This window comes from Brachyistius frenatus, unplaced genomic scaffold (assembly GCF_029030835.1).
Source record: "Brachyistius frenatus isolate BFR_SWC_R1_liver_20210118 unplaced genomic scaffold, ASM2903083v1 Contig_113, whole genome shotgun sequence".
In the NCBI taxonomy this organism is placed as follows: Eukaryota; Metazoa; Chordata; class Actinopteri; family Embiotocidae; genus Brachyistius; species Brachyistius frenatus.
In genome coordinates, this window is record NW_027210712.1 from 1 (window position 1) to 65,000 (window position 65,000).

The 65,000-nt window shown below is 41.8% G+C and overlaps 4 protein-coding genes across 5 annotated transcripts; all 4 read right to left on the bottom strand.

The window, feature by feature from the left end:
• Positions 1 to 909: 909 nt before the first annotated feature.
• napba (N-ethylmaleimide-sensitive factor attachment protein, beta a) lies at positions 910 to 10,886 on the bottom strand. The gene is made up of 10 exons (XM_069712870.1): positions 10,635 to 10,886; positions 6,859 to 6,938; positions 6,194 to 6,310; positions 4,936 to 4,982; positions 4,758 to 4,835; positions 4,536 to 4,591; positions 3,596 to 3,680; positions 2,599 to 2,703; positions 2,419 to 2,487; positions 910 to 2,057 (listed from the first exon to the last, which is right to left on the bottom strand). Exons 1-10 carry the CDS (start codon positions 10,730 to 10,732, stop codon positions 1,905 to 1,907), a joined length of 888 nt encoding a protein of 295 aa, XP_069568971.1. The 5' UTR covers positions 10,733 to 10,886; the 3' UTR covers positions 910 to 1,904.
• Positions 10,887 to 12,394: 1,508 nt separating this feature from the next.
• On the bottom strand, positions 12,395 to 37,700 carry LOC138629272 (1-phosphatidylinositol 4,5-bisphosphate phosphodiesterase beta-1-like). Its single transcript, XM_069712880.1, has 32 exons — positions 37,054 to 37,700; positions 34,181 to 34,258; positions 32,690 to 32,758; positions 31,669 to 31,809; positions 31,492 to 31,571; positions 31,295 to 31,348; positions 30,586 to 30,661; positions 29,368 to 29,468; positions 28,539 to 28,702; positions 27,612 to 27,758; positions 26,476 to 26,633; positions 25,456 to 25,538; positions 25,283 to 25,367; positions 25,013 to 25,166; positions 23,496 to 23,551; positions 22,380 to 22,476; positions 21,749 to 21,833; positions 21,232 to 21,356; positions 20,259 to 20,413; positions 19,978 to 20,145; positions 19,575 to 19,674; positions 18,894 to 18,998; positions 18,400 to 18,512; positions 18,163 to 18,313; positions 17,978 to 18,031; positions 17,401 to 17,578; positions 16,966 to 17,098; positions 16,652 to 16,728; positions 15,771 to 15,860; positions 15,489 to 15,546; positions 15,252 to 15,338; positions 12,395 to 14,980 (listed from the first exon to the last, which is right to left on the bottom strand). Exons 1-32 carry the CDS (start codon positions 37,150 to 37,152, stop codon positions 14,828 to 14,830), a joined length of 3,474 nt encoding a protein of 1,157 aa, XP_069568981.1. The 5' UTR covers positions 37,153 to 37,700; the 3' UTR covers positions 12,395 to 14,827.
• A 5,783-nt stretch (positions 37,701 to 43,483) lies between these two features.
• Positions 43,484 to 53,045, bottom strand: crls1 (cardiolipin synthase 1). 2 transcript variants are annotated; one of them, XR_011311533.1, is made up of 8 exons: positions 52,445 to 53,045; positions 51,977 to 52,114; positions 51,600 to 51,729; positions 51,428 to 51,513; positions 50,610 to 50,678; positions 49,697 to 49,788; positions 48,590 to 48,845; positions 43,484 to 43,674 (listed from the first exon to the last, which is right to left on the bottom strand). XR_011311533.1 is itself a non-coding variant. In XM_069712892.1 (7 exons), the coding sequence occupies exons 1-7, from the start codon at positions 52,892 to 52,894 to the stop codon at positions 48,749 to 48,751; spliced, it is 1,062 nt and encodes a 353-aa protein (XP_069568993.1). In that variant the 5' UTR covers positions 52,895 to 53,045; the 3' UTR covers positions 48,556 to 48,748. The 2 variants fall into 2 exon arrangements, 1 of the variants encoding a protein (XP_069568993.1); XM_069712892.1 differs by lacking the exon at positions 43,484 to 43,674 and having other exon boundaries at positions 48,556 to 48,845.
• A 113-nt stretch (positions 53,046 to 53,158) lies between these two features.
• mcm8 (minichromosome maintenance 8 homologous recombination repair factor) lies at positions 53,159 to 62,327 on the bottom strand. The gene is made up of 22 exons (XM_069712898.1): positions 62,249 to 62,327; positions 61,666 to 61,856; positions 61,525 to 61,572; positions 61,218 to 61,283; positions 61,039 to 61,121; positions 60,767 to 60,916; positions 60,313 to 60,410; positions 60,028 to 60,226; positions 59,764 to 59,849; positions 59,104 to 59,249; positions 58,873 to 58,947; positions 58,645 to 58,783; positions 58,151 to 58,181; positions 57,673 to 57,810; positions 57,463 to 57,523; positions 57,251 to 57,331; positions 56,337 to 56,532; positions 56,027 to 56,240; positions 55,524 to 55,733; positions 55,335 to 55,411; positions 54,921 to 55,110; positions 53,159 to 54,342 (listed from the first exon to the last, which is right to left on the bottom strand). Exons 2-22 carry the CDS (start codon positions 61,847 to 61,849, stop codon positions 54,250 to 54,252), a joined length of 2,565 nt encoding a protein of 854 aa, XP_069568999.1. The 5' UTR covers positions 61,850 to 61,856; positions 62,249 to 62,327; the 3' UTR covers positions 53,159 to 54,249.
• Positions 62,328 to 65,000: the final 2,673 nt, after the last annotated feature.

A 65,000-nucleotide genomic window follows, 5' to 3' on the forward strand; every position in this document is an offset into this window, starting at 1 on the left:
ATGTCGTCTAAAATATGATAAAAAAGTCATACTATAGCATGTCGTCTAAAATATGATAAAAAAGTCATACTATAGCATGTCGTATAAAATATGATAAAAACGTCATACTATAGCATGTCGACTAAAATATGATTAAAAAAAAGTCATACTATAGCATGTCGTCTAAAATATGATAAAAAAGTCATACTATAGCATGTCGTCTAAAATATGATAAAAAAGTCATACTATAGCATGTCGTCTAAAATATGATAAAAAAGTCATACTATAGCATGTCGTCTAAAATATGATAAAAAAGTCATACTATAGCATGTCGTCTAAAATATGATAAAAAAGTCATACTATAACATGTCGACTAAAATATGATAAAAAAGTCATACTATAGCATGTCGTCTAAAATATGATAAAAAAGTCATACTATAACATGTCGTCTAAAATATGATAAAAAAGTCATACTATAGTATGTCGACTAAAATATGATAAAAAAGTCATACTATAGCATGTCGTATAAAATATGATAAAAACGTCATACTATAACATGTCGACTAAAATATGATTAAAAAAAAGTCATACTATAGCATGTCGTCTAAAATATGATAAAAAAGTCACACCATAGCATGTTGTCTAAAATTTTACATTATTTTGGGCTTCTCTATATAATGCTTTAAAGTTCTTTTGTAATGACTTGAACGTGCACCTTTTAAATAACCTGTGTTGTGATTTGGCGCCATTTAAATCAAATTGAGTTGAATTGAATGTCGGACGTCGTCGAAAAAGTCCCAAAAAATATCAGTGAGCAGTAAACAGACAAAAAACAGCCTCCTTGTTTGACACAGAGAGGTTTCAAAGGCTGTTTAAAGGTTCTTCACGTCAATTAATGCCGACAGAAGGACTGGGAATTAACAGACGTCGTGATGATGTGATGATGTTTTTATTTCAACTCGGTATCTGAGGTACATATTTACTGATTTCACACATATGATACCAGGCTACATGTATGTTCTGCACACGTTAGCACGACACGGAAGAACATTTACATCAACATGACAGTAGACATGCACAAACGAGGCGGTGGGCGGAGTCGGCCCTCTGTTGGCCTGAACACAAAGAACCAACCAATCACGATGGGTGTTGTCACTGACTGACAGGGGGGGGGGAGGGGGGGGCGGGGAGAGGGAGGGAGGAAGAACAGATGAAGGAGAGGAAGTAAAGGAGAAGAGCATGGGGGGCTAAATAGCTAAAATATTAAGACAAATCGTAACACTGAGCACCATAATAAACAATAAATATTTTCAGTATTGACAATATATATCTCATAAATAACATTTTCATCCCTTTTTCTTTTTTTTTTTTCTCTCCAGTAACATATATTCCCTTAAATCTCATGTGACACTTTTCAATCAAAACAGTTAAACTGACCTTACTGCAGTGGACACACACGCACGCACACACACACACACACACACACACACACACACACACACACACACACACACACACACACACACACACACACACACACACACACACACACACACACACACACACACACACACACACACACACACACGCACACACACCATTTCCTTCCCACTCTTTCTTGTGTACATTTCTGTCCAGTGTTACGAGAGCAATACTGTAGGACCGGGGACACGGGGGTCGTCTAGAGGTTATTTAAAGGTGATGCTTAGCTCATTGGGGAGGGGGGGGGGGTTCACATGCAGACTGATATGTACAACTGTAAACTACAGTCCCTCCCTCTCTCCGCCCCTTCTTCTCCACCTTTTATTCCGCCTTCACACACACCTCTCCCCGCCTTCATTTACTCACCGATCTCTTACCCCCCCCCTCTCTCCCTCTCCCCCCGAACTCCCCCCGTCTCCCTCCCCTCCCTGTTAAACGTCTGTCTATTTCAGGTCGCCGGCGTCTCCCTGGATGGTCTTTTTGATGCGCAGCAGCATGGTGGTGAGCCACTGGTCCAGACGGGACACGGAGTCGTAGTCCTTCACGGCCTCCGTGAACGCTTCGCTGTTCTGCTCCTCGTGGGCGTCGAGGAGTTTCTGTGGCCACAAAACTCCAAATTACTTCACCAACTCAGAGGAATCCTGAACGTGTGAGCTTTCATGGTTTTTTTTAGTTTTGTTTTTTTATAAAAGAGCATATTAATGCTTTTAGAAGAAGCAAATGACAAAAGCTCTGGTTTCCCTTCGACTTGGAAGTGTTCAACTTTTTAAAAAAAAACAATTAAAAACTAATAATTCAACTGCAAAAGACGTTGCTTGCTTTTTTTTTTTTTTGAATATGAGAAATTCCCATGACTGTACAAAGTAACTTTCATGCACACTTAAGTTTTTTTTTTAAAGTAAAGCAATATTATAAAAGTTTTTATGAATATTTAGTAAATAATATAAAGACATTTACCTTTAGCAGCTTGAGCTCTCTCGAGTCTGAGAAGGCTGGAAACATCTCCTCGTACTTCTCTATGGCCAACTGGAAAACACGAGTTTTATGATTAGTTATGATCACTTTATTATGAAAAGTACTTTAAACCCACCGTGGTGCAGCATGTGTGTGTGTCTGTTGTGTGTTGTTGTGTGTTACCTTTGCATTCAGCTCATCCACGATGAAGTGACACAGCGAAGCCTTGAAGAAATATTCTTTGGCGTTGTACTTCAGCAGAGGGTTGTCCATGGTGCTCATCGCAACCTGCGATCAAACACATTCCAGATTCTTGTACTTTAAATATTTCAATTTCAGGCCGCTTTATACTTTTATTTAATCAAATGTTGTCATTTTGACTTCGCTTCACTTATTCGACAACTTCAATCGCTTTAGAAATTACGATTCTGGCAGGTAAAGATGTGAAGTGCTTAAAAAGACGAATACATGCAACAACACAGCTGAAATTAACAGTCAATGAATTCGATTTTTTTTTCGACTGAAAAAAATGAAGTTGCAGCTATTCTAATATTGCTTTCAATCATTTTGTATGTAACATCTACTATTTTGAGGTTTCACCTTCTTAAATGTGAAGATTTGATGATTTCCTTGAAATGATTTAAATTTGTATTCACATTTACACTTTATATTTAGAGGTTTGAACAGATGAAACGAAGCCTCTGATAATTATAACAGGCTCTTCGTACATTTTACAAATCAATCAATTAGCAGCCGACTAAACCATAACAAGAATCATTATTAGCTGCTGCACTCAAAAAAAAGGGAAATAATAACCTAACAGCATTATAGTCAAAGGGGATATTGTTAGCATGAAGTACTTCAACTTTTCATATCTTAGGTACATTTTATTTATTATACTTGCATACTTTTACTTAAGTAAGATCTTTAAAGACTTTTACGTCTTCATGAGGTATTCTTACTGTGATATTTGTAGTATAAGTATCTGAATACTTTTTAAATATCAGGAAAATGTCTTCAATGAACTTACTTTGATTGTTGGTTTTTTTAATTATTATTAAATTTTAGATTTCATATTGCTCTCACGTCATTTTATCAATTTATGTTGATTTCCCGATTTACGCTTATAATATTCACCAAATGGACGCTGAATTTAGTTTTTTTTGGCATCAGCCGTTACCTGTTCGTAGATTTCGATGGCCTTCTGGTACTGCTCCAGCTGAGCGCTGTAGTGGCCGACCTTCAGGAGACATTTGTTGGCTGAGCTGAAACACAAACAAAAGAAACCCGTGATCTCGTATGCAAACTGTTTCCACCATTAACCTCCCGACCTCCGATGAATAATGATGAATTACGCTGCTGGAAAGCCCATCAGGCTGTAATAACTCTACGGGGGGTGTGAGTCAGCATCGGTCACCGAACACTTTATTACACCGTTACAGACCTTTAATATGAAACAATGAGGACACGGTCAACATCAAATTATATTACATGTGTACGTACGGTGTTATTTTCACATATAGGCCGAAAAGGAATGATTATATTTCAATTGTAGAGCAGCTTTTAGTTGTTCTTCCCAGCTCTGTAAAACATTTTAAGTCTTTAAAACGTCAAGGACACACAATTTCCCAGAATCCACTGAAACATCTTCAGACAGCACACGACCCCAAATTTTTTTTAATTTAAAAAAAACAAAAAACGTTTGAGGAGCCGGAAACATCAAACGATGAGTAGATTATAAAAAAAAAGTTGTACAGCTGATTAATTGAGCAACACGTTGCAGTTCTTCGTTAATCAAACAATTCAAATTCAAAATTAGTGTCAAACTCTGGAGATCGTCAACAGAGACCCTCAAAAAGCTTCAGGAAGCTTCCGGCAATGAATCGAAATATGTGACATCGATGTTTCCAAGCGTCAGAACATGACTGTCCAAAACTGAAAAAGGTGGATCAAGTCAGACGTTGAAAGTTGGCTGTGCACCCATGAATTTGTCCCCCGAAGGGTCCGACCGCCGACACGACTGCAGAATTTGCAGACGATTCGCGTCTCTGATTTTTTTTTTTTTTTGGGGGGGGGAGGATCCGGCGTCGTATTCCTGCCAATTCAAACAGCACATTTACCTGTTGGATTCTTCTCCCTTGTAGTAGTCGGCTGCCTGCTCGTAGTGGGCGATGGCCTGAAAGACAAACACACACACACACACACACACACACACACACACACACACACACACACACACACACACACACACACACACACACACACACACACGTTCAAGAGGCGTTTAAAAGAAAAATCGGACTAAACGAAAGACGCAGTGATCGTGTTGCTCGTCACTTCACCTTCTCGATGTCCACCAGCTCAGACTCATAAACCTCTGCTATGGTGATGTGATGTTTGGCTGCGATGGTAAACCGACCCTGTTATCGACACACACACACACACACATGAAGACACATTATATATAAGACTGAGAGACAGTTGGTGGGGGTGGGGGGCGGAAGAGGGGGCGGGGCTTACCATGTCGGTGTAGATGTCAATGGCCTGATTTAGACAGTTGATGGCCTCTGCAAGGAGACAGATAAGAAGGAGACCGGTGAGGAAGACGAGGCTGCCGAAGGCTCCCGACTAAGTCGCTCTTTAATTTCCGCGTCGTCCCTCTGTGACTGCTAACCCCGCTAACCTGCAGTATTTTTAATTAAGGAAGGAGGAAGTGCTGCTGCAACACAACCTAGACATCCATTTTTCCTCGAGCACCCCCAGGGTGGGTTGGGGGGCGCGGGGGGGGGGGGGGCGTTTTAATCTTCCAACAATCCCTCCTCTGGGTCCCGGACCTGTCTGTGAAACCGTGTCCTCGGCTTTTACACTCACAACAACAGAGCCAGTATATTCATTTATTACATCATGATGTTCGTTATGTTGAACTTCACTTTTAACTGAGAATTTGACGTCTTCTAGAAAAAGAAATGAACTCAACTTTACTCGAGATGTAGTGAGACTTACATCACATTTTTATCTTATATTTCCATATTTTTTTTAACGTGCTTTCTTGCGTTTAATTTTGATCTGTTCTTATGCGTTTCCAATTTTTATTTAAAAATTACGTTTGAATAAGTTTTGATGTTCCTTTATGTGTGTTTTTATGTGAAGCTCTGGAGGGAGGTGAATATCTGATCCTCGACTTTGTTGTGTTCACTTTGACTTGAAGTGCTGTTTCTGTTGCTTGTTAACATCCAGCTGATGTTTAAAATACAGAAACCCTTGATAATGATCAAGAGGAGGCAAACGGCCAGACTCCTTCAGCAACAACAACAACAACAACTCGCTATGATTTTATCTCCCAGCTGAGATAAATGTTGGTCTTATCTCCCGGTTGTCAACGGCGACCGGCGAAGACTGGATCCCCCTCCGCCCATCTCCGTCTGCCGTGACCCTCGTCGGCCCGATTATCTGAGCATCCTCCCGTTCGTGCGCTTCTGGCCGACCTTTTGTGTTTCTTCTTGCGTAACGATGAGGATGTTTTTATGTTAAATGTCAGCATTTTAATCTGAAAGGAATAATATGACAAAGATCCTCGACGAGGAGACATCTTGTTGGAAGATGAAGCTTAAATGTAAGTTTGTAGACACCGGTGACAAAAAGGAGCTGCAGTGTATTTGATGCTGGATGTTGTGTGTGCGTGTGTGTGTGTGTGTGTGTGTGTGTGTGTGTGTGTGTGTGTGTGTGTGTGTGTGTGTGTGTGTGTGTGTGTGTGTGTGTGTGTGTGAGGCGCTCTCACCCTGTGGGTCGGCCTTCTTGTAGGCGTTGCCGGCGTCGACGAAGCTGGTGGCCGAGTCCAGTTTGTTCTGGAGCTGCATGTGGAGCCGAGCGGCCTGGCAGAAAGCGTTCCCCGCAGCTAGACACACACACACACACACACACACACACACACACACACACACACACACACACACACACACACACACACACACACACACACACACACACACACACACACACACACGGTTCAGTTGGTGGACTCACAACCATCCAAACACACATCTGAGCAGCTCGATTCTGCCCAGCAGGAGCTATTATTGGCACATCTGACCGACCTGCAGCACACGGCTGCGTTTCTGCAGACGTGAATCTCGTGTTCTTCCTGCTGCGTACGTGGCGACACGACGCTCTGCAGCACGTTTCATCTCTCAGACAAACGTGTGTGTGTGTGTGTGTGCGTGTGTGTGTGTGTGTGTGTGTGTGTGTGTGTGTGTGTGTGTGTGTGTGTGGGAGTTTGTTTGTTTGTGCAAAGCGTGTATCGTCTGTTTAATATGCAGTATGAACGTAATGTACATACGCGTGTGTGTGTGTGTGTGTGCGTGCGTGTGCGTGTGTGTGTGTGTGTGCGTGTGTGCGTGTGTGTGCGTGTGTGTGTGTGTGTGCGCGTGTGTGTGTGTCACCCACCACTCCAGTTCTTTGCCATCTTAAACATGTTGGCTGCTCTGGCGTACATTTCGCAGGCGTCCTCCACCTTATGGTTCCCCCTGTACACACACACACACACACACACACACACACACACACACACACACACACACACACACACACACACGCACACACGCACGCACACACACGCACACCAAAAATAATTATTTCCTTTTCTTTTTTTGTTCAGTTCCATTAACCTCATGAAACTGTGACACATTTTTTTTAAAATAGAAAATACTTCCTAATGTTTTTGCTCATATTCTGTAAAACTGCAAAAATTCATTTCCGTCTAGTTTGAACAGGTATTTAAAAACCAGCCGGCAGGTTTTCCAGCTGAAGGACATCACGAGGATACGAACGCCCTGCAGCCGAAACTACGAGGTACAACAATCCTGAAGTTTTACTGATCGAACTGAACATGTAACGTGTGATCATTCGGTGTATTTATGGCTCTGCGACATTATTTCCTTTTATGTCATTATCTGGAGATGGTGAATGAAACCCGGCGGTGAAGAACTTTTGACTCCTCCTTTCTGCCAGTGACAACGATTACAAAAAGTCTGAGGACGCGTTCTCACGTCGCGTGTTTCACCGTCGCCGGCTGCAAAACTAAAGTTAAAATATGGATATTTGAAAAGTGAAAAGACGTCACAACGTGGACGTAATGACGATTTTACTGTCAGGATTTGATCCATTTTAAGATTTGAATTAATTTTAAGGAATTCTTTGTCTCAAGAAAAGCAGATTTTTCTTCAGTGAACAGGTTCATTTACTTCTCTGTCACCACAAAAACAGCAAGTTGATTCCTCTTCTCACTTCTGATGTTCGTCAGAGATCAGGACGACAACGCCTGCACGCAACGATGGCGTCTTGACAACAACAACAACAACTTGGCAGCAACTGATTTAACCTGAAAATGTCAGATCAAAGACGTTCTACTAATGATCAACGCATCAGAAACATTCAGGTCGGTCCTTTAAGAAGAAGAAGACTCACCGAACTACAACTCCACAGTTGCCTCGTAGTTTTGGTGTCGAAATTGACATCTTCAATGTCTAGCAGCTGAAATAAACCTTCATTGGGTTTGGGTGGCCATATATATATATTTTTTTATTAGAGTGCACTCGACATCCTGCTAAATTAGCGTTGTGAACCGCGATAAATGAACCACGAAAAAAAAAAAAACGAGCTTTGTTTTCTCAAGAGACGATTAACTCGGGGTCTCCGGAGGACGCTGGTGAACTATTTGCAGCCTGAACTAGATCACAGTGTGTTTGCATCACTCTCGGTGGGACAGAGCAGCAGGTCTCATGTAACGTGAAGGAAAAGAGACGCACGGAGGAAAACTGAATGAATCTGATTAAAAATGCAGAACAGAGTCGTGTATTCTTATTTTTATTGGTTACAAGAGAATTGTATTTGTTACGTCATTGAGCCAATGAAGTGGACTTTTCTACATGGAGGGAATGGGAGGAAGATGATTTCCACCATTTTGTCATTCACAATAATTGAAATTGAAATTAATTTGGGGCAGCAGAGTGCAGTAGAGACTCTTTCTCTTTCAGGGATCGACCTGCTGTCATCAAAATCGTTGCTCGGCAACGACGTTACATCCTGTTTGGACATAAACTGAAGGAGTGACTGTGCAGACCGCCCGAGGCTTTTAAACCAGAGCAAACAGACCCAGTTTGAACCCAACAAAGACTGAAACATTGTCTGTTTGACAAGTAAAGTCTTATTGCGGATCTTTTTTTTGTTTGTTTGTTTCCTCCTCAGTATTTCTACAAGAGTGCAGAAGGACATCTTTTATGAAAAAGAGTCAAAGAAGTTGCCTCGTGTTTCCACGTCGTGAGAGATAACAGCCATTTGGAAACGCGGTCGAAGAAACCATCTGGATCTGCAGCGGTGAGAGATGTGAAATGAAATGTAGCTTTTACATCATTCATCGTGATATAATTATGACTGAAATTGACTGGAAGGTGTCATCACACGTCTACGACCTGCCAACAAGTAACCGACGCTGAGCCTCGCCTCGTCAATCCAACATGCGCAGAAACGCAGATGTGACCCGCTTCAGCTCTCGTCTGATCACAGAAGATATGATGAAGTTATTGAAGCAGCACGCTGATTTTATAAGCCTGAGAGAGGTGCTGAAGCTGAAAGGTGATTTCAGATTAGATTTAAACTAAAGAATTTATGGGTTTAAAAATGAGAAGAACTCTAAAACTGTGTGATGATTTTTTTTTCCTTCTTTTTTCTGGTGAGAATAACGTTTCTACTGTTGTATCTTTACGGGTCGATTGACCAAAATATGAATCAAGAATAACAGGCAGGCAATTTTTCTTCAAGCTTACCAAACACAACATTAATGTAGTTTAATCAGTGCAGGTGGAGGATTTATGAATCCATAAAAGGGTTTCACAAAGAGCTGAGTCGATCAATATCCTTAATCAGTCAGGCAATACATTAGTCCATCCATCCATCCATCCATCCATCCATCCATCCATCCATCTATCTATCTATCTATCTATCTATCTATCTATCTATCTATCTATCTATCTATCTATCTATCTATCTATCTATCTATCTATCTATCTATCTATCTATCTATCTATCTATCTATCTATCTATCTATCTATCTATCTATCTATCTATCTATCTATCTATCTATCTATCTATCTATCTATCTCTATCTATCTCTATCTATCTATCTATCTATCAATGTCTATCTATCTATCTATCTATCTATCTATCTATGTCTATCTATCTCTATCTATATCTATCTATCTATCTATCTATCTATCTATCTATCTATCTATCTATCTATCTATCTATCTATCTATCTATCTATCTATCTATCTATCTATCTATCTATCTATCTATCTATCTATCTATCTATCTATCTATCTATCTATCTATCTATCTATCTATCTATCTATCTATCTATCCATCTATCATTTTAAAATTCATAGTTTCCTTGTAAACATCCGCCCTTCCCACACATGAAGCATGAAGGCCCATCTCCCATCTCCCACACGGGGACAAAAATAAATAATAAATCCTCCCCCCGCATCACCACCGATGGTTTCCCCGCACACCGTCCTGACTGCGACGCTCTCCCCCCGCCTCCCCCCGCCTCCCTCGGCCTCGCGCTCCATCCGAGTCCCGCTCTCATCCCGCAAGAGGAGCACGAGACGCCGCATTTACATTTGACTTTATAATTTATTGCGTGTCAGGCCGCGACACGAAGGCCACACAATGTGCGATGACAGCTCGTCTTTTTTTTTTTTTTTTTTTTTTGGGGGGGGGGGGGGGCACACAGCTGGCGAAACAAGGCGCAGTGATGATGATGATGAAGATGAAGATGATAATAATTCTTAAAATAGATGTTTCCAAACGACGTGACACGATGTCACGCTGAAAGCAGAGCAGCTCATAAAGGGATCTATAGAATAATCCGCGCGGCGATTAGGACGATTAATTACAAAACTGGCCCGCGTGAGGACGCGATCACGGCTCGTGCGAAGCTTATTCATACTGCAGCATTGCACGCGCTATCGGTGGATCAAAAGGAATAAATAAAGACATTTCTTTCCCGGTAAATAAATAAACGCACTTAACAGGCTCCGGTGGGCCCTGCCGTGCAGGGATACCCCCCCCCCCTCCCACTACTCCCCCCCATATATATATAATATATATATATATAAAGAACATGACTGGTAAACAGAGAGGAGAACGAGAACATCCTTTACCCGAACATCCCTCCGAGGAAGGATCCGGACGCCTTGACCTTCTTGTCGGCTTCAGCCATCAGCTGCATGGCCTCCTTCTCTTTGCCGGTGTTGTCCATGGCGGGCCGGGGTCTGCCGCTGGCGGAGGGAGGACGCAGGAGAACGGGCCGATGTTCCGCAGTGGACGGAGGACGGAGCGAGCGAGGAGGAGAGCAGAGGAGAGAGGAGGAGGAGGAGGAGGGGAAACGTCTCTGCTGGTGCTGATGCGAGAGGCTGCAGCTCTTCTTCGACGGCGAGAGAGGAGGGTCAGTTCGGGCTCGACGGCGCCACCTGCTGGACAGAACAGGAAAGGCTGGAGCAAAGAAAAATACAACTTTTGATTTTTAAAGGGTCGATTATTCAACGACTTACCTCCACTTTTATAAATCCATGCAGGTAGTACTCAACAATGTTCTCTTTTCTCTGGAGAAATCCACACATCTCGCTGTCTATAGTGTTTCATCGGGACGATTTCTTTCGGTATTTCTTCAGACCAAACGATTACAAAATCAAGATGCAAACTAATACAATTTTTTTTTTAAATTATATTTTTGATCGAATTTGTATCTTCACTTTGTGTTCTTTTATTATTCTGATGCCACCGATTGCTCAAATCTTAACCGGAACACTTCTGTTCAGATCTGCAATATTAGTTTTCGACCACAAGAGTGCAGCAGGCTCAAGCTGAAAAAACTACATCTTGAATTGGACCTTTTTAAAGAAGTTAAATGTTCACAAACAGCTGCAAATCTACGTATCCAGCACACATGGCGCATTAGCATTCATTTAGGGTCATAGTAATATGAATGTAAATCAAATATTTAGTGTTGTTTAAGCTCTGGTTAGGTCTCCAGCTGCTGGATGTTTGATGTAACTTTGTCTGCTGTTTGCAAGTGGCTTTTTTCTTCTTAATGTTCTCTGTTGCTGCTGCAGGAAAAACAAAAACAAAACAATGAGCTAAAAGAGACTAAAACTCTCCGGGGAACTGCAGTGACGATTCTCAGTAGGTTCATCACGAAAAATTATATCTCAAATTACATGTAGCTGTTTGATCCACTGTTAATAAATACAACAAATATTGATGAGTGCAGCTGAAATTTCTTTAAAAAAAACAAAGGACTTGCAGATTTGATGAAAAATAGAAGAAATAAAAACAATTTAGTGGAACATATTAGATGTTTGGTACTTTTGGCATCTTGAAACAATATATTTATGATTCACTGAAGATTCAAATAAAGTTTTACATGTGAAAATAAAAAACAACAACAACAATAAACTTAAATCATGTCATAAATCAGGTGAAGGCATGAATTACCAACTGTCACTTAAACAGCTGAACAAAAATATTGATACCACGTCAGTTATGATTTAATGAGCTGCATGTTTAATTGACTAAATTTCCTGTCACATCCACCAGCAGAAAAGTTCATTATCGTCCAATAAATCTGCAGTGACAGATTGTCTCTCAGCTTGACAACCCTCCTCCTCCTCAATCCTCCCCCTCACTGCCTCTCCGCGAAAAAAACAAAAAAACAACCCACGCTATCCTGCTCGAAAACACACCAAAAAACCCAACAATCACAGCAAAGTGTTGCGAACAGACACCAACTCGGCGGGTTCGTCTTGATGCGGCTTGACAGCAGCGATTAACCTCCTCTCATCCGCCTTCATCGCTGCATCTTCTCTCAGCTTTTATAAAACACTTCCGGAAATATGAAAAATATAAACTAACAACACCCTCGTTTTGTGATCAAATATTTTAATAGTCTTTCAACTGGTCTTAAAATAGCATTCAGTAAAACCAAGAAACAATTTGACTGTTGGAGAAAAATCCCAAGACAATAAAGCATGCTCAGTATTAGTCGCTAAAGCAGGGAAGAGGTGGGGGGGGTGGGCGTTCAACAAGGCCTTTTGAAGGAGAACCTCAGCCGGTTTACAGACATGAACATTATTCCAAACAGGTAATTCAGTAGATGATGAGGTTAAGAGTGTATTGCCTGCAGTGTAAGCTACCGTATTCAGCTCAATCAAACAGCGGCTTTAACTCAGAAGAAAAAAGGTTCCCCGCAAAAAAAGGTTGTTGAACGCAGCTCAAGGCCTTAAAAAGTCCAGAGGAGAAACAAATCGTTTAAAATGTTCAGACAAATATTTGTTTCTGGAAGATCGCTGTACAAAGAGGAGTGACGAGCTCCGTTCATTTTACATTTTTACAACAAAGAAAAAAACTGATGTTTCTTAGATATCATAAAAATAACAGTTGATAAATTAGTACATAATCCAAAAATGGTGACTATGTACGACTGTCACGTTAAAAACAAATAAATAAATCATGCAGCGGCAGCAGACTTTGAGGATCTTCCTGCTTCAGACATACCGACTGCTGGTTTGTCGGTGCGGCAGTTTGAGGGATTTTAAGGGACGTTGCTGCTACGAGTCAGAAATCAAAGAAAAGGTTCATCAGGAGAATTTAGTCCCGTAATCGGTCTGAAAATCGTTTCGTCCTTCCCTAAAACATTACGGAAGCAAAAAAGTCCATAAGTGTCTTCAGCTACAGTCATTTTTTAAACAATTTACCAGAAATGTTCTCCCAAAATCTCATAAATAAATACAGAAATAAAGATAGATTATAATCAATCAATCAAATTGAGGACATTGTTTTGGAATAAAAAAAGAAACTAAAGGCAATTCTTATTTACTCCACGACAAGCATGTCAACATCCTCATTAATATTCTGAACATGGATGAAACATAAAACCATGAACCGGAAAAAAAACAAACAAGTAAATAAACGTGATAAAACTCAGCTTATGATGAATAAATACTGGTATGTGTGTTTTGTTTTCGTGATGAGGACGTTTTGGTCCTCGACACCTCCGAGGACCGTTCGAAGGTTAAGATCCGGTTCGGACGTTTGTTACCGGCTAAAAGTGCTCTAACATCGGTGTCCAAGTTATTGCAACAGTAATCTAGTTAACTAGCTGTTCAATAGCATGCCATATGCCATACGTTAATATTTTGTGTAATTACCGCTCGTGGCCACAGGGGCCGCTGTTGCTGCAAAAAAAAAAAAAAAAAAGGCATAATGTCACTTTAAAAAGCAGTTTTTGAAAGAAATCAGGTGGAAACGGGTCCAAAAACAGCTGCTGCAGAAAAGTGGTGAGGTTTAAAAGTCGGGATGAAGGTTCGACGTAGAGAATTAGTTGTCATGGTTACGGTTAAAGTTAGCGGTAAGAGAATGGCGTCGATGCTAATAAGGGTCCTCACATCAGAAAGACAAACGTGTGTGTGTGTGTGTGTGTGTGTGTGTGTGTGTGTGTGTGTGTGTGTGTGTGTGTGTGTGTGTGTGTGTGTGTGTGTGTCCTGATAAGTATATTACACTATCATGCGTGCTTCATCTCCATCAACAATCCTCATCCGTTCTTCATTTTCTCCGTTTAAGACGAGCGAGATGCGGCGGATAAACCTGGGGGGGAGGAGGGGAGGTGTGGGTTCGCCTCTCCCCCCTCGTCACCACCACCACCGCCGCCGAGGTGCCCTCGAGCAAAGTCACAAACCCGCAGCTGCTCCGGCGAAAGAGGAGAAACAGACCAGACTGTGGATCTATCGTGTGCGAACAGTTTTTACTGAAAAACCAAAAGCTCTGTTAATAAATAAATAATTATAAGTGTTATTAGCATTGAAGTTTTTGATTCCTGACCAGTATGATAGATAGATAGATAGATAGATAGATAGATAGATAGATAGATAGATAGATAGATAGATAGATAGATAGATAGATAGATAGATAGATAGATAGATAGATAGATAGATAGATAGATAGATAGATAGATAGATAGATAGATAGATAGATAGAAGTTGTCATGCAGTACGAACTGTTGGCTTTTGGTTGTCTGTCAAAAAAGTAGCAGAAGACAGGAAATAAAGTCTTAAATGGTTTCTGATTAAACGCTGAAGAACAGCAAAGTGCATGCGAGGATTTAAATTAAAAAATAAAACCGTTCAAGCATCCTTCCGTTAAAAAGGAAAAGTAACAGTCTGTATAATCTGGATTATTTTCCGGCCTCAAAACGCTTCCTTGATTTGTTTTGTTACTCCACGCTGCCTCCTTTTGATTCTTCTTCTTCTTCTTCTTCTTTCTTCACTCAACCCCGCGAGCACAGTTTTTTTTTCCTCCCTCAGTCCTCCTCCGACAGAGTTTCGTGCGGGGTCGACGGTCGGGACTTGCTGTGACCTCTGACCTCCAGCTTCCTGTCCTGCAGGAAGTCTTCGATCTCTCCGGGCAGAAGCTGGAACTTCTCCTGAAACTCGGCCTCCACGGTGCCCTGCAGCTGCAGAACGACAAGAGAGGATAAAAAACAACAAAAAAAAAAAAAAAGAAAACGGGATTCTCGTCAGTTATAAAATCGCTTTCAGATCGAAACACACACATTTTTTTGCTTCGTCTGGACCGGCCCGTTGCCGACGTCAGCACCGACACCGAACTGTGCGACAGCAGCGCCGGCTCGGACGCATCTTTCGCCGCGTCAGCGCGAAGTATCGGGAAGCGGTCGGCTTTGGTGCATTTGAAAAAGGAAACGGACATTTTCCCCGTTTGTTTACCTTCGGCTTCAGGTCTTGAATCTCCTGCAGGAGCTCGTTGTGCTGCTCCACCAGCTGATCGTGGCGCTTCGTCTGAGTCTCCTCCAGCTGCGACGTGAAACACACAGACGGTCAAAAAGAGTTTTACGAAGCTGTTTTTAATTTTTTTTTTTGCAGAAAAGACGACATCAAACTTCCGTCATCTCGTCTCGTTAAGATTTTCGGTCTATGAAAAAAGATTCTTCATCTGCCGCTCACCCGTTTTATGTTCTGGACGACTTCATTGACGTAGGACTTATTGATCTCGATCTTCTCCCTGGGAACGCACACACACACACACACACACACACACACACACACACACACACACACACACACACACACACACACACACACACACACACACACACACACACACACACACACACACACACACACACACACACACAGGTGAGGAGCGGTAGATAATTACTGTGTGTGTGTGTGTGTGTGTGTGTGTGTGTGTGTGTGTGTGTGTGTGTGTGTGTGTATAGATCATACTCCTCAGCCAGATGTTTCTCTTTGGTCTTCGCTTGATTGATCTTCTCCGTTCTCCTTCGATCCATCTGCCTCTTCAGCTCTTTTTTCTCCCTGCAGCAGCAGGAGGAGGAACGATTAGAGCCGACGGTGAGAGACAGATTAAGAGGGGAAAAAAACACTGACCAAACTTTTGGGAAACTGCACGACGTCAAAGTCTTGGCTCGCAATGAAATGAAAACATCCCGAGAGTTTTTTTTTTAAAATTTTTTACCCGAGACGCGATCACGTACACGCGAGGCATCAAACATTTTAAAAAGGGAACAAGTAACCGGAATTAAAACCTTCAAGTCGGGAACATCTGAAGGCACGAATACAATCACTGGTGGCATTTAGTGGCAAGTTGTGTCGTCTTCTTCCGAGTCACAAAAAACAAAAGGAGCTTATGTGTGAAAGTTCAATAAGGACGACGTGTTCCTTCACGTTTTACCGTCGTTCCTTCGGTGGTGTGCTTTTCCTGTTTTTTTTTCTATATTCTTCGTCACTTCCGCTTTCTCACGCTGTCAAGTCACTCATTCATCGGTCGGTTACCGTCTCCCACGTCCTTTCCAGACTTCGCTCTATGAAGCGGCCTCTCGTTGTCAAACTGTCATGACTCCTCGTGATCAACTTAAGTAAAGAAGCCTTTCTTTTTTTCTTTTTTTTTTCTGAACTGCTCTGTAAAAGCTTCTTTAAAGTTTCACGTCTTTGGACTTTTAAAGATCCGACCGGGAACAGCTCAGAGGAAAAGCTCTTAAAGCTGCTGTCGTTATGAAAAAAAAAAGAAAAGAAAAAAAAAAGGCTCTTAACACCACGATTCTTTGCGTAAATCCTCCTGGTGAGATTTTTTTTTTTTTTAATCTTACTTGTCACAGATGTCTTTGAGTTTCTTCATCTGGGTGTTGTGACTCTCCCCAGCCAGAGTGGTCAGCCGCTCCGTCAGCTGGAGGAAGCAGAGACTCCGGTTCACAACAGGTACGTTTCAAAAGTCCTGTTCAAAACATGCTGGGGCGACTTACCACCGGGCCGAATGAACATAAAACTATAGAATCTGCCCGGTAAACGTAAAACGTGTAAAAACTGAATGCAACACAAGAGGAACTTTAATAAACGAGTTCATCCAAATGCAAAACAGCAAGAAATTTTAGAGGCTGAAGTTCAGCTCTTAGAAGACTTTTACCGTTTTAATGTGTTCCCTCTGCAGGTATTTCTGGCTGTAGTACTGTTCCTGCCTCAGAGCCAGAAGCTGCTGCTGCTGCTCGTCTCTCAGCTGCTGCAGACGCTCGTCCTTCTCGCTGTCCGGACACGAACTCCTGACCGAGACAAATTTAACGACTTCACGCTGCATTTTTAGATCCCAATAAAGAAATATTTCATAAAAATACTGAATCAGTAACCGGCGACGAGAATTCATTTAATTGTTTGTTTTTGTGCAGAATGAAACTACATTTTTCCTGTCAACTCAATTTCAAAGTAAATTGATGAGACAGAGTTAAAGGAAGTACGTGTGTGTGTGTGTGTGTGTGTGTGTGTGTGTGTGTGTGTGTGTGTGTGTGTGTGTGTGTGTGTGTGTGTGTGTGTGTGTGTGTGTGTGTGTGTGTGTGTGTGCGCGTACCTGCTCTTGCTGCACTGTCTGGCCGTCTTCTTGTACTTGTTGTTGAGCTCTCGGAGGAGCTCGGCGGTTTTCTTCTGGTGTCTCCTCACCAACTCCTTCAGCTCCTTGAACTGACGTCTCTGCTCCTTCTGGTAAACTTTGGACTGCTGCAGAGCGTCGACGGTGCACGTCGAGACGTCTGGCGCCACCAGGGATCACACAGCAGACGGGGAATTAGAAAAAAAAAAACCCTCTCTTTCTCCGATTTTTCTGTCAAAGCTTCGACTACTGACGTTTTTCTTCATGTCATTTATCACATATCGTTCATATACGTTCTGTCCTCCCGCGACAAAAACAAAATGCAGTCCGTGAAGTCCCGATAACATAAATGGATTAAAACATGTGACACACGCTTCAACTCGCATACACTACATCTGTTGTATTTATACACTATATACTTGAGTTATTCTGAATCATAACTTTTGAGTTTTCTAACATTGATTGACCCTTTAAAACATGTATCTAAATTTATTTATAACTGATTGATTAAATAGAGATTTTGCTTTTAATTATTTCAAAAGAGTACATAAATACTGACCTATAAAAACACCTAAAACCAGGTCTTCCGTCTTCGCTGCTGGTTTGGGCGCATCTGAAATGCCAAAAAGAGATCAATCAATATCGTTAATAACAATAAAACAAACAGTACATTTAGTAAAATCGTATATTAGAATATCTAAAATGAAGTAATGTTCCGCATCTCTGCTTGCAGCTGGACGCTACCTGTTGTAGCTGTTTGCTGATTGGCTGCGGAAGCCTTGGGCGTCGTGGCGACGGGGGTGTGGCCTGCCGGGCCGGAGGCGGGGCTGAGTCCATTTTCCAGCGGCGGCGATTTCAGGTCGTTCTTGCGTTCAGCGCAGTTCACCGTCTCCTCCTGGACGTCGACAAACCAAAGAACCGTTACCAGACGTACGTTCGACCTCCGAGACGAAGATGAAAAAACAAGAAAACCGGTCTGACCTCAGCCGGCGCGTCTTCCTCGCCGTCCTCCAGCGTCAGAGCTGCCAGCTGTTTGGACCTCTGCTCCAGGAGGTTGACGTACCGGATGGGGTTGGACAGAGCCTCGATCACGTCTACGTTAAATACGAAGAGACACATAAATACAGGGCTGTTAGCTCACCTGAAGAAAAGGCAACAAAAAGTACATTTTATTGTGGTCATCAATATGCCAATGAACACTTTTAAGGACGAGTGAGTTGTTACTTCAACAGCTCAAAAGATGCTCAAACTCTCAGCAAGCTCAGTCATAAATATGTTTAAAAAATGTCTTCATTTAATTAAAAAAAAAAAGTTGTGGACAAGGGAAAATTCTGGCTGTGAGAGGTCACAAAAATGAATTACTGCATGAATGTCTGCAGCAAATAACGAGTTCTTTTTCTCGTCTGTCTGTTTTTTGTTGTTTCATATTTATATTTAAATAAAAATCCTGATTTAAATCGTTCCGACGTTCGTACCTGCGAACGTATCCGGGACGTAGTCTTTGACTTCGATGTAGACGAACACGGCCGGTAGAATCAGAGACTGATTTTTCTCGTTCCTCAAGCCGATGTAACGATAACCTGCAGACGAAAGGAGATCAATATTGAATATAATGCATAGATTGGGCAAGAGAGTTAAAGGGCAGCCAAATCACAAGGAAATATTGACAGTGATTTCATGTAAAGCGGTCAAAGCAGAATGGTGGCTGCGTGATGCGAACGGGGGTTTGAACACGGTGGGAAGCTGCATGTTGAGGAAGCAGAAAAGACTGTCGGCTTCTGAATAATGAGACAAATATATCAGTGAAATTACAGACTTCAGGCATTAAAGGCAAAAGAAAAAGAAATATTCATGTGTTAATCTTTCAAGTTAGGAACTGGGTGACATTTGAATTTCAGAAAATGTCTTTTTATTTTCTTGGTATAGTACATCCTAATTATAGTGCAGGGAAGCTTTGACAGTGTCGTTGCACCCGTTTGTTTTTTGATGAATAGATGAAAACCAAGCGATACCAACAGAAAATAAAGCTCGGCTGACATAAATGAATGAAAGCAGATCTCTAGTTGGCACCGACGATAACCCCCCCAAAGCAAAATACAATCACTCGAATCGACAATCGCGATACTAAAGTGGGATAAATATGACTCACTAAATACCTGGTCTGATGGCGGACACCGGAATAATTCGATGACCGATAAACTTCCCTCCTTCCTCAAAAGCGGCGATTCTCAGAGAGGCCAGAGTCGGAAGGATCACCTGTTGGAAAGATGAAGTCTCACCATCCATAAACCAATTCAGACTTTTTCCTCAAAAAGGTGATATTAAAAAGTGAAAGAAAAAAAAGGGCGGTAAAGAGGTGGTTGGATTAAAGAAACCCAAACTTTCACCAGATATCGGTGTTTGAGCGACTTGACGAAGCGAAAGTCAACGTGGATTTCTTTTCCCATCACCATCTTTCCCGACCTGCGAGTCTATTCGGGACTCAAAGGGCCTCGATGAAATGTCAGCGTTTGACGGCGTGGACACGAGAAAGCGTTGGACGTTTGAGCTCCTCCTCACCTTCTTGAAGACGATGGGCTCTTCGTCCCACACCGGATTGATGGCGTTGTTGTTCTGAGAGGTTTTGGTCTTGAGCGCTTTCCTCCTGGTGTCCGCGGGGAGTCCGAACATCTCCACCTCCACGTACACGCCCACCCGGCGCTCCGTCACAAACTGGCCCGAGATGATCTGGCACAAAAAAAACAACAACAACAACAACAAAAAAAAGATGCGGTCGGTCGACGGCAGCGGAAGAAAAAAAATCAAAAAACAACCCACGAGACAAACTGCTGCAGACGCACCTTCACGGACAGCGTGTTCGCCACGATGCCGTCGACGGTGTTTTCTGCGAACGGGTCGAAGTGTTTGTCCGGACGTCTCATGAACTCGGGCTTCAGCCTGTAGCCGCTGCGGCCGTTGTACTCGAACACGAAGAGGTTGAGCTGCGTGGAGAAATCTGAAACGGAAAGCCAACGGTATGTTTGGTGCTTAAAAAAAAAAAAAAAAAAAGAAAGAAAGAAAAGGCTCAAAGCTACAGTTTGGAGCTGTTGCACACAGCGGACGGGTTTATTTTGGGCATCAGCGGTCTCTGAAGTAAAAAAAAAAAAAAATGTTTCTACTCAGTTCACCCGAGACAAAAGCTAAGTAGCTTTGAAATTGGAGCACCTCCGAGGCTCGGATCGCCACCGAACTCTCCCTGTTGATTGAAACCGCGTTGACGAAACTGGGTTTGATGAAAAGCCTAAAAAAAAAGAAGATCTGCAGGAAGAAACAGGGCTTCAAGTTATCTGGCCACATGACGGCTGCTTGAAGTTAACTGGATGAAGGAAGCTTTTTAATTTGTTAAAACACGTGTTGAAGTTTGAATCGATTAACTTTAGGGTTGTCGAACAAAGACGGTGTTCAGATGCTGCAGTGTTTAAAAGACTGATTAAAAAGAGGTTCCTGAATGCACCATTTCAAACAATCACTCACTCAATCAATCAATCAATCAATCAATCAATCAATCAATCAATCAATCAATCAATCAATCAATCAATCAAACTTTATTTATATAGCGCCTTTTGTACATTCTAGTGCAGTTCAAAGATGATTGACAGGCCAATAATAAGACAGACAGATGTAGACCAGAAAAATAAGACAATTTAAGAGAAATGTTGAGACCAAGACAATAAAAATAATAGAAATATAGAAGATTAAAAGCTAAAATAACAATCAGAATTGGTAAAATAGAGTGAAATACAAAAATAATTTGTAAATCTAATAGTATTTTACCGATAGTTTGGTAGTTGAGAGCCACCAGTTGACATCCAGCGTTCCAGAAGAGTTGAGGCATGAAGTTGGACGAGTCCACTCGGGTTCCTTTCGGGTAGATACGACTCAGCTGGGATTTATTATATCTGGTTAATATAAGTTTAAGGACAAACATGTATTCCATCTCACGTGGAGATTCGGAGACTTTTCTGTATTATAAACATACAGCTAAATAATCACAATTAATATTAAACATTCTGTATTATCAAGTAACATTAAGCTGCTAAAATAAATATGCTTATTATGTATAGACGATGCAACAGCTGCTACCAAACTGAACTTTCAGAGATAATCCAGCTGTTATTGAAATTAAAATTGAATAGAAAATTATTCGGTGACTCAGACGGATTTCTAAGAAGGAGACAAAAAAAAAAAAAAAAAAAAAGCATCAAAAGAGGAGGCAAAGAACACAAAGTACGGCGGCGGCGGCGGTGCTGCCGTTGCATGCCGTAACTGTGGCAACCGTTGCCAAGGATACTCCACAAACTCCACTGGTGACTTTGTGAGGTGCTCCAAAGCTTTGGTCTCCACGAAAGACGACATGTGGTAACAGCGGGCCGCCTCTACACGCACACGCACACGCACACGCACACGCAAAACGAGAACAAACACATTTCTGAGCGATTATTTCCGACTTCAGATACCAATTTTAATTTAAAAAAAAAACAACCTCTCCCTCCCATACTTTCACATCCTGTTTGGACACTCTGGAAGATTGAAGTGAACGTGAAGGTTAGTACTTATGATCTTCTCATTTTAAAGAAACGCTGAGCGTGTCGGAGGCACCGACGCTCCGTCGCTGCGAATTGCACATCAAAGGTCGAAGCTGAAGGTGACAAACGTTGATTCAACGAGGCGTAAAGATGAAAAAGAAGTCGCCGAGCGGAGCGAGAAATATACCGAAACGGAACATTTAGACATCGTGGGGAAGGATTAAGGATCTTTGAATATTTCAATTAGTCGTCAGCTCCGCGACGGTTTTCGAAGTTGGACGGTCATTTGTCGAGTTGCCGAGTTACGCGTGTGACAGAGTGCACAAATCGTCAAATCAAATAGTTCAGAGTGAATTTTGAATCGTATTCTTGCTGGAGATTAGGAGCTTTTCTTACTCTTGGAGGCTTCAAAGGAGTTGAACTTGGTCGGCTGGACGTAGTTCACCAGAGTTGACATTTCCTCTGTAGCCACGGCTTCCCGCTCGGCCGAGCCCTGAGATAAACAACAACAAGAGGGAACGTTTCACTTGTTGAAATGCTGGTTTAATCGGCCTCGTGGATTTTTTAAATGTTTTTTTATTTAATAACATGGAAAAAAAAAAAATCTTTGAGGGAACAGCAGCTGTTATTTAAACACAGCTGATTCAACAGGACTTTATTCTTTATTTTATTTTATTGTTTCGACTCGACACTCAAACAATAAACAAAAACAGACACACGAGACATCCAGGTAGACTTTCCAACACAAATAACACAAACACTCGTGCACACACTCAGACCTGTTCTCAGGGTTTGTATTATTTCTTCCATTTCTTTTTTCTTCTCTTTTCTCTGTAATGAATTCGGTCTTTTTTGTTTCAACCCTCCGACACTCACTTGTCTGCTCTGCTCGGTTTATGTCTTCTTCTATTTTCCAAACACCGAGCTTTGAAAATGAAACTTAAAAAAGGAAACTCTGCCGTCAAACACACATCAGAGAGTGTTTACAGTATTTTAGACGTGGAAAAAAAAAAAAAAAAAAAAAGTTTAAAAAGGCTTTTGCGGCTCCGGAGAGAGCTGAATAAAGTCGAGGCCACGTTAAGCTGTGAAAACATACCGTCGAACTGTCTGCGGTAGAGGTGCATTGTGGGTAATGTAGGCGGCAGATTTTGAGGAGCAATTTGAACATAAACATAAAATGTCTGGTCCTGCTGCGATGAGTTTGATTATATATATAAAAAAAGAAACCAACGGCAACAATAAATTCTCTTTTAATAGAAAATGAAACCTGCAGAGACACTGATGACAAAAATAAATACAGATAAGGAATAAATAACAACGACTGCTAAAATAAATCACTAAAGACAACACAGGAAGTGTTCACAACAACAACAACAACAACAACAGTTGCGTTCGTAACAACAAACAATGACAATGGTGCCCAAAATAAACAACACAACCATGAGGATAAGCGACGCGTACACATCAACAGATGGTGACCCTCTGTCAGCGCCGTGTGATGTCACCACTGACCTTTTTACCATCATCATCTTCATCATCATCATCTTCCTCACTCTCAGCCTCCATCTCTGTTAAAGATTAAAGTCAAACAAGTCTTCATCGTCTCTTCATCCCTCCTCCTCCTCCTCCTTCTCCTCCTCCTCCTCTTTCCAGATACAACAGACCAGAATGAAACAGGACATGGTGCGTTCAAGGCCGACGTGTTTGTCGGAGACAAATATAAACACGTCAGTTGAACGAGTTAAAATCCAGCGGCAGCCAGCAGCACTCGTTGGTTTTTTGTGGTTACGAAGCCTCCAGTTCAGATTCTGTCCGGCGCCATCTTTGCTAGTTCGCAGCGGTTCGGAGCAGGAAGTGACCATATTTGGACGAGCTGGGGGAGGAGCCAGCGGTGGATCTGACTGTATCTGATTGGAACTCTGGCGATACTATTTCCCGCCCACCAATAGCCGTAAGCGAACTGCACCACAGGCCTGTCAATCAAACAGACACGCCCCTCCAAAAATACAACTTTTTGAAGCTTATTTTATAATAAATGACGGGATTATTTTCAGATGGGCCGCCATAAAAACTAATCTGGAAGAGTGAATTTAGCGAATGACATACAGGAAACTTGTGGAACAAATTTTATTGAGAATTTCATGAAAGAAGTTGAATGGGAGTCTATGGAGGCTTTTCGGAGCCCTCTAGCGGCACTTGGTGGTATTGCAGTTTAAGGCACTTTCTGCATTGGCCTCATTTTTAGGACCTTGAAGCGACGAACACTTTTATATCCAGTCTTATGGTTAAAATAAAGCTAGTGAAGACCAAAGCAAACAAAACATCTCACGCTGCGGGTACACAGCTCATCGAATATGATTAAGATCTGAAATATCTGGTGAATTAGACGTTCTTAAATTCAAGAATTGGATCTTCTGTCTGCACGAACGAAACCCGAACAGCTGCCTGCAGACGTGTGAACGACCTCCGTGAAGCTGGTTATTCATCCCTCCGAGGTCGTATCAGACACTGCTGCTCTCCGTGCTCTCGCGGTCTCTCGGGATCTGCACATCGAACAATGTCAATAAGGCTCCCGTGATTTCCCTCCGCACCGCTCTTTAATTGTCGCTCACGGCGTCTGACCTCACCTGGGATGTCCTGCTCATTACTGCGGCCGATCCCCGACGAGGCGCGGCGGGAAATATCGGCGGCACTTCGGTCCAGATTGGAAATTATAGTCGAATAACGAGAGGTGTCCTCTGACAGAGACGTTTTAAGAAAAACTCCAGAAAAATGTTGGGCAAGAATCAAATGATTTAACTTTAGCTTGAGTATTTAAAATAAAATAAAATTCTTCTTTCTTCTGAATGTGAAAGACGCACACAGAAACATTTCTTTAAGTTAAAGCCTGAATCCTCTTCGATGCGTTTCCTGAAAGCAGCTTAATGTCCATTTTGTGTTTTCCATGCAAACGAACGTCGCAGCAGCTGAATATATCTCTCACATTGCTGAAGAAAAAAAAAAGTCCCTTTTTTGTCTTTGCGTCTTACCTCCCGTGTTGTTGCTAGGAGACAGCGGCTCGTTGCTCTGATTGGCCGGCTGGTCCGTCAGTCTCTTGGTGTCAGGTTTGTGGGACTTCTTGTTCTTGATGAGGATTTTGCCCATCAGCTCCTGAGGACTGGGCAGAGGGGCGCCGGACTCCAGCTGCAGACACACACAACAGGAAACAAACAAACAAACAAACACAACAATAATGAGTACAACACGAACTGGTTAAACACACATTTTGAAATGATTCCAGCTTGCCGGTTTCTCCTTACGGGGTATTTGTCCAGAGGGTCGATCAGCAGAGCTTCTCCGAAAATAGATCGACAGTATTCGGCCATTTTAGCCTGCTGCTTCAAACTGAAAACAGATAAATACAAATTTTAAATTAAACACAAGAGGTAAATAAATCTGGTATAAAACATGACATAAATAACAAGATTCTCACGAGTCGACGTGGTTTTCAAAAGAAAGTATGACGGGGAACGGCGAAGTCTTGAAGGCGCACTCTGCGATGGCTTCAATCACCTCCTACAAAAATACAAGACATCCGCTCTGAGAATATACGCAAGCAATGCAAGACATTATGTATGGAGCACATTTTTGCAAATTACAGGGGAATTTAGAGGAAAACATTTATTTGAACAATTAAGGACCAATAAAACCCAAAGAAGGAGTCGGCAGGACCCAAAAACAAAAGACTAAGAGGTTGTAATCAGTTTGTAAAACAGTCGTCAGTCAGTGCAGATGGTGTCACATTACGATGGAGTCACAGAAACCGCGTGAGAAGAGTTTACAAAACGTTTTCAGTTCGATAAGATTCCTACTTCAACGTCGCTCCTATTGGTTCACACAGCGAGGCTCACAAGATTTATTCGGCATAAATGAATTACGATTTTACAAAATAAAACAATTATTAGGCCAAAAACCCAAGTGGGCTTTATTTGAAGCCTCCACCGAGATAATGTTTCACAAATTACAGTTATAGAAAAAAACTAAATTTACATAATAATATCGCTACATAAAAAATAATGGAAACAAATAACAACAGAATATAGTTTACAACAGTCACAACAAAAACAATAAAGTCAATATAAAGGCAAAAAGATATGAGTATGGTGACGGATGAGAGTTTATATATGTCGCGGTCACATGTTGTTGTTTTTTTTTTTAACCTTTTCAAGCATTTAATAGAGGAACAGCTTTTTGTCAGAAGGGAGAGGTCATCCCATAATTTGTCCCCCCCCACCCTCCGTATCAAATTGAAAAATGTGTTATTGTTCACATAAAAGAAGCTTCTTCAGCTGGTTTGTGGTGGAGCTCAGCTATGTGAAAACAAATGTTACTAAACACGAGTAGCTCCCGGACACTTTTAATTTGGTCAAAGTAGCTCTCAGAGGAAAAAAATAAAATAAATACATAAAAAAAAGAAAGAAAAAGGGTTGGAGACCCCCTGCTGTGGACCCACCTTAAAGGGGATCTCTGATGTCATGGTGAATCCGTGCGTGATGACGGGTTCCTCCTCAGCAGTCCGTCCTTTCCACACGTCCAACTCCACGCAGCGACACCCCGCCAGCAGAACCTGCCGGTACATCTCCACCGAGGAGCTTCCTGCCAGTTGGCCCGCTGAAATAACAATAATAATGATGATGATAATGATGATAATATAAAACAATGAGACACATTAAAATACTGAGCTACTCCCTGGTGTTTTAAAAACAAATTGTATTATTATTATTATTTTTTTATATTTAATATTTTTTACAGGTCCAAACATTTTCTCTTTTCACTGATGGAGGGAAAATACGTAGGATAGAAGCAGAGGAAGGAGACGCTCGAATCCCACCAGGACACACAAACCTCACTTTTTTAGGGCATCTCGTTTTAGATTCAGGTTCAACAGGTGTCGTGTGTGTGTGTGTGTGTGTGAGAGAGAGAGAGAGAGAGAGAGAGAGAGAGAGAGAGAGAGAGAGAGAGAGAGAGAGAGAGAGAGAGAGAGAGAGAGAGAGAGAGAGAGAGAGTGTGTGTGTGTGTGTGTGTGTGTGTGTGTGTGTGTGTGTGTGTGTGTGTGTGTGTGTGTGTGTGTGTGTGTGTGTGTGTGTGTGTGTGTGTGTGTGTGTGTGTGTGTGTGTGTGTGTGTGTGTGTGTGTGTGTGTGTGTGTTGAGTCCTTCGGGTCTCATTCATGCTGGTGAATCTGGTCGAGATCTGTTAAGTTGTTTTTTAACGATTCGACCTTTTATTACCGCTGCTGATGCACTTCCGGTGTTTAGTGGAGGTGTTCGACCATTTGACCTTTTCTGCGGTTTTGTATCAGCCGTTAACTGAATGTATAATTATCTGAGCACCAGAAGTCGACATCTCACTCTCCCATTTAAAATCATTGTTGTTTTTCTTCTCGTAGAAAGTCATTTTCTCCCTTTTTTTTTATTTTAATTTTTTTTATTACTTTTCAGCTCAAAGTGAATTTACCAACAATACACACAAAAAAAGACAATATAGATGTTTTTCTCTCCTAAATAAAAAAAAATCACCTCCAGCTGCGATCAAACAGTATCTAAGTGTGTGTGTGTGTGTGTGTGTGTGTGTGTTGTGTATGTGCGTACCTGTCAGGTATGTGTTATGCGATGAGTTGATGAAATAGTGAGGGAGAGGGAAGCTCATGTCCTCCGACTGGTCCAGTTTCTCTGGTGGAATGACTCCGTTCTCATCGCTGGACAGATAGCTGGAAAACGCCTGGATGGAGATCCTCCCTGAAGAAACACGTCACACACAAACACAAACACACCATGTCATCAAAAATAAAGCCAGAAAAACACATTTCAATGAAAGTCTGATTGCAGTGAGAACATTTTTCTCTCACAAAGTTGAAATATGCCAGTTGAATATTTTTGCTGAACCTTCAGGGCCCACTTCCGACTCATATTCAATAGTTTTCTATACATTTGTGTTTCATCCATTATGACGCGTGAATATTCTTCCAAATAAACTTATATGATTTTTGATCTGCTTCCCTTGAGCTAAAGTTATGTTCAGGTAAGTAAACTAACTGGGGTGAAATATTATAATGTCACATTACTTTCTAGTTTCATTTCTAAACATAAATATCCTGCAGGTCATTTCAACATGTTTAACACATTGTTTGTTAAAAATATAAAAACGTACAAAATACATATTGTGGCAAAGTTAAATGCAGTGAATCTAGATACTCAAACTAACACTACAAAGTGTCGAGGGGGGAAAACTGAAATGAAGAGACAGAACATCCGGTCTTCATTAGAAGCTACTGCTTTTCATATTTAGCTCCCAAATGGCAAAAAAAAAAAAAAAAAAAAAATCGATGCCAGAAAGTGATGCTGGATTCAAGGTAGGCACCACATTTGTTTTTTGGGCTGCAGCCAATACAAATGAGAACACCTTCAGTGCTTAATATAGCAGTTCACTGTGAGTATGTGGGCGGGCTGCAGGAGTATTTTAGTGTGTGTGTGTGTGTGTGTGTGTGTGTGTGTGTGTGTGTGTGTGTGTGTGTGTACCTTGCTTCAGCTGTGCCTGGTCATGTTGGTACCTCTCCATCAGCGAGTGGGTCTGTGCGGGACGGAGCGGCGGGTAGAGGATCTCGTTGAGCCGCGGGTCTCTCTGCTTGTTGTTGATGAACTCGGTCATCTGGTCGACCGACAGATTTCCGTCTTTCCCTCCTCTACAGAACAACAGCAGGGAGGTCAGACGTCACCGCAGGATATCGACACGACCACTCACAAACGAACCAGTATTAAATTATATGATTTCCAACTCAACTTCATGTTTTTTTTTGTTTTTTTTTCATATTTAGCCTTTCTGACTTCTGACTGGACAATGAGGAGGCCTGAAGCAAGAAGCACTTCTACAAACTTGTAGATTAATGCGTAAAATGTTCCAGAATATTTTTTTCTAACAAATATATAAACCCATATTATTACCAAATAAAAATGATAATTCTTTAGTAAATGATTTTAAGTTTCCAGCCTCTTCAAAAATGAAACCAGAGGAGGATGAAACTGCTGATAGGTTGTTTGTCCTTTTATCGACAAATTCATAAATTGGATTAATCAATAATCATGACTCGCAGGCTCACTTTGAATATGCTGAATAAAACTGCCGCCGCCTCTTTCTCTGAATCCTCCTCTGCGCACAAGTGGGACAGAAGATGAATCATTATTCATCATTCTTCTCGAATCAAAGAAATTGGCCCGAAGCGAAACAACAACAGACTTAAAAACAGCTGATTTTGTTCGGGAGCTTTGGCATCTTTAATTCGTCTCTCAGCTGATCGGAGGTCAGCGGCTGCAGCTGCGGTTCAGGAGAGGAGTCGTCCGGGTCACTTACTGCAGTTTAAAGATGTTGGGCAGCTCGGGACGAGGACACAGGCTGTCCAAGAAGCTCCGGTAAACTTCTAGTGTGAAATCCTCCAGTTTGATGCTGTCACCCTGTCCAATATGAGCATAAAGACATTTTTTTAAATTTGATTTGCAAGAACAGCCTGCGTCAAAGACATTTCAGTCAGCATCTTCATTTTACAAAAGTCAAAAGGTCCAAATCAGAGATTCCTTTTTTTTTTTTTTTTTTTTTTTAAAAAGAGGGCTAAAGAGGAGAGGGACCACCCAGCTTGTTATCAGCGCTCAGTTGAAAAGCCAGCATCTGTGACGGTACAGGGATGCATGAGCGCGCATGGCATTAGGTAGTTCACACATCTGGGAAGGAACCACGAATGCTGAATGATGTATTCAGGTTTTGGAACAACATATGCTGCCATCCAGACGACTTGTTTATTTCAGCAGAACAACGTCCAACCACGTTCTGTACGTAATAAACCGCATGGCTCCGTAGTAGAAGAGTTCAGGTAGGCTACTAAACTGAACTGTTGAGCAGCTGAAATTCTATATCAGGTAAGAAAGGGACAACATTTTACTTTCAAAACTCCAGAAACGGGTCTCCTCAGTTCCCAAACGTTTCCAGAGTGTTGTAAAAACAAGAAGTGACGCAAAACAGTGGTACAACTTGACCCTGTCCCAACTTTTATGAGACGTGTTGCTGGCATCAAATTCTAAATAAGCACATATTTTTCAAAAAACAATAAAAATTTCTCCGTTTCAACATTTGACATTTGTCTATTTGCAATTAATATGGGTTTACATGATTTACAAATCATCGCATTTTGTTGTGTTGTACGTTTTACACAGCGTGTAAGGGTTGTATTTCATACAACTTGCTGTCAAAAAAATCTTTACAAATCTTTTAAAAAAAAAAAACAACTACAACGGTTTCCCGTCTTTGGGGAATATTCGGTGTGTGATGCATGTGAGCCGAAGATCTGACTCCTGCATCAGTTGCCTAAAAATCTTGATGACCCAGATATTTGAGGGCATTTCACCCTGCCGTGCACCGTGAGTCACTCTGGACAAAAAGCGTCACATTAAAAAGCCTCGAACAGGAAAAGAAGGTCGACGTCGGGGAAACTCGACTTAATGTGTGCGGTTATCATATTTTTACATCTTAAAAAAAAACCAACTCTCGTGTGTATCACGTGTCATAAGAAGTGTTTACCCGTCCGTAGGGCAGGCGGCAGTTCTCCAGGGCGTTCTCCACTTTCTTTCTGTCTGACGAAAACAGACGAACAATGCTGCAACAGATAACGACATCACACCGTTACAAACCTCAACATGCAACCGAACAGTTTTTTTTTTTGGTACTTTCCAAAGATATCCTTTTCAGGCCCTTTTCCCTTTTAGAAAATTAAACCATCCGGTCTTTACCTCTAACTGCTTCCTCAAAACTTCACAAATCTCACCGTTTAAATAAATGTGAATGTCCTCAGCAAACTGTCAAACCCTCGTGGCTCCCTTCAAAACTTCCTCTCCGCTCCCTCCGGCTTCGAGGATATCAACTGACCTTAATTCAGCTCTGCGTTTGCTTTCTTTCATAACTGTCTTATCCATCTCACGCTCCGGCAGTGGTTGATTACCAGGTCAGTGCTGAATTAAGCACCTTCACGAATCCTGTCCCTGTTTTTCGCTTCCCCAAGTGCGCACGGAATTAAGTGTATTTTTGGAAGCGAGGGAACGGGAAAGAGCAAAGTTGAAGTTTGTGACGAGTCTCTGCAGATTTCGTCGGGCTATTTCCTCACATTCCTCAAAAAAAAAAAAAAAAAAAAAAAAAACCTTGACTGTGTCACGTGCGCCTCGGGAGGTAACGTTCAGACGGACGCACTGATTATCAGAGATCCATTATATTATACGATATCATACGAACTCACTTCTTGACGGGGATTCTTCCCTCTGCGTTGGGCTGCAGAGTTAACCTGACGTGCCTGAAAACACGGAGAGTACAGAAGGTGAGACGATGCAAAGTAGAAAACAACTGTTGCTTTAAGAGAGACTAGCTGATAAGTGTAAACAGACAAGTGTGTATTTATGCGTGTGCGTGTGTGTGCGTGTGTGTGTGCGTACTCACGCTTTCAGCAAACTCTGGTCTCGGTTGAGATTGTGGCTCAGCAGGTTGGAAGACAGAGAATATAGTTCCTCACACCACAACTAAAACAAAAAATGTAAAAGAAATCACACTACTCCATGACCACCGCCACCATCATCATCATCATCATCACCATCATCATCGTCATGGGTTCGGCACCTTGGCTTCGTCCTCCTGCGACGCGATGAAGTTAAGCTGGTTGACGTTTACCAGGTCGGAAGCCGTAACCACGGTAACCATGCGGTTCTCCAGCCGGCCGACCAGGTTGCCCACGTCGAGCAGCTCCCGCAGCTTGGCCTCCTATTGGACGACAACAAAGGAGCGCTGTCAGAGGCACGTGGAGAGGAAGGAGACGAGGTGAGAGGAGATGGAGGGAGGGTGCACACGCTTCATTATTAAAAATGTCCAGCTCTTATTGTGAAAGCAGAATACATTTCACAGTATTGTAGTTGAAGCTGAGGACACAAGTACATTTTAAGCTCTTTTAAACTATTGGAAATAAAACAGCTGTATGTCACCTGGGCCAAATGTCAGCTTCATGTTTCATGTCGCTCAATTCTTGTTTATTTATTCATGATTGACCTAAAATTCTCCTTCATCTTTCATCCTATTTCAACAAAATAGTTTTTAACTATTCATGGATCCATCAGCTGCAATATGACATTTAAAATAACACTGATTGGACAAATAAAACACAGTGGTTTTAAATTAGTCATAATGCTATATGACTTTAATTATTCCAGCAAATATTTCATCTTTTTTTTTTTTTTTTTTTCAAAATTTGAATTAAAATGGACATTAAGTTTAATTTCCCTCCTCAGAAAAAGAAAATAAATTATAGTAGAAGAATAAAACACACTTTTGATATGAGAAATTAGAAAGAGTAATAAAAAGCTATAATGCCAGCTATAAGAGCTAAAAACAAACATAAAATAAAATAGTGGATATTGTACTGAACAAAACATCCACTGAGTGACAGGTTACTGAGAGGCCACAAAGTGAACAGAAAAGCATCCCTGAGGAGGGTGACGCAGTAAACAGACAGCATGCACTCGACTCATCAAGGGTGGCAGGTCAGATGGAGGTGAACGGAGGCTGAGAGGTGGTGGGTGGGTGGGTGGGTGGTGGGGAGGAGGGGGAGGGTGGTGGTGGTGGTGGTGGGGAGGGGGGGGGGGGGTACCTTGGGTGTTTTGGTGCTTCGACCCGTTCTGACATCTTTTACGAGGGTCAGGTCCAACAGTTCTGTGTCCTAATGAAAACACAAACAACACAAACAAACAAACACACAGAGAGAGAGAGAGAGAGAGAGAGAGAGAGAGAGAGAGAGAGAGAGAGAGAGAGAGAGTCAGCTGTTTCCTGGGAGGCAAATGCTTCCTCTTGCTTCCTGTTAAGGATTTAAGCCCACCTGGAGAGGAAGTGTGTGTGTGTGCGCCCCCGTGTGTGTGTGTGTGTGTGTGTGTGTGTGTGTGTTAAGCAATGATCACATGCTGTCTCCGATATGCTTACTTTATTATTATTATTATTATTATTATATTATTATTATTGCAGTACCTACTCAAAGTTCCTCCTCCAGCCTTCCACTGTAGCCGACAGTGAACTGTGTATATGTATTATTTATTATTTATAGGTTAGATCATTTATATTTACAGCCCAGTGGATGTTAATTGCACATACAAAAAAATAAAAAAAATAAACAACATGTTTAGATGGGCGCTGTGTTATTTTACTATTTGATTTTAAAGACGAATTGTCTTAAAAAAAAAAAATCCAAATGGGTAAACGTCCAGAAAATAATAAGTCTGATGGGTGAAACACCATCTCAGTAACTTTAAATGCTTCCTGAAGGACTAAATGTACAAAACATAAAGTATGTAAAGAACAGTGAAGGTGGAAGTTAACATTCAGGTCACAGAGATAAACCATCAGGTTTTCTAACCTTATATGAGAAATCTTAAATATCTTTAAAAAAAAAACACCAATCTTCAAAGATATTCAGTCTGAATGATATCAAATGTTTTGAACCCGTTTCATAAGCCTGTTTTCCACCGTGTATCTGATTAAAAACAGTCTTCACCTGAGGACTCATTCTTCATTTTTATCATCCGTTGGAAGGGAATCCTGATAGTTATGAGATCAAGTGTTTTAAAACGATATTTAGGGTTTGAAAAAGAAAACAAACTTTAGCATCATGGTTCTCTCCCGAGTTTGTCATTTTTTTTTTTATCAAGATATAATCGAAGTGTATTATCACAAACGCCACAAAAACAACTATAACTATTGCTATGGAGACCTGTAAACCATTTAAAGGAGTTTACGACCGTAGCGATGATTCAGAAATGGAAAAATAATTTGGACTATATTTGACCAAGTGTTTCCCTAAAAGTAGAAACCAATCTTAATTTCGACACAAAACAATAAGGTAATAAAATATGAATAATCTTTGACTCAGAATAGACTGACAAGAGTCCAATTCTGATGACTCGACTAATCAGACCTGAATACTGATGATTCAAATAGAAAGTCCATCAATTAGCTTGTCTCACTATCTCTCTCTTTTCTTTTTTTTTTTTTAATAGCATGAAGTTAATTTGGTTCCCCCTCCTCCGGCTATAACTGGGCCAGCTGAGGCGACTGGAAGCGGCGCATGCGTCCGTGTGTCTGTGTGCTCAACCTTGTTTTGGTCCGTCCAGTAGAGGTAAAACCCGTGTGGATCCACGTACAGAGTCACGGGACCGACAGTGGACAGATCCTACGGAGAAACAAAGTAAACAAAATGAAAAAAAAAAAAAATCAACAATATTTTTTAATATAATGCACTTAAACAAAACAAAACAAGTCCCCAGCATCGTTCCAAACTCGGTGCTCCGTAGAAAGTGGGATAAAACTGCCAATTCAATGCCTCACTGTTTAGTTTGGGAAATTACGCAACACTACACCTTGAAATGATGATGACTCATAAGTGTCCAGGATCTCATTTTATTACCCAGAGTGAACTTATAAATGTGACTATTAAACAGAAAACAAAAGTACACAGAAACTCAATCAGACTAATACAAAAATCTGTTCGGTTGTCATGACATCCACCGACTGAAATATCCCACATTAACCCACCGTGACAGTTTTCTAATTGGCTGCAGGTGCGACAGTCCGAGCTCTCCAGATGTCTTATGGGTTGAAAAGTACATCTTTTTTTTAAATTAAGTATTAATTTCAGAGGACCAGTTCATGTGGTCCAGAAGTTATTAAATTATTATAAAACAGGGTGAAGCTGTTCTTAACATTGTGATTGATTGATGTTAAGAAGTACTTTTGGAGGTGAGGCAAGAATTAAGACACTAAATACAGTGCAAAGACTCGTAATTTAGACTTTAGTAAAAATGTAATCAGTAACTAGATAATTAGTCTGCAGTTTAGTAAATGTTTAACTTCATGGTTTCAACAGGTCGACCTCAAGTCACCTCAAGAGGTTCGATAGAAGCAGCTTCATTTTAGAGATACTGATGAAAACTCTTAATATTGACATTTTTCAATTTAAATTTCAGCTTGATCAAAATTTGATATCTAGAATAAAAAGTTAAAAGTCAAAAAGCTGTGTGGAATCAATACTAAATAAAAAAAATTGGGTTTTATGAAATTTAATCGCCTAAATCTTTTTTTCTAAACTTTGAGCAGTAAAAGGGTGAACTTGATTGACACTGGGCAATATTTTGTTTGATTACACTCCAGAATATGGTTACATACAATAATAATACATTTAAATTAAAATGTCATAGCAAAACAGGCCATTATTCTTTCATTTCAAATAGATTAAACTGGTTTAGTAAGAACTTAAACTGAGTGAAGACGGTTAGGGAACGGTTGTTTTTGCATTTGACACACCAGCATGTTGTTTTAACATTTCCTCCACATTGATATGTTAATATGGTTGCTTCTTATTTTTGTTGTTGTCTTGGATTCATGTTTTACTGATTCTGCACTATATTGTAAATAATATTGACTTTAATTATTGTCATGGCAACTAAACATTCTTTAAGGTATCGCTAAGGTCAGGTAACTACAACACTCTTGTGTAAAAGTTGTAATTAGCTGCTGACGCTGACATTATATCTCTTATAAAATTGTAAATATTTGTATTAACGTGAGCGCTCGTGAAGGTACTTGTAATTATTTTTTTTCACGTGTCTTTTTGAAAAGCTTCTGCTGTCTGAGCTGTTTCCTCCATAACGGCACAGCCTGCTTTCAGACGGATGAAAACTAGACGAAGAAGCTCAGAAGATGGTTAACTAGACCCCTGGTTTTCACTCGTTGCCATAGCAACCAATTCTATTTTTCATAAAGGAGAAATTCAAATATCAAAACACACACACACACACACACACACACACACAAGCTTCAATCATGGCGAGTGGATTCAACAGAACATTTTCTTCCATAAGTATGATTCACCATATTATACGGCTCAATGCATTGATTTACACACACACACACACACACACACACACACACACACACACACACACACACACACACACACACACACACACACACACACACACACACACACACACACACACACACACACACACACACACACACACACACACACACACACACACACACCTATTCTTTCTCCACACACATCAGCTCTGTTTAGGTGGTCGTAACCATGCCAGTTACCATAGCAACCGGACAGCACATTTCTCATTGTCAGGGCTCTGTACTTCAGCATACCAACACACACACACACACACACACACACACACACACACACACACACACACACACACACACACACACACACACACACACACACACACACACACACACACACACACACACACACAAATATTAGTAGGACATTATTAAGTAAGTGACTGACTGCTGATGAAGGGCATTGGAGGAGTTGTGCATGCATGTCTTCCACACACACACACACACACACACACACACACACACACACACACACACACACACACACACACACACACACACACACACACACACACACACACACACACACACACACACAGTAAAGGCATACAAATGGATTCCATACCAACAGGTGGAAATGGAAAAAAAAAACTGACCACAAATAGATTTGTCTGTCTCTCTAAAAACACACACACACACACACACACACACACACACACACACACACACACACACACACACACACACACACACACACACACACACACACACACACACACACACACACACACACACACACACGCACTGTCACACTCCCGTCTGCGTCTCGCTGGCATCTGATCCACAGGTACTTACTGCCAAAGCTCAATCAACAAATGAATAGTAAACACATCTGACAACATGGCACACATCCTCCTCGTCCTCCACATTTCCTCGCGCTACACACGGACATCACATCGACAAATTACATCCAATAGAATCGTTTTTGTTTGTTTTTTTTATAAATGAAAAAAAAAAAAAAAAAAAGCACAAAAAAATAATAACAACAACAACAACAAAGATGCTCGTTTGTGTTTATATAATAAGTACTTGAGGTAAAACCAGCGTTCCTACCTCGTCCCATTTGCTGAAGTTGCTTCCGTTCCTCAGCGTGTGAGAGACGGAGGGAGGCTGGAGTTTCAGCGCGTGGACCCCCGGCTGAGCGCTCGCCATGGCTTCACACACACATCAACGCACGCACACACACACACACACACACACAAGCGAACTGAAGGGGTGGGGGTGGGGGGGGATGCTCGGGCTTCAGGCGCTGCTGCTGCTGCGATGCTGCATCTCAGTCCGATGGTCAAACTCCTTCAGAAGTCAGGCGCGCGCCGAGCCGCAGCATCTTCCTCCTCCTCCTCTTCCTCAAGACTCTCTCCTCTGTCTTCTTTAGCTGCACTTGTCTTTCTCTTTGTTCACTCTTTATTTTTTTGTATTTTTTTTTTTGTGGGGGGGTGGGGGGTATGTCAGTCCTTCTTCTTGTCTCTCCTCTTTCTTTCTGCTCCTGTGGTGTCTCTCCCTTCCCTCACTCCCTCTTCTCCTCTTCCTCCCTCCCTCCGCTCGTCTCCCCCTCTCTCCTCTGTTGGCGCTGCATCTCGCGGAGAGACAGACTGAAACAGATGCCTTTTCGTGGGAGACAGGATACATGTGTGTGTGTGTGTGTGTGTGTGTGTGTGTGTGTGTGTGTGTGTGTGTGTGTGTGTGTGTGTGTGTGTGTGCGCATGCACTGCCTCCACAAATTGACTCATTGGCGACATGCGCACAACGGCAGCTTCCCACAGATGGGGGAGGGATGAGAGGGAGCGACAGGGAGAGAGAAAGAAATAAGAGAGTGGGAGAGATGGAGAGAAACGAGAAGAGGAAAGATGGAGGAGGGTGGTGGTGGTGGTGGTGGTGGTGGTGGTGGTGGGGTAAAGAAGAAGAGGGAGGACAGAGAGAATAAAAGAGCTGGTGGGAGAACAGGGAAACGGGAGTGGGCGGTTCGGTGGAGGGGAATCAAACCAAAAACCAGGATTTGCGGTCAAACGAGGCCACTGTTGAATGCTCACTATATTATTACCACAAGTATGTGGACCCTGAACGTTACACTCACATCTGCTTCATCTATCCCAGACACCTGCTGCTCTGACAGCCCGGGGGAGGGTTTCTATCACGTGTCGGTTCACGGAGGTTCAACAACACTTTCAATGTGGAAGCACGTTGAATTTGCAATTATGTTCTTGTTACATGGGAGCAATTATATTTAAGAGTTTACACATATTTACAAAGAAGAAATCAGACAGGAACGAGATAGGGAATAATAATAATACAAAAAAAAATAGTGGTATAAATGTACAGAACCTAAGCAATTTAAGTACAAATTATAAACAGCATAAAATACAAAATACAACTAATATAAGGTAAAAAAAATAAAAAGAAAAAAAAGAGCAAATATTAAACGTCAGTCTGACAGATTGAAATGTCTCAGTTCAATAGTGCCACAACTTTTGGGAGGAAGCCTAGCTTTTATTTTATTTTTGGCTAAATCCTGAGCTTCGGTCGGTGCTGGTGTTGGATGAGGTCCTCCCAGTTGGGGAATCACACCACTGATAGTAAATCTAAATTTGAACACTGACATCAAGCGTCAGTACTTTATAATTTGAAGAGCACGACCTATTCTAAGCTACCGTTGTGAGAGTTCGCTCAATGATCACCATTAAATACACATTAAATATCCACTATTAAAAACTTCACCCAGTAACGTCTTTGTGTTTCAATAAAGTGGAAACCAGCAGTGACGTCGCCGAACACGGCTTTTTGAGGCTTATTTTCTAATGAATGAGGGATTATTTTCAGATGGACCTCCAGAAAACTAATAAGAAGGAGTGACTTTAGCTAACAACACCGAGATAACTGATGGACACATTTTATTCACTTTGGATTTGATGAGAGAAGTTGAATGGGAGTCTATGGAGCCGGAGGCTTTTTGGAGCCGACCTCTAGTGGCACTCGCTGGTATTGCAACTGAAGACACTTCCGCTTTGGCCTAAGTTTTCAGACCCGGAAACTACGAACACTTTTTTAAACAGTCTGCTGTTGCAACATGAAGCTCATTACGTGATTTCTAGAGGAATCAATCAAGTGTTCTCCTCTACATATTAAAAACATCTGAATAATAAAATATATAAGAATCAGAATAAATTGGTGTTGATTTAAAACAAATGTTCTGGTTTCCACTGCTTCATTAACCTGACTTTATGCAGATGGCCTCTGCCACAGCTGTTAGTAGAAAAAAAATACTATAAAATATAATTGTTATGCTGTAAAATGACGATTTTCTTCTTAACTTAAACAACGCTCCAAAAGCAAAATTATGTAGAGGATCGTCCACATACTTTTGACCACGTACTGCATTTGTAAACACACCACGGTGGCATCGGATTATTATGTTTACAAACTCAGCTAATTATAACAAGAGGAAGCGAGCGAGTGGGCGACATGGTGCCTGTTGAACAACTGAATATTGGAACAATATGTAAAAAAAAAAAAAAAAAAAAAAATACGAACAGGCACAAATTACTAACACCGTGTTTCTCCCTCTAAATGCAGAATGTGAAATTGGCTGCTTTGGTTCGTTGAGTATCAGCGTGATGATTGAGCGGATCGATGGAGCGGAACGAGAAGCAACAAGGACGTAAAAAGGACTCGACCTTGTGAGTATCTGCTGCGGCGTGTGGTGTTTGACGGCCAGCAGCGAGGTCGACTGGTTGATCCGATGCACACAAAAGGTTCAATGCGCTCCAAATTTTGTTCACGGATTTTGTTAAAAAAATCCACGTATGTTACCCCGCCTGTTGGCTTGCTAACTTGAACGCAGCGCATCTTGACAAAAGTGACGCCCACTGACAAGTGCGTGTGCAAACGTTTGAGAGAAATAAACTTAGTGCGCATCAGAGAAGTCTTTTACTTCAACTCGTTAAAAAAAATCTCGTCATTTTGTGATCTTTAAGGGCCATTAATGTCTTTGCATTAAACAACGCTGCCAACCAACCACACAGCTGTTAACTTTAACACACATATATGTACTGCATATATATATATATATATAGATATTGATTTCCCAACATATGCCTCATAAGTCACGAGAGCTCGCAGCAATGAGCTTTACACACACATATAATACATTATTTGATACACACTCTTTCAAAGCCCACTTTAGAAGCCGGCAGCCTCCTACACACTCACACTTCAGTGCATGAAGAGACACGTGCAGAGACTCATGTTGCCATGACACTGCGTGATACCGTTAGCCGGTGCCAGATGCAAATATATCAGCAAATATCCGAAATTAACATTTTTCTTCAAGATCAAGTTGGCACTAAACCAAAAAAGATGGATGTCAAGGGAAGACGAGTCGTTATCCGTCATCATCATTCGGTTGTAATTATCAACAAAACCTGTGAAACAGAGTCGGGGTTTTGGAGGATTCTCCTTCTCGTAGCAGTCAAAGCTGCTCGTGATCACGTTGACCTGTTGAGTTGGACAGGAAGGTGAAGGGTTGCCCTGTTCGACCTTCACCTCCACCTTCCATCTCAGAAATTAAAACGAGTTCACATGAAATGAAAGCTGAAACGACAATCAGTATGTTGGAAGATTATCGTGTTTTTAAGTCATTTTTAGAGTCAAAATAAAATAAAGATGAAGTTAGTAGCCATTTAATCTAGTTCTAATTTCATAATCTGAACCACATGTCGGGTTTTCTTTTTTCTGTTTTTATGAGCACTTTTAATTGAGAAAATTATTAGAAAACATTCCTGCGACTCCATGTGGGATTATTTTGTTATTCGAAGGCAACTGGACCTGCTTGAGGTTCCTGAAAGCTTCTTCTAGTTCTGACTGACTGGAGGGAAGTTTTCTTTCAGACAAGAAGTGAAAGAGTCTTTAAGAACATTCAGGAAGTTCCAGCCGCCTTCGGATAAAACGTGTGGAATTACAAAAACGACTGGTTCAACCAAAATAACAATAACAGTCTGGAAATTATTATGGGCTGTAGCTACATTCAAAATGACGCTACTTTGAGAATATGCACGATGTAAAGTGGACAAAATGGCAAAAAAAATAAACCATTTGACAATAAAGGAAAAAGTTGGAGCTCCAGACTTCCAGACTTTGATCCACTCGTCTGCAACAACTGGAACTGAGTGCGATAATAAAGATATAAAATATATAAATCTCGTGTTGTTCTAAGGCCTCAGTTAAGTCAACATTGGACTTTTCAAAGGACGTTGCTTGCAGAGCAGCAGAAGACAAATAAAAAGCTGAATAAATGTGCATAAAAATGCATCTTCACTGACTTCACAGTGACGTCTGCTGCTGCTGCAAAAAAGTGCTGACACGTTAATCTGTATTTGCAGGGGTTGAAACAAATGACCGTTCATGTGAGGTCTGTGGATCATCCAGACAAAGAGTCTCTCATTCACAGGCAGATGTGGAGACATGTCCATGATGTACAGATGTGTGTGTGTCCTGTTGCAACTTTTGTTAGTATAAAACATTGTTTGGCGCTCGAACCTCTCGCTCTTCTCGAGCATTTCAGAAGCTGCAGAAAAAAAAACCCAAAACACAAGTGAAGAAAGATTGAGAGAGAGAGCTGACTGTGTGATTGAGATTGCACGCTTCAAATCCGATTCTGCTCTCCCAAAATCCACACTAGTCTGAAAATCTTCTGCTGTCGATACACTTCGGCGGATATCAATCAGATTCAGCATCTTCCTGCATTTGCATACAGAAAAAGTGCAGCAAAGACACGGTACAGTCTGCGGTTAAGGGCTTTCTGTTTATGGCTGTTTGGGGTGGAGGGACGGGGACGGGGACGGGGGTGGCACAGGTGTCTCCAATGAATTTATTTTTCTGCATTAACAATTCAAGATTTAATAACGCTGCAAAAGCGACGCGGGTCGCAAGTCACCGAGGATTAAATTGAACATGCACTCGGTTTTATTTTGAAAATGAAGAATCAACTCAAGTTTGTATTAAATCGGACTTTCGCTGGGATTTTTGTTTTTCTGTCCCCACGTATACGCAAAAATGTCCCGTTTGCTCCTCGCTGCAAGTCACAACGGTTTACAGAATTTAAGGTCACCCTGCGACACTCCAGAGCTGAGAGCTCGTTTCTGATGATACGAAGTGAAACCAGAGAGGGAGACGAGAAGGAGCTGCTGGTTACGCAACAGTACCGAGGTGAACGAAACAAACAGCTCCAATACGAGGTACCTGCATAGAGCACATAGTCCAGTTTTCATCTGGATATTTTATATTGATGAGGGTGTTTTTATTTTGTCTTATTGGGAAAATGTCTCTTTCCTGTCCGCTGTGAGTGGCACGTTGATGACCCGCTGGCAAAGTCTCTTTTTGGGGTTTTATTAAGGTCTTATTAGTTTTGGACTTTTTGGTTGGTTTTATTTTGGGGGCCATTTCAATGTCAACCTGACTGCGACGGGACTCCTCCCACACGACTCCGCCTCCACGACTCCGCCCATGCGACTCCTCCCACACGACTCCGCCTCCACAACTCCGCCCACACGACTCCTCCCATATGACACCTGCCGTTCGCTCGGTCGAGCCTCGCAGCCACGGCGAACGTCACGTCAGCTAACAAGCTACAAACTCTCGAAGCTACAGATATATAAAATTATTTATTTATATATCTACAAATGTATTTAGTGAGCCAGCGGCGACGAGTAATAAACTTGATGTGTTTATTGTGCAATAATACCTTAACTATTAACATTATCCTGTCAAATCTATCCGTAGCCATTGATTGACAGGACCCAGTGACTTTACGATATTTCGTTGATGTAGCGCAATTTAAGAAATATAATAAAACTATGTGCTGGTTTACAACTTTATAGTCGTACTGAATGTGTTGCTTAGACTCCACTCTGACGATGTCACCAGATCTTCATCCTGTCACAACAGACGACGGCAACAAAAGTGCAAAAATAAGACCGAGATCGTTCAATTCAAAACTGTAATTTCTCGTCTAAAGACCTTCTTGTAATAATTTTGCTGCACACCGGCGAGAGATCTGCAAAACAAGAGATGCAAACATTTCCTCACATGCACGCTACACTTCAATACAAAACACACACACACACACACACACACACACACACACACACACACACACACACACACACACACACACACACACACACCTCTCAAGACACTCCCACTGCCCACACACTGGCACTCACACAGACAGAGGCTCACACACACACACACACACACACACACACACACACACACACACACACACACACACACACACACAGGTCTTCACCAGCAGATCACCGTGCTGGGAGCTTATATAAGGGAGAGTGGGAGGCTGAGAGCTATTTCAGGACCAGCAAAGACGCAAGAGTGCATGAGATATTTTGTGTGTGTGTGTGTGTGTGTGTGTGTGTGTGTGTGTGCATAGCCACAGCACCCATATGGATTTGTATTGATAGTGCTTTGTGTGTGTGTGTGTGTGTGGGCCCTTCTGTAAAGGACCATCAGGACTCTGATTCAGTGGGTTTCATAAGCGGTGAAGTTTGAAGTGAAGTTCTGCTCAGAACCTCCGGCAGCGCCGAGACTCTCCGTTTGCCTCCGACGTCGTTCGGTCGCCGCCCGAAGCTGCAGCCGCCTGCAACACGTTCGAAAAGGCCGCAACTGGGACAAAAAAAAACAAAAACAAGAAGAAAGGATATAAATAAATAAATAAAATGCCCACATGTTTACCCGTCGTATACATGCACACATGCACATCGAGTGCCGCCCCGGATGTTGTGGCAGCAGCATCCTCGCCTTCGCAGCTCTGATAACAGGCTTTCGGAAAAAAACAACTTTCTTTTAATTGCGGCACTCCGGATAAAAAAAACAAAAACGACCCTGGAGTTTCTGGTAAAGGTTACAAAAAGGTCTCTTCACGACGTTTTTACTAAAGAAACAGTGTGAACGCAGCATGTTTTGTTGTCGTGAATGAAATCGACTGATTCTGATCCAATTAAACCGAAACTACGTCGACTTTGAGAGAAAATGGGTTTCTTCGGGGACGGCGATGTCAGCGGCTCGCTCCACTTGGAGTCCAGACTGAAATATCTCATCAAATACTACACGGAGTGCGTTGAAATTTGTGCACAAACAATCAAGAAGAAGGAGAAGCCGGAGAGACTGGAGCAGGAATGTGCCCGACCGACAAACGTTGTAGACCAACCAGCAAGAAAAGGACGAATATTATATTATATTATACGAGTCGAGTCGAGTACTGGAATCATTTTACATTCTGCCTGATACAAAATAAATGTCACATGAAACGAAGTTCGGAGAAGGAGGAAGGACCCTGAAGCTCTCAAGAGAAAAGAAGACCAGAAATGCTGCAAACTTTTAGCCACATTAAAGGTCCATATTGTATTGTTGCCGTTTTGATTATAAATCTGGTCTCGGTGTTAAAAAAAAATACAGTGAAAGTGTCAAAATATTTCGTCCACTGAGAAATGCAAACAGCCTGCATCCAGCAAACGGAGCCGGGACGAGCGAGTTGGATTTCCGTGAGGTTGTGATGTCACAAACTCTTGTCACACGTCTTAAAGAAACAGAAAACAAAAACAGCCTGTTCTTGGAAGAGCTGCAGAGAGAAGATGTAAAACTACGCCGAGATGATATTTGTTACTTCAAACCACAAAAATATCTTCCTATGGATGTGAAATGTGCAAATAAAAAAATAAAAAAAAAACATAAAAGTGTAAAAATAACAGTTTATCAGATAAGACGCCTCCTGCAGGCGGTACGCAGACCTCAGTTCTGGGAAGTTGACGAACGAAAGTCATATTTGGTAAATGCCGAGTCATCTTTTTGACCTTTAATAAGACGTCTGGATTGCGCACCAAAGTCATCTTTCACGATGCTGCTCGGTGAGAATGGAGGAGGATGAACGGAGAGTCTTCTCCTGAGATGTTGAGCAGAGCGAAGCCGTCAGGAGGATTTCTCTCTCGATGACTGACTGAACCGGAGAACAGTAGCCGGAGGTGCCGCGACGACGCGAGCATACAGATCCAAAAAAGTTTGTTCTTGTTAGTGTGATTCAGCTCGTCTGTGGGTTGTTGGGTTGTTTTTTTTTTTTTTCTGGAGAGCTGGCCTGCGAAGTGTGAAGCCACATTTTGGCCGCTCTCGCCTCCATCCACAAAAAAAAAAATCATCTGTATGAGTGTTGAAAAAAAAAAAAGAAAAAGATTCTGTCACTGGTTATTGAAGCAGCTTTAAAAAAAAAAAAAGAAAAAAAGAAGTATAGCCTCAAAACACCGACGGTCCCCGGAGATGTTTTTTTTTTCTTGTCCAAAAAAAATTGAGGCACAATTATGCTTCAGCAGGATCATTATTTACTGAAAGTCACTGCATTACTGTTCATTAATAGAGAGGTAGAAAAAAAAAAAAGTCTATTTAAAGCACACCATTTCTAACAAGTAATAAGCATCATTTTTCTGCAGTATTCTGGTTAAAACGACATCATTTCTGCTCCTGATTTCTCTCTCTCATCTATTTCTAACAAAGCGATCGTTCGTGCCCGCAGCGTCTTTCACTAAATTGCAGTTTTAAAGCATTTCATTTTGTCAATGTGGCATAAAGTGCTTTTATTGACATATTGAACTACTTTACAAACAACACAACTGTTGCACTCGAGCAGCTTCGAGCTGATATTTTTTTTCCCATATTCTGTTTCAATCTCACTCTGAGTCGCCGAGATCATTTTGGTTCCGTTTTTACTGAATATTTGAAGAACTATAACTTATTTTGATGCAAACTGTGTTCTTAAATATTATAAAATATTTTTTTCAGTATTTCATCATATCAAAAAAGTCATGAACACAGAAAGGCCGTGATGTTATTTTAAGGTTAAGTTTCTAAAAAATATACATATATCATTTGGTGAGCTCCTCAAAACTTGTTCCACTAATGCTGCATCAGACACGTTAATAACTCAGATTTTTAGTTGCCGTCTTGTACCCAGTCGCTGCATCAAACCGCCTGTCAATCAATCATCGGTCTTTTACAGTTTTTGCGCTGAATGTGCGCAGAAAAATCAGTTTTTTCAGCCGTTTTCTGATTAAAATCACTGCTAATGGAATTTGACTAAATGCTTTATCCATCAGAATAACATTATGATTTAAAGCCAACACTTGTTCTTCTGCAGGTTTCTACTGCAGAGACTCGCTGCATCCTTCCTCCACATGAGCAACAGTGATCACTGCCGTCAGAGCGTCCTCAAGAGCTCCTTCCATCTAGTGGTCGAGAGGCCTCACAGCGACTTCCTTCAAATATCTCCTCTGCGAGGTGAGTGGGCTTCTGTGACGTCCCAACCAGACTAAAGTTAGAGCAGATGTCAGACATTATATATATATAAAAAGCGTAAATCGTATCGACTGCGTTATTGTTGGATGTTATGGTCCAAATTCAGTTTTTTTTCCTGATTCTTTTTAGTTCATTTTTTTACTACAGATTCCTTTTTTATTTATTTGTTTACTGCTGCTGCAGTGCGAAACTGGTCTCTGGCTGCTGATGTAACAACGACCGTTTTAGACCGGCGAATACAAACGTGCGCGTTTCACATCAAGCTGCGAGTGGGAGTCGTTTCCTGACACGAGGGCTATCGATCGTTTCTGAACGTGACCGGAGGGGAGCGTTATCAGCACACCACACACCACAAATGGACTGAAAGCTCGACAGGATTTCTAGAGGACGTAAAAAAAAAAAAAAGGATGAACGATGACTTTGCGAAGTATATATATATATATATATATTTTTTTTTTAACAGAAAACAAGTTTTAAAAACACCTCCTGAAGTCCCTCAAATAATGACTCATAAACCTGAATGACAGTCAGCTTCAGTCCTTGAACTCACCTCCCTGACACTGAAGCAACACCGTCTGAATAATACCCGTCAATATCTTGTCAATCACCACGCTGCATCTCGCCGCGAGGCTGAAAAGAACACGGAGGTTTTTAATTTTTTTTATTTATTTCTAGCTGTAATCTCTGAAGGCATCGCTATTTAAAGAGCTTTGCCAAAAAACACAAAGAGACTGCAGGGCATCCAACAGCACTTCCAAATAATACACTTCCAATTTGTGTTATCAAATATGGACCCAAAGGAGTCACAATCCTCTTAAAGAAAAAAAATGATAAATAAAAGGCAGCAGAACTTGTTCGAGCGGTCGTTTGATGAGCGCGGGTATCAATTTGTTCCCGGCGACGGATATCTCATTTAAAAAAAAAAAGTACTTTTTTGTTGTTGTTTTTTTTTAGAATGAAATCCAGTAAAATATTCACTGAAGAGATAATGAGCCGACATCCCACACAAGGCCACGAAAACAACTCGCACCGAGCCTGGCAGTCATTGGCACACGGTCGGGTTAATGAAGCGGCATTACCCAAGTGATGCAGCAAAAAAAAAAAAAAAAAATATCCCTGGGAAATGAAGAGGAGGAGTTGAAAAGGTTACATATCCTCCTCTCCCTAGTCACACTTCTTGAAGTGTGTGTGTGTGTTTTTTGGGGGTGAGGGTGGGGAGGGATGAAGCTACGACTGCCCGAGGAGCACAAAAAAAAAAAAAAAAAAAAAGGTGCAGCAAACCGTAGCCGCTGCACAACCTCCGGGTTTATTGATTCCCAGAGACTGGAGGAACTTGAAAGCAGCGCCGCAGCTGCTGTGGATCTTTTAATAATAATAATCATAAAGTGAGCAGCAGCAAGTCGTTTCATTAACCAGGCTGGCTGATGGCAGCGGGGCCTCTTTCACTATCTGCTCCTAATGAACCCAAAACAAATCAAAAGTTTAAAAAAAATTCCAGCGTGCGCGTAACGATTATTCTCACTGCTGATTAAAGTGACATTTATTTTCCCGACTGAAGAACGTTAGAAAATATCAGTAAGATGATGAAAAGCGATGGAGTTTGTTTTCAGATGTCTCGGAGATATTATTGGATTATTTCACAGATAGAAAATGTTCAGTTAAATTAATCCGGTAATAGAATTTAGTCTGTTTTCAGGATATTAATCTACAGCTCTAGTATCAAAAATATCATTTTTTGAGATGGATCAAATGGTCGGGTCCTCGTTCAATATCATTTTATACACCGATTTTTAATCCCCTGATTTCTGCTCTCAGATGGATTTGTGTCTTCGAAGAAAAAAACAAAAAAAAAAAAAACAGCCACCTGCACGCAGACAAACCAAATCAGATGTTCTTCTCTCTCTTTTTTTTTTTTTTTTTAATCATAAATCATCGGATTACAAATCTGACAATCTTGTGACACTGATTCTGCAGACGTTGCAGCCTCCTGATTGAAAAACTAAGAGGAAGAAATAGAAGCTCCGGCCAGAAAACTCGGCGCATGTAGTCGCCGTGTGTGTTTGAGTGTGCGGTTGGACGGTCTGTATTTATAGTAGCTGCTGTTTATATCTAAAAAAAAATAATAATAAAAAAAAAAATATCGCTGAGCGTGCGTCTTAAAAACCGGTCCGGTGGCGGAGATGCTGCTGCTGCTGCTGCGCGCTGCTGCTGCTGCGCCGCTGTAGTGTTGCGGTTTCACCATCTGCAGGCTTCCGTGCGTCGTTGCCACGGCGACGCGTACACGGTCGTCACAGCTACTTGGTTTCCGGAGCTCCCGGCGATCCCGTCCCGTCTGTCCCGCTTCAGCCGCGGCCGACCGGCGTCTCCGTTGGCAGCGTTTTGCTTCCTGCTTGCGTTGCTACGGCGGCGGCCGGGTGTTCAGCAGCCGGACCGTCTTGCGGCCGTAGTGCCAGTAGCTGTAGCCTGATGCTGCCGTGGTAACCGCAGTGATGTACCTACGATTTAATAAATGACGTATACTGTAATTAAAACCACAATCTGATTGGTCAAATTAATCTATATTAAAAGCCAAATGGGACATTGTAGGAAGTTATTATTATTATTTACCCACCAGTTGGCTATAGTTTATTATTTAGTATATATATTTAAATTGTATTCAACTTTGAAAATGTGACTTTTGCTGCCCCCAGTGGTCGTGTCGAGAAAAGCATTGTGGCAGAAAGTAAAATATTTTTGGTTCTTTTTAATAAAATTATTTCGATTTCATTCAACCATTTTATTTAAGAATATAGAAATGAAAATGTAACTAATAACTACATATATTGCGTGTTAAATAATTATAAAAATTACTTATAATTAACCACTGAAAAAGTTTATAAGCTGTCAGGTTTGAACTTGAAGGCAGAATCTTACTTTAAAAGATATTTTTTCATGATCGTTTTGTTATTTAATGTGTCGAAAGCAGAACACTGATTGTAAGTGTTGTGAAAATGAAAAATGACAAAACATCGCCCGACACGATATGAGTCAGTTCAACAGCCTGCTGAAGTAGATTCGTGTAAAAATGTAGGTCACTGTGGCAAAAAACAAATAAAATGTTTGTCCGGAGTCGGATTTCTACTCAGAGATGGAAACCGCGATGAGTCAGCGCACTTAACCCGAACAAATGTGCTGCAACAAACGGCATTTATGTGCTTGACTCAGACGAAACCTGTTCACGTTCATTTGGTTGTTATTGTTATTGTCGTTGTTGTTGTGACCACTAGCACTGAAGATATGGATATGTAACGTGGAGCGGATGAGAGCCTGCGATGTGAAGCGGTGTTTTTTTGTTTTGTTTTTTTACCAGAGGCTCTGCAGCAGGATGCTGTCGGTGTACTGGAAGACCGGAGCGGCCAGCGAGGCGGCGACCAGGCACAGCTGGATGGCCGTGTTCACCTGACGAAAACAAAAACAAACAAACAAACAAATAAAAGGACGAGTTAGAGGAGAAATGCGACACAACTAAAAACATTTTTTTTTTTTTAATTATCTTTTGCATTCGCAAATTATTCGGCAGATAAATTTACTCTTAAAAACTCCAGACTTTAACAAGTTAATTCTGAGTTTGTCCACCTCCCGTATGATCAGCAGATTAAGAAATTTACATTTATTTGTGCACTAAAGCGAGTCGTTTGCTCCGTGTGAGAAATGACGTCACATCTTTAACGTCTGCGCTGCTTTGACGTCCAAATGACTCCAAACTGCTGACTCATTCCTTCGCCTGGTAAATAAACTAGTGATAATTTAAGAATTAAAAAGGAGCACAGATGTTTGTTATACTTGCACTTTAACTCTTTATACTGAATATCTAAATAATAGTTTAAGCACAATTTGTTTTGTATTTTGTGGCGCACAAACTAGTGAGACAGTGTTTTACATATCTTGATGCAATGTTTGCACAAAATACAGTCGTGTTTCACCTCGGTCACACGTTTTGGTGGTTTTGTTTTTGTTTAAAAAATAATTAAAATGAACCACTTGAAATGTCAGCGGTTGCTGATCCTGATTCACGAAGAGGAAAAAAAAAAAAAAAAACTAAATTATACTCTCTCATTATATCATTTGCTTTGCAAGTGTTGTCAATTCTCCACTTCACTAATGCAGAAAATGTTTGAAAGCCCACAACGCTGACCGAGTAGGTGGTGTGTGTGTGTGTGTGTGTGTGTGTGTGTGTGTGTGTGTGTGTGTGTGTGTGTGTGTGTGTGTGTGTGTCTCACCTTGCTGAAGAGCGTGGGCTTGAGCTGTGCTGTGGTATAACAGGGGTTAAAAAACTTACTAAGGGTCACCTGCAGGAAAAAAAAAAAAAAAAAAAGGTTTTAAAGCACATCCTAAAATATGATGAAGTACAGAAGCCACAGCAACACAAGAGTATATTAAAAACAAAACGTCTGCTTATGAGAGGCGACGCCAAACTCCTCTAAACGACAGAACTGTTGGCGGGAAAAGTGACAAGTGATATTAAGAAACGATCATCTTTATCACTGTAAGCACTTTTCTAAACTTTTGCTCCAAAGAGCTTCACAAAAAACAACAACACGGGCCATAAAAAGCAAAACAAACTGTAAAATCAAGTAACGCAATGACCCCATAAGAAAACCTTAAAACAACAAAAGAGGGAAGATCTCATGTCTCAAAGTTTACGGTATAAATTCACATATTTCACCCCTCGACCATCTTGATTATTTATTTTTTTTCGCCGTTTCATCGCAACTAAAAATGCAACTCGGATGTTTAAAATCATATCGAGGTCCCCAAAAAAAAAAAAAAATAAAAGCCTTAGAGCTGGCATTTAAAAACAAATAGAGAGAGTCGTTGCCGCGGAGACGTTAAACCGTCTCCCGTCACTTTGGCGTAAAACTAGCGGGTTTCGGTAAAAGTTGCGAGTTTGAAATCATCTCGTCACGAATCTTCTGGTCTGAACTGGAACTTATATCACAAACTTTACAACAAAATACCTTCAAGTTGCCAGTGTCCCAATTTATATTAAAAAAAAAAGGTACTCGTTTGTAGTTTTGGCGCGTTTGATTGGTCTCACCGGCGGAGGGACGGTCTTGTATCGGACCCAGAAGACAGCAGCGATCAAACCGATGTCTCTGAAAATCACCAGAGCCGTCAGTGGAGCTGAAGACAGAGACGACAGTCAACGATCACGTGACACCGCAAACAAAACTTCACAATAAATAAACGATGTGCAGTGAAATGAATACCCGGTATAAGTCCGGCGTAGGTGAGACTGACGTATAAAAAGCTGATGAGAATCTTGTCCGCCAGCGGATCCAGAGCGCTGCCCAGCGCCGACTTCTGCGTGGGCCACGTTCGGGCGATGTAACCGTCCAGCTGAGTTAGACGGAGACAAAGACAGGAAGACAGGAAGACGTCTTCACGAACGCGTTTGTAAAAAGCAAAACTTGAGCGTCGTAAAAAAAAAAAAAAAAAAAAGTTTTAACGAACTGGACAAATGTTGCGACGATTGAAGTTTTGGATCTCTATGCTGTCCTTTTCTCTCTCTGCTCTCCTCTCACCACCAACTAGTGTGTGTGTGTGTGTGTGTGTGTGTGTGTGTGTGTGTGTGTGTGTGTGTTACCAGGTCGGTGGCTCCTGCCAGCGTAAACAGAGCCAGACTGAGGTGAAAGTGCTGCTGGATGATCAGGTGACCCAGAAACGGCGCCAGCAAGATCCGACTCACGCACAGCAGGTTGGGGATCGTCCACGGGTTCTCGTACTGACGGAGGGAGGGAGGAGGTTAGATTTAACCAGATTAAAAATAAAAACCCAGATAAAAGGAGACGACGTGTACAAACCGTCGGGCGTAAGTGAAGAAGTTTGAATAGGAAATTAAATATAAGAAAGGATTCAGTTTGAATGAAGTCGTTGTTGTTTATTGAAGGTGTTTTGTCAAAACCATGAATAGTTTGTCAAAGTCTTTCACTGTATTTCCGTGTGACTGTAAAGTTGAATAAAGTTGTGCTGAATTTAATGATTATTTAAGGTAGAAGACCAGTGAACTCGCCCTCCTCCTGTTCCTGACTGAGTTCACGTCCTCTGGACTCACCAGCTCTTTGAACTTGAAGAGCCCTTGTCCCGGTCCCGGTCCCGGTCCCGGACCGACGTCACCCCGGTCGGCCGCCGGGTCCTTGTCCGGTGTCTCTCCGGTCTTCCCGCCGCACAGTCCTCGAGCTTTGGGGCGCAGCGGGGAGCGGAAGCTGGCCGCCGACCTCTCGTGACCTCCCCGGTGCGGCAGCACGGTTCCTCGCGCGTGACCGGGAGTCCGGTCGCTGCAGCGCGCGACGCGCTCGTCCGTCCATCGCAGCCCGAGGAGCCACGAGCCGCTCACCTGCGGTAGTTTCCTGCTCGCGCACTCCGCGACAGGTGTGCGTCTGAGCCGCCGTGACGCGGGCTCGAGCCAACACACACCCGCAGTCCGCGCGGACACCAGGCAGCGGAGGTTCGCTGCGTTGCGGCTCAGCGGCGCGGAAATCCTCCGAAAACCCGCCGTCATCATCCTCACGAACCCGGCGTTACCGACCTGCTGACCTCGCGCTGTCCGCCCGCGTGTTCATGATGAAGTTACCGACAGTGGCGGTTCACAGCTGACGGGAGCCCAGCTCGAGCCAGCAGGCTGCCATGTTGCCGTAAATCGATTTGGCGCAGGATGTCGCAAAATTGTATTTCCTCAATCCGGCTTTTATTTTGAAAATCGATAAAGCTGTCGTTCATAGGTTTGACAGAAGAAGCCAAACAAACGCATCAGAGATAAGTCTTTCAAATGTATTTGATACAAACATGACACCATAATGATCAGTTTTACAGCTTTACTGTTGATAAAAGTCAATATTCAATGTTGTGCGACTGCGTTTCAAATTAAAAGCATTTTCATTGCAAAATCTATAGTTTTTGTAATTGCGTAAAAAAAAAAAAAAAAAAAATGTTTTCATTTACAGGAAAGTATAACTATTTATTACTTGAAAGTTTCATGTTAACTAATAAACTGCACACAAAGTAATCAGAATCAGTAAACGACACAGAACATTTGGGAAGAATTTCAAGTCAGTATTTTAGAAAAACTGTAAAATTAGGTAACAACATATTGGCAGCTTAACATGGCTTCAGAAGAGGGTTGTTTTATTATTGGTTAGGAAGGAAATATTGGTGCCGTATTGAAAGTTTAATCACAGACAAGCTTCCTGTTTCAGATATTAATGGTTAAGAACAATTAAATGAAAACACAGAAACCGCTCAACAAAGTGACGACAAGCTGCATCGTTGCCAACAACTGTTCCAACTATACTGATATTTACAAAGTTAGCCAACACTATACATTAATACTGTATATAAATATATTGTATGCATTTGATTTTATGTACATAGCGTCTCCTTTAAAGTTATGGTAAATTTGCAAAGTTGGTGTTTTCAGCTCCCAACATTGAAGATTGTTTGAACACTTTTAAATATTAAAAGCTTTAAGTATAGTTACAGTAACCGTGTTCTTTAAAAACAACACAAACATGTTTACTTCAAAAACAAAGTGTATCTGACTGTTGAGGACGCCGATATTCTTTTAGTTTTAATAATGTAGTAAATTAACATTCGATAGAAGTTCGGAGTCGAGCTCAGTTCCTCTTTTAGCAGGAAGTTCGTACTTCTTCAGGAAGCTGCGACGACCTTAAAAGAACTGCAGAGTCGCCCTGAAGGTTTGTCATGTTTGTCAGTTGCGGTCGTTACACTGTCGTCTACTCGGGGCAGGTTTGGTAATTGTGGTCTTTTTTTTTTTTTCTTTTTTTTTAAATATAGAGTTCAACCCCAAACACTGACCTTGTAGTGAAGTCTGCAGGCGTGTTGTGAGTCTGCTGTCAGTGATCAGACGGTCTGCAGCTGGTACAGCTTGGCTCCTTTCTTCAGCAGGAATCCCTGTTCATTCAGGGAACTCAGGAGACCTTCGAAATCCATCACCTGGGAGAAATTCAAAGGTCGACGAAATGTCATTTCCAGCGTGCAGATAAAAGGATGGTGTTTTTTTGTTTGTTTTGTGTTTTACTGGATGTGTTTAGAGATAACTCAGAAGTCTGAGGCGAAGATATTCTATGTAACTTAAAGGAAAAAGAACGAGGCTTTCTGTAAATTATAAGTGTTGTAAACAATATGCAACACATTTTTTTTTATTGCAAATAGCTCATCAAGTCAGTTAAGTGCTCAGAGTTGCACTGTTTATGATTGACACATTCATAGTTCAACTTTTATATCAAATTGGGATTAAAGAGAGAAAAAAAACCTTTGACCTCATGAAGTAGTTTTCTTTATGCATCAACTTCTCACCTGCAAGTTTATCCTCCAGCTTCTTTTTTTTTTTTAAACCAACCTTTTCTGCTAGACATCATTTAATTAATTCTCATTTCCTTGAAAAACTTTTTAGTGACGTGATTATATTTCTCCCAGACAGTGAGTGAGAAATATATATATATATATATCTGACACACAGTGTGAACCGATGTTATTAAGAGGTATAAACGGTTCCATTTCAGTGCCTTCACCTTGATCTTCAGTCTGTCGGCCATCGATCGAAGCGTCTGCATGTCGAACTGCCTCTGATTGGTCCTCTGGGCGTGCGAGTGCAGCGCGTTCACCAGCCGTTTCGCGGCGCTGCGCTGACTCATGCCCGCCCCGAGCTGAGAGCGCTCGAAGTCCAGATTGCCGAGGCCATCCGAGTACGTGTCGGCCAGACTGTAAAAACACAAACAGGAGAGAGATAAATGTACATGACAGGACAGGACAAAATATACAAGACTTATCATGTTTGTAGTCATACGGCAAAAAAACAACAACAGCCCGACAGTGAAGTTTTCACCAATAGACAAGCAAATAAATGCACATTCAGCAGATCACAGTCACGTGTCTCTACATCTCCGAGTGTGAAACACACACACAGTGAATCCTGCAGCGTTTACCTGTGTTTCATGATCTCCACCACGTCCTGAGCATCACTGTTAGTCGCCGTCTCTCGAAGCTCCAACTTGGCTCTTGCCTGAAAACAAAAACAAAAGGTTGCCAGGTGTGTGTGTGTGTGTGTGTGTGTGTGTGTGTGTGTGTGTGTGTGTGTGTGTTAGGTGAATGCATCAGTGTCCTAACACACAGACCTCAGTCAGTCTGATTAAAGACTCCAGTTGCCGCGTGGTGATGGGCGTGGCGTCGGCAGTGTGACCCTGAGCTCTCAGCGTCAGGTAGAAGTCCTGGAGCGTTTGCGCCGCTTCGGGCGAGAGCGTCGGATGGACGTACTGACGGGCGTAGCTGACGTACTTCCTCAACAAGCACACTGGAATCGGGTCGACGGCTTCACCTGCAGGGATCTGGAAACACGTTCACACGATAGACGATAATTTTTTCATACTACTGCGGAGTCGACATCCTATTTTAAAATGCAGCTTTAAAATGCATATTGCTTATTTTATATTTTAACTCCATTTGTCTTTCATTTGATCTGTTCTTGTGCATCTCGTTTCTTTTTCTATATTTTTCAATGTTCCTTTTTATGTGAAACACTGCATGCAATTATCTTGCTGTGCAGCACTTTGAGCTGCATTTCTTGTATGAAAGGTTCCACACAAATAAAGTTTATTATTATTATTATTATTATTTTTACCTGCAAACGTTCAGACAGCGGCATGGTTGAGTGCTCCAGCAGGATGGAGGTCTCTAAATCACTGTTGGTCCTGGTTACCATGGCGCTGCTGGCTCTGCCTCTTCCTGCTCTGTTCGCCATGACGTGCTCTGACAGGCGGCGGTCGTGCGACTCGTCGGGGATGTCGAGGAGGAGGAAGACGACGTCGAAGCGAGAGAGGAGAGCCGAGCCCATCCTACAGGCAAAAAAAACAACAAAACAAGTCAAATACTTGTATATTTACGCCATAATATCCTTTTTTACTTCCTGCTCAGCTGTTTGATGAACTTACTTCAGATTTTCAGAGACAGTCTTGCCTCTGTTGTAATGTCCTCCGATGGGGTTTGCAGCCGCCACCACGGACGTCCTGGCGGGGAGAGATGAAACTATGCCGGCCTTGGCCAGACTCACAGACTGCTGCTCCATCGCCTCTAACAGAGCCTGCTGCTGCTGACCCAGCTTATCGAACTCGTCGATGCAGCACAGACCTGACGAGAACAGAAAAAAAAGAATAAAATGAGGAAGACGTAAACGTTAGATGGGGGGAAAACAAAAAGGAAACGCAGTAACTTATAAATCTCCAAGTCTGCTGATTTCACAGGTTTTATTTCTAAGTTTTTTTTTGTTTTTTTTTATTCTGAGAAGCTTTCAAACCCTGAAGAACCAAAATCACTGGGTGAAAGTCGTGAAGTAGCATTTTTGTAAAAGCGGCTAAATAGATCTAAAACTCAATACTTGTGTTTTTAGCAATAAGGCTACAGACCAATCGTGTAATTCCCTCAAAGCAAATGCAAAACATGAAAATATGTTCTTTTAAACAAATGTTTCTACTGTCTTCCTAATTGGCTTTGCTACATCAGTATTTTTACTTTATTTTCTATTGCTTGGATGATATTTGTAATCCAATTTTCACGTCTTTGACCTTAAACTGTACCTCTGAATGTGTCTCTAGGTTTGTATGCCACATTATTGACATCAGCCATTGATAAATATGATGTTTTGATATTGTACGAGTCCCTTTTCTCAGGCGGACTGAGCTGTCAGGCGTCCTCGTTTGCTGGTTGAACATGCTGTCATTTCCAAACGTATTGTTAAGGCTGTTATGGCTGAAAACACGTCCGTTTGTTTGCCCCTCAATAAAAACATTGCATATTGCTCTACGAGTGCAGTTATTCTGCTACGTTTTTTCCCCCCGGTCTTTCCCACCTTGATCAGCCAACACCAAGGCGCCGGCCTCCAGAGCGTAATCCCCCGTTCCGGCGTCTCGGGATAAACTCACCGTCAGTCCTGGAGAAACAAACGGTATAGATTACATTTCCTACTCGATGGTATTAGAACAGAAGTAAACTATTCAAAGCATAATTATCACCCGTGTACATCACATAAAATAAGGAGTTTTGTATTTGAAGACGTGTTACCTGTGGTGCTGGTACTGTTGCCACATACGTAGATTCCTCTGGGAGCCACATTGCAAACTGCCTACACAGAGAAACACACACACACACACACACACACACACACACACACACACACACACAGATCAGTGTGTGAGTTTACATTCGGTGTGAAAAGTGGATCTGAGAACAACGTATTGCTGTTGTATGTAAAATGTCCTGCGTGTCCTCTACCTGCAACATCTGACTCTTCCCCAGTCCGGGATCTCCCACGATCAGGACGTGCGGGTCTCCTCTCACGGGGACGCTGTTCTTGCCCGTGTGTTTCTGTCGACCTCCAAACAACGTCAACGCCAGGGCGGCTTTCACCAGCTGCGGCCACGCGAGGAGACGGGATGTCAGACGGAATCTTTACGCGACGCGACGCAATTCATCCGAAAGCACGCTTATCAGTACTCCAAGTCAAAAGACAACATTCCCAGATTTTCACTGACTAAAAAGCAGAAATTCCATAATAATAATAATAATAATAAACAGAAAAACTGGCTGCCGTTGTGCTGAGCAGACAAAAAACACTCATACTGATACAGTGAAATAAAAAAAAAAAAGATTACTTGGAAAATATTATATTTTGATAAATAAACAAAAATTTTAACAAAATGAAAATCAGGCTTTCTTTTCCCCGCAGTCTTATTGAAATTTCTGAACTCACCACATGGCCGTAGATGACGGGACACAGAGAGCTGAGAGAGGTGAGGAGAGAGTCTGTTAGTGCCAGGTTGTCCTGCTCATTACATATCAGACGTAACGAATTCAGGACACACAAAATATACTTCTTTTTGTTTTTTTAAATCCCTCCCACTGGTGTGACAATAAATTTGAAGTTAACTAAAGATGGTGCCAGATTAATGTTAGTCTCAGATATCGAAGCTGTGCTTTCTCTGCGTCGATACGGGATACTTTGTCAACTATGGAACTCAGATCTTTTAACTGAATAAAAACGTGAAAAACAGACACAGACAAACAGTTTGTTATGGCTTCAACTTTACGTTTTTCAGCAGGATGGCTCATATTTGTACCATTCAAACTCTGTTGCTGCGATAAAAGTAACAAATTTAGACACTGTAGTAACTTTTTTTTTTTTTTTTACAATAACCCATCATATGAGGTGTTTCTATGAAGTCGTGTCAGTAGTGGCTGTCTTACTGTACTATGAGGCGCAGCAGGTCGGGCTGAGACTGGATCTCCTGGATGGCGTACAGCTCCTTCAGACTGAACTCCTCCCCGCCGGAGCGATCTTCCAGCGACCCTCCCGACCCTTGACCTCCCGACTTGGCCTGCTGGCCTAAAGATTCAGAGGAAAAAAAACGACACCTCGTCGAGCCGCTGGACCGAAATCCATCGAGTCATCTTTAAATATGCAAAAGAAGATACCTTTAGTGTTGCTGACAGAAGTGGCTTCGATGTAGAGCAGGAACATACACTGATCCTTGTTTCCTCTGGAAGTGCCTGCACACAAAAAGTATACAACTTTAAATGGTTACGATTTTCTGACTTTAAAAAAAAAAAAAAATTATACACATGCTATATGTAGTGTGTGTGTGTGTGTGTGTGTGTGTGTGTGTGTGTGTGTGTGTGTGTGTGTGTGTGTGTGTGTGTGTGTACCGTCATTGATGACCCTAACGATCCCTGTCACGGTAACGGTGTCTCCAGGGACGCAGCTGTCACAGAGGTCGGAGGTCAGGTGACACTCCACGGTGCGCGGGATTCGTCCGGTCTCCCTCTGCTCTCCGCCCATCAACTCCTGCACCCTGAAACGGCATGAAAAAAAACACCTAAAAAACTCTATAAATAGATTGGAGATATGCCATATTTTTTTTGGATACTTTATGAGCTGCAAGTTTTTTTTTTTAGTTTTTTTTTTAATAATATTCCTTTTTTTTATTAGAGATAACTGCCACCAACAACAATTTTGTGCCGTTGTTGATAAAACATGTTGTGGAAAGTGTAATTTGCATCGTGACTAAGAGCTTCAATTATAAGACTGTGCATAGGATCCACACCAAAAGTTGACATGCACGTGAAAAACAATCATGGTTAATGCGAAAAAAAAGATTTATCAAACAATATCGCATGCATGTCTCCATGAAAAAAAAAAAAAGTCTAATTCCAAATCCACTTGAAAATGTGCAGTTTGACTTTGACAACTAAAACACACACACGCACACACACACACACACACACACACACACACACACACACACACACACACACACACACACACACACACACACACACACACACACACACACAGAGGATACGTACTTGATGATCTGCCAGTCTACAGTGTGTGTGAGAGGAGAACTGCGGCAGGGCGTGAAGGAGCGACTCCGACAGTCGGGCTGGATGCACTAGGTGATAAAACACAAACATAAAAAGAGTTCACATCTAAATCTAAGAAATGTTGAAGACGGTAAAACATGAATGCGTATTTACAGAATAACTTCTGTGCCCTGAAGTCGTGAGGCCATAAAAGTACGGAGAAGAAGAAGAATATTGCAGGGAAACAGAGGATGTGTGCGTGCACACCTTGGTGGGTGCGGCGTACTTGCCGTGCTGCAGAGGCAGCGACAGCGTGTGCGAGCCGGTCTGACACTTGAAGGCCATGCGGGTGCACAGAGGTCGGATGTTGCTCACTCTGACCACGGTTCCCTTCACGCAAACCAGCCGGCCGAACACGCTGGCACGCAGCGTCCGCAGCGGGGTCAGCGGCTCGTAGTTGTACAGCCTGCGAGTCACACGAAACACGCTCGTCTGTATTCACGGTCGCCAGAAAAAAACAACAACTTCCTGCGCCTTCACTGTGTGCGTTACCTCGCACTAATGTGAGGAATATTGCTGATGGGCGTCGCGACGGGAAGCTCTTCCTCCTGCAGCTCAGCAGCTTGTTTCTCCAAATCGACGGTCAGCACCTGAATCACACGCACGACAGTTTGCAGTCCGGCGGTTTGAGCTCTCAGTCCACAATCTGCTTCGACACAGACTTCTCAGATTACAGTTTCAGTTCTCGGGTTTTCAGATTTAAAGAGTTGCTAATAATTACATGACGATGTGAAAAATCACGTGTTAGAAGTGAAATTGTAGCCGAATTTTCACGCTAAATATTCATTTATCGTATAAAGACTTATGAGGTGGAATAAAACATCAGCTGTATGTGTTTCGGAAGGCTGTAATTTGCAGATGGGAACATGTGTGTGGTAGTGACTCTCTCTGTGTGTGTGTGTGTGTGTGTGTGTGTGTGTGTGTGTGTGTGTGTGTGTGTGTGTACCTGGTGAACGGCCACTCCCAGACAGTTGAGCATCACCTCCGGTTGCTCCTTCAGATCTGTGATTATATCAGGAAGCGCGTTGCGCACCGTTTTGTCTCCGGTCAAGTCCGTGTAGTCGACGAGAACACTGCCCTGACGCTCGATCTCATCCTGGACACAAAAAAAACACAAGAAATGTCACGTTAAAAAAAAAAACGACACTGAAAAAAAAAAGAAGGAAAAAAAGCCAAAGAGTTCTTGTACAGATGATGAACGGGACACGCGTGACTCACCTTGTCATACAGGTGAATCCTGGAAGTGAAATATTTCTCGAACACTTTGATCTTCTCCACACTGGGTGAGCTCTCTATGAAGCCTGCACGTAAAAAGACATACAACAAGTGGAAAAAACCAACATTATTATCCTTATCACTGTGTGTCTCCAATACGCATTATAATCCTGAACACGTACCGTCTGTGAAGTAGAGCGTCCACCCTTTGTACGGACACAGAACATCCAGAGTAGCCTGAGAAAGGACTGAGGAGACGGTCAGGATTAAATGACAGCGCGTATTGTTGGGACCGCTGCTACTTCGTTAGATAATAAATGCCGGAAGAACATCGGAGGCTAATATTTAATTTATCTTCATCTCATTCTGAAAAAAAAACCAAACTACTTTGAGGGAGAAAACGATCACTCTTTTTCAAGAAGCTGTCAGTAAAGGAAGATTTCATTCCTGCAGGTGTACTCGATAATACGGAAACGAAATGGAACTCACCTCTCCGAGAGCTGCGGTTTCCCGAGCCTCCTCCGCCAACAGCACCACCTCCACCTCTCCACCCTCCCCCCGAACCTCCTCCTCCTCCTCCTCCTGCTGACCCCCCTCTCCAGCCTCCTCCTCTCCACCCTCCCCCCGAACCTCCTCCTCCTGCTGACCCCCCTCTCCAGCCTCCTCCTCTCCACCCTCCCCCCGAACCTCCTCCTCCTCCTCCTCCTCCTGCTGCTGACCCCCCTCTCCAGCCTCCTCCTCTCCAGCCTCCTCCTCTCCAGCCTCCTCTACTCCCACCCCTCCAGGAGCCTCTGCTGGAACCCTCTCCACTCATTGCTTTCCTAAAACAAAGGAAAAAAAGAACAGAGAAAACAGTAAAACAGTATTTATTTTATTTTTTTTCTGTATTTTCTGCACAGCTCCGAACTCCATTAAAAAAACACTGTGAATTCAGTGTCAATGTAATTATTACCAAACATCATGCGCCGAATTAAACTTCCTTAATAAATCCTTCAATAAATACACTCACTTTCAATTTCGGCATACAAACAATATAGTAAATTGTGCGTCATTTCAGAAAATGTTCAGTTTATAAACCAACCGTGACGAGTTGACTAGTTAACGTCGGCTCGATAGCGATCCTCGAAACTACAGCTAACGTTTACGTAGTCGGTGACGTTTTTCTAAAAGCTTCGTTAAACCCTGTGATAATAAGAGTAAGGGCGACACAAACCTTTCGTTTCGTCTTTAGAAAAACGAAGTTAGACAGTCCGACAACTGAAGCACGTCCTCAATGAACCACATCAACCGAAAAGCGACTAACTTCTACGTTACCAAACAAACTGTCAAATTTCCCTCCACTGACGTCACAGCTTCTTCTTCGTCTTCTGATATTTGAGCAAAAGCAGGCTCTCTGTCCCTCTGCTGCTCCCCCAGTGGACATAAAAAGAACTACTACAGATAAAATACCATGAACACCACGATGACTATTATCGCAGTTCAAATTAAATCCTTTTCCTGCGTAATTGTCTGGCGTGACTGGAAAACTTTTTTGTAAAATTTAAAGGCAGAAGAGAAAACTAAAATGTAATGTCTGTTAAGGAGTTGCTTAATTCTTCACTACAGTACTTCATTTCTCTGCATCAGTCAGTCTGCATTATCTCATTTGCAGCATCTTCTCCGTGCAGTTGTAATGTTCTAATATATTTATTTTTAGTCAGATATTTTATACACTTTTATTAACTTACTTATATCGTTCTAAGTATGTCTGTATTCTTTGATTTGCTTGCAAACATCAAACTAATAATCTCATCTGTTTGCAAATCCCCTTGGATCAGCATTTGTTTTTAATTGTTCTCCATATATAAATTGACCTCATCCTGATAAAAGGACTAAAGAGGGCACGAGTCTTTGAAAGTATGAATGACAATGGCACAATTCAACAACCAGAAGGCATTAAAAGGTTGAAGAGCAGAAAATGTTTGCACAATTCTTTGCCTCCATCTGCTGAACAATTCAAGTCATTACATTAGGGCAGCATGAAATGATATCAAGCTTATCATTGCAAGAAAATAAATCTAATTTTACACCTCCAACAGTCCTAGCAAACATCGCCCATATACACAAATGAATACTGAACTAAAGTAAGATTAGTGACAAGTGTGTGTTCCCAGTGAAGCAAACACTGTCTACTGCAGGAACTAAAAGAAGTGTCCTACCCTCCACAAACAATCACACACATTTTGTGTTCCTGAACTTGCCAGGACCTCCGTGAACGTAAATGGATTCAAGATTAATTTAGTTTCCACTGCTTAAAGTTATCAGAGTTTAAAATCTAACCAGAAAGTGCAAAACATTCTTAAAGTGAAATTGGTCCACAAAAAATAAAAACTCATGAGAAGAAATACACACACACACACACACACACACACACACACACACACACACACACACACACACACACACACACACACACACACACACACACACACACACACACGCTCAGGGGAGTGGTTTCGAGGGGGATAGAGAGACAGAATGAACGAGGAGGAAAAATCAATACCTGAGCTACTGTGGCCGAGAGTAGTTAGAGGTAATAGCACACGGCTGAGAGGGATGCACACACACACACACACACACACACACACACACACACACACACACACACACACACACACACACACACACACACACACACACACACACACACACACACACACACACACACACACACACACACACACACACACGTGTATAAAAAAAGAAAAGAAAAGAAAAGGGAGACTGATTGGGAACAAACAGGTAGTCGTGGAGTGTTGTTAAGGTCAGAAACAATTCTTGTGACAGAAGCAGACAAATAAATAAAAACACAGACTGGAAGATATGTCCTCCCCCCCCTCCTCCCACCTCCCCCTAATTGCCTCCCTCATCATTATCTACATGCCACTGATAATGGGATGAAGCCTTCTCCTCTGAGTGTGTGTGTGTGTGTGTGTGTGTGTGTGTGTGTGTGTGTGTGTGTGTGTGTGTGTGTGTGTGTGTGTGTGTGTGTGTGTGTGTGTGTGTGTGTGTCTTTGTGGTGATAACTGGAGATCGGGAAGGCTTGAAGTGCTGGGAAGGAGCTGAAGCACCAAACAGTCACTGCAGCGAGACGGATGAGAAGCAGCGACTCAGCGAGGCGTTTCAACCTCCTCTCCATCAATCAGCAGCCAATCAATGCAAATTCAAGGCGGTTTAGCAAAAACAAGGAGAGTCTCTTATTTTTGTCAGGGGGATGAAAAGAGTTCAGCACTTATAAGTGTGCCATAAGTTAGTTTAAAAAAAAAAAATGTGTTTCTGCATTTATTAATGTTTGCATTAATTGCCCTATTTTCCCATCGAATTTTACATTTTATATATACATTTATTCATTGTTTAATGCAATTTTTTAATTCATGTATTCATTTCTACGGTATTTACCCAGTGCATTTTAACCTATTTGGAGAGAAAAATGGAAACAACAAAAAAAAACAAATGAACAAACAACCAAACAAATAAATAATATATATATAAATAATATATTTTTTAATGTTAGGTTTAGTGCATTTAGTGGCATGTTAATATATTTATTGAGGTATTTATTTAATTGTGATTTTTGTCAGTCTTGGTGCTCCATACAGGAGAGGACGAGCTGGTTATCATTTTTCCAGCAGCGGTCCTCGGCGGTACCTTTCGGACGCTCTGCTTCTCCTCCCAGCTGTTTGCAGATGCTTCCTTTCAATGATTCAATCAGTTTCTCAGCTGGTGTTTTGAGTGTGCCGCAGCGCTAACCCACAGAGCTACCATGATTACCCCGCCAGCCCCGCCCCCCCCCCCCCACACACACACACACACAACACCCCCACTGACATACAAGGCAATCATTTCTCAGATCAGATATACAATTTATGTTGTGTTAACGTGATTTTTTTTTTTTTTTTCATTCTTTTGGTTTTCAGACGTGCATT

Bases quoted from the DNA above. Each gene is read 5' to 3' on its own strand.
- napba (XM_069712870.1), bottom strand. From the start codon at position 10,732: ATGGACAACACCGGCAAAGAGAAGGAGGCCATGCAGCTGATGGCTGAA. The intron at 4,983-6,193 runs GTGAGAGCGCCT...GTCTCCTTGCAG, and splicing joins CAAGAAGGCCGACCCACAGG to AGGCCATCAACTGTCTAAAT. The intron at 2,058-2,418 runs GTAAATGTCTTT...TTGTGGCCACAG, and splicing joins GAGAGCTCAAGCTGCTAAAG to AAACTCCTCGACGCCCACGA.
- LOC138629272 (XM_069712880.1), bottom strand. From the start codon at position 37,152: ATGGCGAGCGCTCAGCCGGGGGTCCACGCGCTGAAACTCCAGCCTCCC. The intron at 30,662-31,294 runs GTGAGTTCGTAT...TATCTGTTGCAG, and splicing joins GGAAGAATCCCCGTCAAGAA to CATTGTTCGTCTGTTTTCGT. The intron at 25,368-25,455 runs GTGAGAATCTTG...ATCTGTTTTCAG, and splicing joins TTTGAAAACCACGTCGACTC to TTTGAAGCAGCAGGCTAAAA.
- crls1 (XM_069712892.1), bottom strand. From the start codon at position 52,894: ATGATGACGGCGGGTTTTCGGAGGATTTCCGCGCCGCTGAGCCGCAAC. The intron at 51,730-51,976 runs GTAACACACACA...CGTCTAACTCAG, and splicing joins TGGCAGGAGCCACCGACCTG to CTGGACGGTTACATCGCCCG. The intron at 48,846-49,696 runs GTAAAAAAACAA...ATTAAATCGTAG, and splicing joins ATCCTGCTGCAGAGCCTCTG to GTACATCACTGCGGTTACCA.
- mcm8 (XM_069712898.1), bottom strand. From the start codon at position 61,849: ATGAGTGGAGAGGGTTCCAGCAGAGGCTCCTGGAGGGGTGGGAGTAGA. The intron at 60,411-60,766 runs GTACACACACAC...CGTGTGATTCAG, and splicing joins TGGGAGTGGCCGTTCACCAG to GTGCTGACCGTCGATTTGGA. The intron at 59,850-60,027 runs GTGTGCACGCAC...TTTATCACCTAG, and splicing joins AGTACGCCGCACCCACCAAG to TGCATCCAGCCCGACTGTCG.